Genomic DNA, 72,089 nt, shown 5'->3' on the forward strand with positions numbered 1-72,089 from the left:
TTTTTTTTTATTGTTTTTGTTGTTTTATATTTTTTTTATTATTTTTCGGAACATTTTTTTACTTTTTTTGAATTTTTCTGAACAGTTTTATATTTTTTTGGGTTTTTCTTGGAGGGGGCAATGAAAACGATTCATTGTAAAGGGCTCAACAGGAGCAACAAAACAAAAAAAGAAGTATTTATTATTTTGGGCGTTTCGTACAAACTTGCATATGATAGTCAATAGCTCTGTTGATCAGAGTGATGCTTTTTTCTCCGTAGGAAATGAATCCATCGCAAAATACGCAGATGTGTTTTACTTCACCAAATTTCATTTGTATATTTGGCACCATCTCCCTGCCCTCTGGTCCCGTTACTTCCGGTACAACAGATCTTCTGGCCATAATAGGGAGATTATCTAGGTCGTTCCGAAACTGTGCAGCACTGTAGTTGTTAGGATGCCACCTAGTCATATGGCGATGCATTGTGTAGTTTCCGAAACTGTATTTTTTCTCGGTTCCTCTGGACAGTCTATCTTGACATATAAGGCAAGTTACGTATCTTGCATTTACTTTTTTCTGACCTTTGGGAATTTAAAAAAATTGCCAAATGAAGTTTTCTTTCCGGTGAGACGTCCTGGGCTGCTCAGGCAAAAACTGCCTCTCTTCGTGCTCGTCGTCCTGTTCCTCTTCTTCCTCTTCTTGTTGAATTATAACTTGAGCAGGTGGTCCACTCTTCCTTGGATGTGGTGGAGGTGGTGGGGAAGCACCAGCTGAAGCTACTAAAGAAGCCATTGCTCAGTGATCACAAAGGGTCTTTCTCTCACAATGATGAAAGTCAGAGTGAGGAAAGAAGGAGGGATTTTCATCATTTGGGAAAAACAAGAGTTCTCAACCAATCAAAAGTGTTCATTTTAGATTATATGACCTAGTCTTACATCACTAGGAAACCAAAAGTGAAATGAACCAATGAAAAGTGTTATTACCAAGTCACATGACTTGCTGTGTTTACGTTAAGCGCTTTGCAGGGCCTCCCGGTTTGCTTCCAGAAACCTGCGCTTTGCGACTCGCTTCGCGTACCAGTTCGCTAACGTAGCACGTCATATGACGTATCACGCGACAACGTGAAACGTCATGCGGACGGGAGGCGTCACGATGTTGTTTTCTAACGCGGCACTTGCGGTAAAGAAACGTTTACCGGCTCGCGGTCTATTTCGCGGCATCAAGGTCAGCTAACGGGAAGCTTCCCGATTCGCGAAGCGGGAACGAAGAAAAAAAAATATTTAAAAAAAAAAATTATTCATAAACATATAAAATATATTTTTGGATTTAAAGAAGAATACATTTTACAGCTACAGATATTAGCTGTTAAAAAACCAATGAAATTCACAGAAAAAACCATAGGTTATAGACCATATATAGTTAGGAATTAGCATTTACAAAACCTTGAAAATTCACTGAAAAAACCATAGGTTATAGACCATATATAGTTAGGAATTAGCATTTAGAAAACCTTATTTAACTCACACAAAACCATTGAAATTCCATATATAGTTAGTTGCACTAACTATATATCGCGCACCCGCAATCCACTGCTGATGATGTCACATATTACATCATTCATGACATGGTCAGTGACATCACTGATGACATCACTGATGACATCTCAAATGACATCACTGATGACATCATCTAGTGTCTGTGTGTTTTTGTAAAGTTTAAATACGTTTTACATATTGAAGAATGAGTGGATGTATGGAAGACTGAGTGAGTGTGTGGCTGGCTGGGAGGTGTGTGACTCTGTGCATATCAATGTGTACTTGTATCAGTGATTGTATAAGAGAGTAAGTATGTGTTAGTATATGTGTGAAAAGTATGGTGTTCTGTGTTTAACTATAGATGAGGAAATCGAAGTGTGATTGATTCTTCACAGGACTGACTAGGTGTATGAGTGCATATGATAGTGTTCTAATAATAACTGACTGTATGTATGAGTAATTGTATGGGTGAATGAGTGAATGTGTGTGTAGACGTACGAATCAGTGAGTGCGTATGTAGTAACTGGTATTGGTGTGTCATGATGTCATCAGTGATGTCATTTGATATGTCATCAGTGATGTCATTTCAGATGTCATTAGTGATGTCATCAGTGATGTCACTGAAGTATGGTGTTCTGTGTTTAACTGTATAGATGAAGAAATGGAAGTGTGATTGATTCTTTACAGGACTGACTTGGTGTGTGAGTAACTCCATGGATGAGTGGCAGTGTGTGACTGTCTGCATAGGTGTATGAGTGCATATGATAGTGTTGTAATAATGAGTGACTGTATGTATGAGTGATTGTATGGGTGAATGAGTGAATGTGTGTGTAGACGTAGGAATCAGTGAGTGCGTATGTAGTAACTGGTATTGGTGTGTCATGATGTCATCAGTGATGTCATTTGAGATGTCATCAGTGATGTCATCAGTGATGTCATTTGAGATGTCATCAGTGATGTCATCAGTGATGTCACTGACCATGTCATGAATGATGTAATATGTGACATCATCAGCAGTGGATTGCGGGTGCGCGATATATAGTTAGTGCAACTAACTATATATGGAATTTCAATGGTTTTGTGTGAGTAAAATAAGGTTTTCTAAATGCTAATTCCTAACTATATATGGTCTATAACCTATGGTTTTTTCAGTGAATATATATATATATATATATATATATATATATATATATATATATATATATATATATATTCACTGAAAAAACCATAGGTTATAGACCATATATATATATATATATTCACTGAAAAAACCATAGGTTATAGACCATATATAGTTAGGAATTAGCATTTACAAAACCTTGAAAATTCACTGAAAAAACCATAGGTTATAGACCATATATAGTTAGGAATTAGCATTTAAAAAACCTTATTTTACTCACACAAAACCATTGAAATTCCATATATAGTTAGTTGCACTAACTATATATCGCGCACCCGCAATCCACTGCTGATCATGTCACATATTACATCATTCATGACATGGTCAGTGACATCACTGATGACATCACTGATGACATCTCAAATGACATCACTGATGACATCACTGATGACATCTCAAATGACATCACTGATGACTACATCCAGTGACTGTATAATTCTGTAAAGTTAAAATATGTCTTACATATTGAAGAATGAGTGGATGTATAAGTGTCTTGATGAAGGATTTAGTAGGGGCATGGCTGACTGTATGAGTGACTGATTAAATGTGTCTCACTGAGTGCATGGGTTAGTGACTAAACTGTCTTAATGTGTGCATCATTATGTCTGTTGTTCTGTAAACTGCTGCATGTGTTGATCATTAGCTATATGATTAACTGTATGGGTTATTGATTGGTTGCCCAAGCATTTGTATGGGAGACTGAGTGTGTGTGTGGGTGGCTGGGAGGTGTATGACTCTCTGCATAGATGTGTGAGCAGTTGATTGACTAGATGTATGGGTTCAAAAGTGCATGTGGAAACAGCTGTATGGGCGGTTGACTGTGTGCATGAGTGTATTGGTGAGTGAATGGATATCTCAGTGCTACATGTCAAAGTAAGTACATATGTAAAACACAGTACATGTGAGAGTTGACATATATAAATAACTGTGCATAAGAGCCAGTGAATGTGTGAGTGGTTGTATGGATCATTGTGAACTTGTATCCAGGATTGTATAAGTGAGTAAATATGTTTTAGTATATGTTTGAATAAGTAAGGTGTGTATAACTGTATAGTTGAGGAAATGGAGGTGTGATTGATTCTTTGCATGACTGACTAAGTGTCTGAGTAACTCCATGGATGAGTGACAGTCTATGAGTGTCTGTTTACACTGAGTGTATCTAAGGTTATATTAGAGTCTGAAGAGGTTCATCGTATTATCACATGAATGATGTCATCAGTGATGTGATCAGTAATGTCAAATGAGATGTCATCAGTGATGTCATCAGTGATGTCATTTGAGATGTCATCAGTGATGTCATCAGTGATGTCATTTGAGATGTCATCAGTGATGTCATCAGTGATGTCATTTGAGATGTCACTGACCATGTCATGAATGATGTAATATGTGACATGATCAGCAGTGGATTGCGGGTGCGCGATATATAGTTAGTGCAACTAACTATATATGGAATTTCAATGGTTTTGTGTGAGTAAAATAAGGTTTTTTAAATGCTAATTCCTAACTATATATGGTCTATAACCTATGGTTTTTTCAGTGAATTTTCAAGGTTTTGTAAATGCTAATTCCTAACTATATATGGTCTATAACCTATGGTTTTTTCAGTGAATTTCAATGGTTTTTTAATAGCAAATATCATAAGCTGTCGAATGTCAAGTACGTGGTAAGTGAAAACATTTTCGTGTTTATGCACACTGATCTGCTTTGAATGGTGCCCCCCCCCCTCATTTCTATTAGGAGTACTCTCTCTTTGCACATAGTGAAGAGTAGTTAACGCAGGCCTTTGCCCCCGTTGTAATACGTCGTGCCTGCTTCTCTCTCCATTTGATTGATTGTTATCCAAGTATTTACTGTTTTAGAATTGGTTCTCTTTGGTTCATTCTCTATTTACAAACAAACACAGAGTCGCAATACTCTGTTTAGTCTTTGCAGATAACGAAAAATCGTGTAAAAAAAAAAAGAAAAGGAATCGAGCAAAATCAGTAGGCCACTAATGGGATCTCTTTTTGACCTCGCTAAAATAGAAACATTAGGAACAACCCCTCATGACAAATACAAAACTAGTGAGATGAACTGAACTCCACACAATGATGGCTGCAAAACAGCTCGGCTCCGCCACCCACCCCGCCCAAAATAACGATAAAGAGCGGCTGCCATGATTGGTTGCGGAATGGCCACGACGGAGCTACGAAATGGTGCTGCTCTCATGCTAACCACAGCTTCAGTCTGAAACATCCAGAAACACTGTAGACTACCAATTCGATCAGTTCCGGTAGCGCCCCAATGTAACCCGGTAGAGAAGAACTAGCCCTCCCCTCTTTGACTGATGGTTCTTGTTGCCTGTCCCTTCTGTTGTCATTTAACAGAACTATTTAGCCTGCTGAAAGGGGTTGTGTTCCGACCGCTGGTTGGTGGAGACATTTTGACTATATTCTGGACCTGCGTTGTCGCGTAATGCGTCATATGACACGCCGCGTTAGCGCATCCGGAAGTCATCCGGGGCGCGACGCGCAGCGCGTAACGTAAGCATAACAGGTCATGTGACTTGTTAATAAAACTTTTCATTGGTTCATTTTACTTTTCTTATTCTAATGATGAAAGGCTTGGTCATATGACCTAAAAATTACGCTTTTTATTACTTCCGAACATTATTTTTTCTTAAATATATGTTATAATGTTCCAGGCTAATGTACTTTCCCGGAAAATTTACAACTGTCCTGCAAGTAAAATATATTCTTTTTTCGAGAAAAAGGGCGTTTCTTCGTCCCATGACGGAGCCGTTGAGCAAAAGAGGGTCGACCTGCTGTCTTAGTCGCCGATACGCCTGAATATGAGATTCTTATCGATCACTTTATGTTGCAGGAGTAGAAAACACAACAGCCCTTGACCATTTATCTTTACTGCGTTCCTGCGTATTATACCTTTTACCCTTCATGTGATTGGTCTGCTTTATTTCACTTGCCTTTTAATGATTCTAAAACAGTGACTATTATTAAAAACTTTACCAATGTATATACTACTACCATGTTTTCTTTTAAAAACCTTTATTGTGAAAATGTCATTATACAAATACGAGCCTATAACCACGTGGGCCGGCCACGGAGCAAACTGTAATCGTATATGATGAGTAGACATTTACACTGTAGAGGAACGTAACGGGTGGGCCATTAGGTTGCAAGAACTAAGGTGTCTAACAGTTGCGGAATCGGTGGACGTACATTTTATAATTAAAATACGACAGGGCCAGTTACAATAAAATTATCTAGATATACATTTGCGGGCAAGTACCATGCGTGACGTTAATTCGAACTTTCAATAGTACAGTAATCAATAACACATCAGAACTTAATATCAATAGGGATGTCGAAATATTCAATCAATTCTCGTCCCCGCCCGCCATGTGCTTCAAAACTGCATACGTATCTCGTGATTTCAAGGTTCTGCAACCAGTACACAACAAGGAGTTACGAGTCCCATTTATTCCGGCGCCATTTTGGGCGAGGACGGGCAGGTCCAGGATATAGTCAAAATGTCTCTACCAACCCTCGACTATGATGATGTTCATATGCTGTATTTATTAGAGTAACACTCATCTGTCCACATGAAATTAATTTGCCACAATCTAAACATGTCATTTTAATCTTTCCAAAGTTCTTCTAAATATTTGGGACCGTTTCCCTTGCCTCTGATGCTGTCAGTGCCACTTCTTTGATGAATGTACTAGCAGGTCAGGGGTTCTCCTCCAAATCTCTCTTTTATGCAGCACTATAATTAATTGGTGCCACCTCTCCATATGACGATGCATGGTATAGTTACCATAACTATATTTTTTTTCGGTTCCTCTGGAGAGTTCATCGTGGCAGATGAAGCGTGTAACGTACCGGACATTTACCTTTTTTTGCATGTACAGGAAAGGAAAAAAAAATCGAGTGTCCGAGTTCTAAGGTGTCCCAGGGCCATTTTAGTGGACCAGGCCCAAATCCAAAGAACAGGCCGCCATTTTGAGAGTCCTGTTGCAGCCGCCTGTCGCTGTAGCATCAAGAGCAGCCGAAACTCAGCTGAATGGCAACTGAAACGGTAAAGGGGCGCCCCACTACAGCAGACGAGCCTCCACCTGGGAAGGCCCGTTCACGCCGCCTCCCCCCCCCCCCTTCGGGCACCCCACGCCGTTATTCGGAGCAGTATTGTAGGATGGCCACACCAGTGCGGCAACTTGCTAGACATCACCTCGGTGGTAACAGAATCTCAGCCCCTTGTAGTGTCTCCTCTTCAGAAAATATTCTTGCGCTACCTTTGCCCCATTCACACATCGGTCCGCTACTGACGCCATCTCACAGGCTAATGGGGCGCCCCACGCCGAGTTTCAGCATTGTAGGATGACCACACCAGTACAGCAACTTGCTAGACATCACCTCGGTGCCATCCGGATCTTGGCATCTCAACGCCTAGTGGTATCTTCCATACAGAAAATATTGTTGCGCTGCCTTTGGCCCCATTCGCACATCGGTCCGCAACTGACACCATCTCACAGGCCAACAGGGCGCCCCACGCCGACTTTTACCATTGTAGGATGGCCACACCAGTACAGCAACTTGCTAGACATCACCTCGGTGCCATCCGGATCTTGGCATCTCAGCGCCTTGTGGTGTCTTCTATTCCGAAAATATTGTAGAAAATATTGTTGCGCTGCCTTTGGCCCCATTCGCACATCGGTCTGCAACTGACACCATCTCACAGGCCAACAGGGCGCCCCACGCCGACTTTTACCATTGTAGGATGGCCACACCAGTACAGCAACTTGCTAGACATCACCTCGGTGCCATCCGGATCTTGGCATCTCAGCGCCTTGTGGTGTCAGTCAGAAAATATTGTTGCGCTGCCTTTGTCTCCATTCGCACATCGGTCCACTACTGACACCATCTCACAGGCCAACAGGGCGCCCCACGCCGACTTTTACCATTGTAGGATGGCCACACCAGTGCCACAACTTGCTAGACACCACCTCGGTGCCATCTGGAACTTGGCATCTCAGCGCCTTGTGGTGTCTTCAATTCAGAATATATTGTTGCGCTGCCTTTGGCCCCATTCGCACATCGGTCCGCTACTGACGCCATCTCACAGGCCAACGGGGCGCCCCACGCCGACTATCAGCATTGTAGGATGGCCACACCAGTACAGCAACTTGTTAGACATCACCTCGGTGCCATCCGGATCTCGGCGCCCCACTGCAGATGAAGTGCCTCTCAACTATGAAACCACCACGGTGACATCCGGATCTTGGCACGTTGTGCTGCCTTCGGCCTATTCGCACATCGGTCCGCTACTGACGCCATCTCACAGACTAATCGGGCGCCCCACGCCGAGTTTCAGCATTGTAGGATGACCACACCAGTACACCTTACTAGACACCACCTCGGTGCCAATCCGGATCTTGGCATCTCAGCGCCTTGTGGTGTCTTCTATTCAGAAAATATTCTTGCGCTACCTTTGCCCCATTCACACATCGGTCCGCTACTGACGCCATCTCACAGGCTAATAGGGCGCCCCACGCCGAGTTTCAGCATTGTAGGATGACCACACCAGTACAGCAACTTGCTAGACATCACCTCGGTACCATCCGGATCTTGGCATCTCAACGCCTAGTGGTATCTTCCATACAGAAAATATTGTTGCGCTGCCTTTGACCCCATTCGCACATCGGTCCGCAACTTAGACATCACCTCGGTGCCATCCGGATCTTGGCATCTCAGCGCCTTGTGGTGTATTCTCTTCAGAAAATATTGTTGCGCTGCCTTTGGCCCCATTCGCACATCAGTCCGCTACTGACACCATCTCACAGGCCAACAGGGCGCCCCACGCCGACTTTTACCATTGTAGGATGGCCACACCAGTGCCACAACTTGCTAGACACCACCTCGGTGCCATCCGGATCTTGGCATCTCAGCGCCTTCTGGTGTCTTCTATTCCGAAAATATTGTTGCGCTGCCTTTGGCCCCATTCGCACATCGGTCCGCTACTGCCGCCATCTCACAGGCCAACGGGGCGCCCCACGCCGACTTTCAACATTGTAGGATGGCCACACCAGTGCGGCAACTTACTAGACACCACCTCGGTGCCATCCGGATCTTGGCGCGTTGTGCTGCCTTCGGCCTATTCGCACATCGGTCCGCTACTGACGCAAACTCACAGGCCAACGGGGCGCCCCACGCCGACTTTCAGCATTATAGGATGGCCACACCAGTGCTGCAACTTGCTGGACACCACCTCGGTGCCATCCGGATCTTGGCGCGTTGTGTTGCCTTCGGCCTATTCACACATCGGTCCGCTACTGACGCCGCCTCACGTGCCAACGTTTCTCCGCATTTTATACCCTATGCCGCATAACAGGTCATGTGACTTGTTTATAAAACTTTTCATTGGTTCATTTTACTTTTGGTTTCCTAATGATGGAAGGCTTGATCATATGACCTAAAAACAACACTTTTCATTGGATGAAAACTTATTTTTTTTTCCCAAACGATGAAAGCCCCACCTTGTTTCTGGATGTTTCAGACTGAAGCTGGCGTCAGCATGAGAGCACCACCATCTCGTAGCTCCGTCGTGGTCATTCCGCGAGCAATCATGGCAACCGCTCCCCACCAGAAGCCTACAGGAGTCGGGGGCCCCCAAAACTTTTGATAAATCCTCAAGGCGGAGGGGACGCTTTCGAGAATGGGGTCCAAGACCTAGCAGACAAGCGTCCGATTTCCAAGGTGTCCCAGGGCCATTTCAGTGGACCAGGCCCAAAAAGGAAAGAGCCTGCCGCCATTTTGAGAGTCCTGTGACAGCCGCCTATCGCTGCACCGCAAGAGTGGGCGCAACTCAGCTGAATTGCGGCTTTTGACACAGTGGACCAAAAACGGACGGAATGGCAACTGAAACGGTAAAGGGGCGCCCCACTACAACAGATGACACTCCACCTGGAGAAGGCCGTTCACGCCGCCTCCCCCGGGGCGCCCCACGCCGTTATTCGGAGCAGCATTGTAGGATACCAAAACCAGTGCGGCAACTTACTGGACATCATCTTGGTGCCATCGTTCTGCTGCCTTGGAACTATTCGCACAACAGTTTGCTACTGATGACCCACCCCCCGCGACGCCCCACGCCGTTATTTGCTGGGTGGCAACTTACTAGACATCACTTTCGTGTCATCTAGATTTCAGCGCGTTCTGCTGCCTTGGAACTATTCGCACAACAGTTTGCTACTGATGACCCACCCCCCGCGACGCCCCACGCCGGAAATCTGGACGTTGTGCTGCGTTGGGACTATTCGCACAGCCGACCGCTACTTCGTTGTTTTTCCCTAAAAATGTTTATATGTTATTACTATTTTTGTTTTCTTGTATATATTTATAAATTATTAAAGTTTTATAATCTTACTACTTTGTCGGAGTGCTATATATTTTTAATGTGACACATAATTGTAAAAACTTTGATGTACAAAGAGTCATCCCTGGAATCTTCCGCTTCAGGCTCGGTCCCCTCCCCAATCACAATACAGGATGGTTTTCAGATAATAGGAACGCTTCTGCTGTGACGAATCTCATCGAGTGTGGGCCTTGATCTACTATAACTCCTTTGAAGAGGGGTGATTCTTTACAGCTGGGGCCATAAACTACATCTGCAGGGCTAGCTGATAGCCTAGGACCGGCCTGGACAATCGGACACAGAGGAAGAGGAGTGTCAGAGGGTGCGGTAGTGAATAGGGCGAAAGGGAGGTGTCGGGCGGGCACAGGGTGTGATTCTCAGGGAAGAGCAGCGCAGATGGGGGGAGGTTTATTACCCATGCATAAGACAGAAAGCGGGGGTGACCACTGCCTGGGGGAGATGCTTGCGAGGGTTGGGAGCCATGCTAAGGATCGACAGCGTGCAGAGAGTGGGTCTGGTCAAGGCATCTAAAATGGCTGCCGTGCACGACAAAAGTGTGGCATTTGAAAAAAGACAAGATGGCGCAGACAATGTTTTTCAACACTTCCTGATTTCCTTCGAATCGAACGTTAACAGACGTTGGGGCATATTACCAAAGTTAAGCGATATTTATCCCTAACGATGCTTAGCAACGATTTTTTTACCGCTAAGCATCGTCAGAAATTATCGCAGATAAACCTTGCTATTATCAAGGTTTATCGCAAATACGGTAATAAACGACCGCAATGCATTAATATCGCTGAAAACTCAGCGATATTCATGCATTACCGAGCTAATGCTCTTAGCCATGTTATCCACCTCCCATTGGATAACATGGCTAAGAACTGCTCAGGACAGGTGCTACTTTTTGGAGATATTTGCGCTTATCTCGAATATTTCCAAAAGTCGATAATAGGAGATAGCGATGTTAGCGACTGTTTCCAGTCGCTAACATCTTGGCACGCCCACTTTGCATGTCATTAGTGATAAATATCACTCACATGCAAAGTGGGGCCCAAGATGGTCGCTATCTCCTACTAGCCGTCGCTAACTGGTGTTAGCAACAGCTAGGTAATACAGATATAATTTTATCTCCGCGAAGCGGAGCGCTGTTACAGATATATATCTTGTTTTTGAACGTTAATTTCTCAAAATCCACTGAAGCACATATATTGAGACCTAGCAAAGGCACATCGAGCTACCAGTCCCTACAATTTTGCCAGGTTTCGTGCAAATCCATTCAGCCGTTCGATTATTATTATTATGATTTTTTTGCCCCGCGGGGCCCTTTTAAAACCTCCACATCAAACCTAAGAGGTCAAGGAGGATCTACTATGCCCCCTTATGGTCATTTGCCCCTTCGCTTTGGCCTCCTCTTGTCTCTCGATCCTACCGAGAGACAAGATGGCGGCCGCTACGGACTGTTTGCAATATTTACAGACGCCGGAGAACCAATCAGCTTCGCAAACCTCCGTTACGCGAAGCGGAGCGCTGTTACAGATATACATCTTTTTTTCAACGTTAATTTCTCAAAATCCACTGGAGCACATATATTGAGACCTAACAAAGGCACATCGGGCTACCAGTCCCTAATATTTTACCAAGTTTCGTGCAAATCCATTCAGCCGTTCGATTATTATTATTATTATTATTTTTTGCCCCGCGGGACCCTTTTAAAACCTCCACATCAAACCTAGAGGGTCAGCGAGGATCTACTATGCCCCCTTATGGTCATTTGCCCCTTCGCTTTGGCCTCCTCTTGTCTCTCGATCCTACCGAGAGACAAGATGGCGGCCGCTACGGACTGTTTGGAATGTTGACAGACGCCGGAGAACCAATCAGCTTCGCTTCACAAAGCTCCGTTGCGCGAAAAGTACGCGTAGCGGAGCGCTGCCCGGTCCGCTGTTACAGATATATATCTTTTTTTGAACGTTAATTTCTCAAAATCCACTGAAGCACATATATTGAGACCTACAAAAGGCACATCGGGCTACCAGTCCCTACAATTTTGCCAAGTTTCGTGCAAATCCATTCAGCCGTTCGAGCTAAAAGTGAGGCCAACCGCCCTATGGGAAACTCAATGTTAAAAACACGTTTTGGGACCCCCCTTTTTTCTCGGCCCCCCCTTGACAACCCCCCCCAAATTTTCAGGGGCTGCTCAGAAACAAAATGTTCCATTTTCCTGAAAATTTCAGCCAATTCCGTCCACAAACGCCAAAGTTATTAGACATAGAATTTTCAAAAATCCCATAGAGAAAAAATCCTAACTATATATACCTACTGGCGACCGCCAGTAGGTAATATATGTTTATATGTATATATGTGTATTTATATATATGTGTGTGTGTATCTGCATGTATATAGATATATGTGCATGTATACATATATATATATATCTACTCTTCAGGTACCTCATGTTATTGTTTGCCATGTTCACAGTGTAAAGTTGCTTTGATACCTTCAGGTCATGTTTGCGCTATACAATACTCTTAAATAAATAAATTAGTTAATGAATTATATAAGCATATCCCCTGATAGTCGAAGGAGAGCTCCATAGGTCGAAACCCATTTCTCACCCTTACTTAAAGTCGTGGTGATTTTGGGTAACGGAAATGGGTCTACATGGATATTATCAATGAGCTCTCTAATGTCTTGATAGAATCCCTCCTTACCACTTCCCATCAAGCCAGTGATTAAATCCATTCAGTAGATTCAACTAGCTCAATTATGTAAGCATCTCTTTGTCCCTTATAATAAGTGACAGGTGTATTTACAACACTGCAATACTAATGATATTAGTAGCTCTGGATGATTTTCACTGCACATAATTAGCTCTTATTAAAGAAAATGTTGGAGACCCCTATTCTGACATCTTCATTAACCCACACAAGAATTTGCACTACACAGTTGGGGTCTAGGAAATTGTGCTGAAATCTTTGATCCCTCCAGTCCATCGCAAATGAGCCTTGTTATGCTACGTATAATTTTAAAATAGACTTCCTGTTTTCAAATTAGAATTCTAAGGTTCAAGATCCTAGCTTTTCAAGCTATAACCTATATACCAGCAAAGACTGATATCAGATGGTTTCAACTTATTTCCAATCTTATGCACACTCCCACAGACTCATCTACAACAGTGTGACACAGAATCTGCTAGTCATCAAGCAAACTGTTTTTTGCGGTACTGACCTCTACTAGTGATGTCAACGCTACGTATTTTGTCATACTGAGTACAGAACCTTTAGATTTATTAACACTTTTCGATGCACTGTAGTTGACATGTATGAGGCTGACAAACTTCAATGGCCATCATCTGATCTCAGCGCTATATAGCGCATTTGCGAGACCCACCGTGAGGGAATTGCAGAAGGGGCAGAAGGCAGTAAAACTTCAAAGGCCAGCATTCCCTGGGCCTCCGGAGGCAGCTCATGCTAATTGGTGTCATCTGGCCTGATCTCAGTGCTACATAGCACATTTGCAAAGCGTACCTCATGGGAGTTGTGGAAGCGGCAGAAGGCGGTCGAACTTCGCTGGGCCTCTGGAGGCGGTTCATGCTAATGGGTGTCATATGCCTGATCTCAGTGCTATATAGTGCATTTGTGAGTCCCACAACGCAGGACCTGCGCAAGACATGCCCGGGTTAAGTCTAGGCCAAGGGAGGGCCCGTCTTGCAAACCATCATAGCCCGGAAGAGGCTGGGCAGGACCCCCTAACTCCTTATGGAACATGAGTATTTGTGGGATTCTTTGGGACTTTGATAACTCTTTTTCTACTTGCCACGCCCTGAGTATATACTCTTGACTGCTGATTGATGATAGCAAAATGATTGTGGAAGGATGGGAAAACGAAAGAGAGAGGTAATTAATTTAGAGGAAAGAGGCCTAGAACTCAGAATATTAGTCTTACTTTCCTCAATAATGCGATCGGGCTGTTGTCAGAAGAAATAATTCAGGTGGAAGATCAGTTGGCCACCTTTATTACTAACATTCCGGTCGCTGAAGCCCAAGTTAATACCCTGACAGTGACACTGACTGTGCCTGCTCAAAGCTCACCGCCAGTTGTTATTGATAACACGCTGCAGAAGGGATTGCTTGTGTCAAAGTCAAATCTGAATTCTACGGATCCCCACTCTTTAGCCTCAACTATTCCATAGGACTTACAGAGACCAGTGAAGGCTACGAAAGTAGCCACAATGCATCCTACCCAGACCCCAAGGACATAGCGTGCAGGGAGAAAGTCAAGGAAGCCAGCTGTTTGGGAGGTCGTGTTGGCGGAAATGGATAATGCATACAGTCTTCCCCTGGATTTTACCCAAAATAATTCTGGACGCTATAGCTCCTCTTACTAACTGTCTGATTAGACTGGAGGATCAATTGTGTAAATTAGATGGAGAATTGGGTAGTGCAGTGAAGTTACTGGAAAAGTTAGAATCTGTTTTTTGTCATCGGGTCACTTTGCCATCTAGCAACCCACTTTCTATGTTACAGGTCCCTAATCAAAAGATGTCAGGCTCCCTTCATGCTAGAACTATAGTGTTAACAACAATACTCTGCCTGTGTACAAAGTCACACTGTGCTAATAGTCACTGATGCCGTACCACAAACATGAAAAAACTGGCCTTCCAAAAGATGGTACAAAAAAACATTGAGTACCAAAAATATCAAATTTATTTAATGGATATCATTTTACACTTTATATTAAAAAAAACATAGTGACAATAACACCACAATGGTCCAAGCGCATCCTACATCACACACACACACATTTGTTCAAACAAGCAGGACACATACTCACTCATACTCATACGTCTTCCAAAATATGAGTTCCACGTTTACATAATAACAAAATATACACATAAACAGATCCCCCACCGGATGTGAAGCAATTAATACTTGTAATGTCAACACACATGGAATGAATACGATCAACAACAAATGCTAGAGCCCAAGCTCTAGTAGAGAGCTACAGCAAGGTTAAGCCCTTTATCTGAGCTTAGCAAGCAGGGCTGACTTCTTTCTACTCATGTAAAGAAGGAGGAGCCCCTAGGGGTAAAGAGGCTGGGATGTTTAATACACTAAGGGCCAGATGTAGGTGGCCGTTTCAGGCCATTTACCGACCGGTAACGGCCGATATTGGCCGTTACCGATCGGTAAATGGGTGACAGGTATGTAGGGGGCATTTTTTTACCGAGTCGGTAAAATTACCGATTCGGTAATTTTACCGATTCAGTAAAATAAAAAATCGGTAAATTTACAGAATCTGAGGCACCCAGATGTAGGTGGGACTCTTCTGAGTCCCAGAGGCCTTACCGAATCGGTATTCTACCATCAAATCCAATTTGATGGTAAAATACCGATTCCGGTGTGCATGCACATGTGGGCATGCACACCTATGCCATGTGACAGGCAGACCTGCCCTTAGGGCATGTATGCCTGCCACATGGCAACCAAGCCTGTTTTGGGGGGGCCAGAGGGTGTCAAAGTGACACCCCCTGCACCCTTGTGAAAATCGGTATTTACCGATTCGGTAAATACCGAATCGGTAATGCCCATTCATTCCTATGGGCTTCAAAGCCCATAGGAATGAATGGGCATTACCGATTTGGTATTTACCGAATCGGTAAATACCAAATGTATCCGATTCGTTATTCCAGCACATCTGGAATACCTACATATCCACCCCTCAGATTTACCTATTCTTAATTACCGAATCGGTAAAATTCGGTAATTTTCGGTAATTAAGAATCGGTAAATCTATTTTACCTACATCTGGCCCTAAGGGCCAGATGTAGGTAATCCCCGATAACCGATTCTTAAATACCGAACCATACCGATTCGGTATTTAAGACCTGGCAATCCGGATGTAGGTATATTTACCGAATTAATTACCGAATCGGTATGATTCAGTAATTAATGAATCGGTATTTACCGAGTCTGTAACTGCCATTGTTTCCTATGGGCCTTGAGGCCCATAGGAATCAATGTCAATTACCGAATCGGTAAATACCGATTCGGTAATTGGGGGAAATATTGAAGGGTGGCAGGGTGTCACTTTGACACCCTGTTGCACCCCTCAATTGTGCATGGGTGCACATGTTGCTGACATACATGCCCTTAGGGCATGTATGTCTGCAACATGGCACTGTTTAAAAAGCAAAGAAAATGCTTTTTAACTGGTTTTCTTAATTTACCACCAACTACTAGTTGGTGGTAAATTAAGAATTCTTAAACCCTTGTAGCACTGAAAACAGTGCTACCTACATCTGAAATTACAGAATCGGTAATTTTACCAATTCGGTATTTTACCGAATCGGTAAAATTACCGATTCTGTAATTTTACATGCCCCTACATACCAATGTCCAAATACCGGTCGGGAACGACCGAAAATCGGTATTTTCCTCCGTTTCCGACCGGTATTTGGACACCTACATCTGGCCATTAGTATATTATCCTCGAATGTGGCAGGGATGAGGTCCTTATTAACTGATGACTACAAGATTAATTTATTAAAATCTTTTGGGATTATTTGTTTCCAAGAAACGTGTGATACCTCAGGGACCTCCTCTCTGTATGTATACACTGCTTTTCATATCCATGCTATACCTTCGGCACATGGTAGATCTAAGTGGAGGCAGGTGACATTTGTGAGTTTAGGATTAGGTTGCGATATGGAAATAGTTCCTCAGAAATCGGTAAATGTATTAGGTACCGATACCTTTTCCTAATGTTTATAATTCATTCACATGAGAAGTACCCATAGTGATAGAATTATAAATGTTTTGGAAGGCTTTCTCCTGGCACAGACTATCTCACCAATCATATTGCTATTAGGGGATTACATACATCCTTGCTCACTATGTGGCTCCAATACAGGAGAGGGGGGCCCCTAGTGGAGTTAGAACAGCCCAATTCACTCATTTTCAACTAGGAGACATTCTAAATAACATGCTGTCAGAGTACAACCTCATGAATCTTTTGACTAAATACTAGAACAACTCTCCTGATGTAGTACCTATGTTTAAGGGAAGAGGCTTTAGTTCTACTATTGACTTTATTCAAGAGGCCAGTCTACTGCCTCTTCTTACTAAATTTAAAACAGAATAGAATACTTGTAGTGACCATATCCCCCTTTTAGCAGAATTTAGATGGTATGATTTTGAGAGGATTAAAACCTCTCAATATTAGGAACTCTCTTACCCATGGAGCAAGATCATAGATTAGGATTGACTTCCTCAGAAAGCAGTTAAAATGTTGCATTGATTTCGAAGTCGTTTACAGCCGATGCACCCGATTAAACTATCCTGGTTTCATTCTCTAATATTTGTAATGCCCTTACTAGGAAAGAGAAACGGGAGGATAGGCCCAAACCAAAATGGTTCGTTAATAGGTGTACAAAGGCCTACAAAAAGTTGATGACTGCTCTGCATTAAACCCAAGATACAAAGAAGCAGTGAGGAAGGCCAGAATCCAATACATGTCCTGTAGGAATCGGAATAACGCACTCAAAAGGGAAGCTTAGGAACAACTAGTGGCTACCTGCGAGTCTAGCGATAGCTTAGCCTCTTGGAAAGTAGTAAACCAACCAATATTTAATGAGGCAGCCATTCCTGATGTGGTTCAAGCTTCCCAGCATAGATTTGGGTCACCCACTTCGGATCTATTTATGCAAGAGGTTGTCATCCTTCCTCTGATAGTAACACTCCTTTTTTCAGAGTGCAACAGTTACACTTTGATGTGCCCGTATATCAGTAGCCATAGCGTCCCTTTCATCAGTAAAGCTCCTGGACCGGATGGAGTGCTTGGGGACAGTTTAAAATGTTATCTTGATCTCTGGGCCCCCTTCATCACTCAACATCTATGGGCCCGATTTTGATCTAGTTCGGAAAGCAAACTGAACGACTTGTGTCCGGAATGCTTTCCTTACGACTCGTGTCAGGGTAGTCTGACTGAACAAGCATTTGATTGCATCCGGTTACGATTCAGTCGGACTCCTTTTGACTTTAATGGGAGCCTGTGTACTGAATGCATACACAGGCTCCCATTGGCAAAAGGGGTGGTTTGGGATGATTGTGCACTGTGTGGCAGGCACCCCTTGGTGTCTGCCACACTGTGCATGGTCTGAAAGGGGGGACCCATGGGTACCCCTACGGCAACGATTAGGTGGGCCCATGGTGAAGGGGGGCCTGCAATGGGCCCCCAAAGTCTGATTCCGGCAGCCTTTTTGATCCGGGCAAAACGAATCGTAAAGGCTGTCGGAATCGTTCATCGTACTTGCTCGCTTGGAAAACCTACTCTGTAGAGATGTACGATTCGGCTCCGGAGGGCTCTATCTCTTCGTATGCCTTCCGGAACCTATCCGGTCAGTGCTAAGGGTTTCCAGGCATAGTACTTGGTGGTTCGCAATTGGGAACAAGTCGGTCGGAAACAAGGACTCCGATCGGCGTAGGTAAAACCAAACCCGATTCGGAACCCTTCCGACCGAGATCCGAATTGGGCTCTAAATGTAGCAGTGCAAGGTCACATACCTCCAACCTGGCAAAAGTAAGTAATTGTCCCGATCTTTAAAAAAAGGAATCGAGCAGATCCAGCCTACTACCGGCCCATCTCTTTACTAGATGCTGAAGTGAAAATTATTGGTTGGGTAGAGTTGAATTGGCTAACAGAAACGGCTGGAAATGGATATTGGTTATGGTTTTAGTCCAGGTCAGGGGACGATTGAGCAGAATTTGAATCTCTATTTATTGATAGACAAGCATACTATGACCATGAAGGAGTTTGTCCACTTGGCCTCCATGGACCTACGTACACCCTTTGATACTGTAGATAGATGGAGGTTATGGGGTATGGGGGCAGATGGTGCTTCTGGTAACTTTTCGGTAGATATGGCCCCAATGAGGAATGCCTAATGCACTTTCAGTTGGGGAGAGGAGTCCACCAGGGCTTTATTTCAGCTCCCTTGCTTTTTATTTATATATTAATCAGCTGGAGAGTTTTGTAGTGGCTCAGTGCAAGGATGCCCCAAAGGTTGGGAATAGGCTGGTACCCACATTACCATATGCAGACAATACTGTACTCAATGCACGTACAGCTAGTGGCCTGCAGCTTTTGTTAGATCACTTTTATGAATTTATGGATAATCTGGGACTAAAAATAAAGGGCCCGATTCACAGAACTAACTTAAGACAAAATTCTAAACTTAATACCATTTTGGTATTCATAGAAGGCACTTACTCATATCGGTATACACAGAAGTTAGGACTCCTTACTTTAGGACTCCTAAATGAATTCTGTGAATACCCAAAGTCCTAAAGTTAGGATTTTTCTCAGTTTAGGAGTCCTAAAGTTAGGAGTCCTAACTTTACTACTCCGAAACTGAGAAAAATCCTAACTTTAAGACTTTTGGTATTCATAGAAGGCATTTATGAGTCCTAAAGTTAGGACTCCTAACTTCTGTGAATACCGAAATGAGTAAGTGCCTTCTGTGAATACCAAAATGGGTAAGTGCCTTCTGTGAATACCAAAATGGTAGTAAGTTTAGGATTTTGTCTTCAGTTAGTTCTGTGAATCGGGCCCGATTATCTCAAAGTCATATATTATGGTGCTCGGCCCAAAAATGCCAAAACTAAAACTTTCAAGATCGATGGACATTGTATTGGTATCACCAATAAATGTTGTTATCTCGGCATTCGGCTGGACAGCAAAATGTTTTGGGGTTCTTTGATGAGTGCCCATGTTCCAGTCTTTCAACAGGGTTGCCCATAGCATTGATGCTTTTTCCAGGTGTCTCGGTCCCACCCATGTAAAACCTATGTTATGTTATGTTATGTTATGTTATTTGGACTTATAAAGCGCACTGCTACCCTGGGGTGTCCTGGCGCTGAGTACTGGTGACCTGGGGAGCATCGAGCTGCTTAGTGAGAGAAGAACCATGTTTTTAAGCCCTTGTGAAAAGAGATGAGGTCTGGAGCATTTCTGAGATGGAACGGACGTTCATTCCATGCCTTGGAGGCACAGTGGAAAAAGATTCTGCCTCCCCAATTGGTTTTCTTAAAGATGGAGGTTTGGACTAGTTTAGAACCGGAAGAATGTAGGGTTCTGCTTGGGATGTACCATGGACGTCTGCTTTTGAGAAACTCCTGGCCAATCCCATTTACCGCCTTGAAGACAACACATAGTGCCTTGAAGCGTGACCTAAATGGGACTGGGAGCCAATGCAGTTTCTTAAGTTCTCCTCTGATCGATGCAAACCTGGGTGTTCCCGTCAGCAATCTCGCTGCTGCGTTCTGGACCAATTGCAGCTTTTTCAAATGTTGTATCTGAACATTAAGATAGAGACTGTTGCAATAGTTCAGGCGGGACATGATGAGTGCGGTGATGACCGTCCTTAGGTTGCTCGCCGACAGGAAGAACTTACATTTTTTAATTATTCTGAGGTCCATGAAACATGATGAAGTCTCCTAGTTCACTTGGTTCCCCATGGTGAGTTTGTTATCCACCATGACTCCTAAATTCTTGGCATTCCTGGAGGGTATTAGGCAAGGTCCCAAATCCTCCGGCCACCAGTCCGGTGTCCAGACCTGGGGATTATTGCCAAATTTTAGCACCTCAGCTTTAGGTGAGTTAAGTTTTAAACAATTGGACGACATCCAGGTGGAGACAGAGCTCATACAGTTATTAGCAGAGTTGTTAGCAGAGATGAAATTGCTAAGTTGGCTGTTTATTTCTTTTTCCAGTAGTTTAGCTGGTAATGGGAGCCTGGAAATTGGCCGATAATTATTCGGGTCTTTAGGGTCCAAAGATTGCTTCTTAAGTAGGGGGAGCACGGAAGCCTTTTTCCAATTTTAGGAAAGATTCCGGACCGTAAAACTGCGTTGAGCAGGGGGGTCAGTGCAGTTCCAACAATTTCCAGAATTTGCTTAACAATTCCAGCAGGACACGGGTCACTAGGGGCACCCGATTTTATAGTATACAGCAGTTTTATCAAATCAGCTTTCTCAATCGGAGTGAAATGATCCAATAATTCTGCCGTGGCACCTGAGCTTCCTGATTCTATTGGATTGAAATCAGTCTGATTACCATTGATCCGACCAACAAGTGAAGTAAAGATCGTTTCTATTTCAGTTTTAAAAAAGCCTGCTGTTTTACTGCAAAATTCCGCATCTCCCTGTTTCTTAGGAGTAATAGGTTTAGCTAGTTTGGAGATAGTTTTGAATAGTTCTTTAGAGTTAGATTCGGCCATCATTATTTGTACAGAAAAGTACTCTTTTTTAGCTTCCAAAAGTGCTTGCTTATAACTGGAAATACAAATGTTATAATTTTCCTTCTCGGCTTCGGCGTAAAATTTCCGCAAATTTCTTTCTGCATGTTTACAGAACAATTTCTTGGCCCTAAGCTCCTCTGAATACCAGGGGACAGTTGGAGATGCCCGTTTGGGAGTCCATTTCTTAAGAGGAACAAGCTGACCACCGGCATCCGAAAGCCACTTATTATAAGTGGTTGTAGCCTCCTCCACATCCAATGGAAGCTGACACATTGACTTTTTCAGGATAATTCCCAGACTCTCCACATCCAGATTGCCCCAAGATCTAGTTTCGATCTCTTGAATCTGTTCTGACCTGAGAAATGAACCAACGAACACTTTAGTTCAAATTTGATTGCACAATCATCAGACCACGAAATCCGAAGAAACCCGATCTCATCTATATCTTTGCTGTTGGAATAAATGCCATCTAAGGTATGACCCTTTTCATGTGTCGGCACCCTTACAATTTGTTCCAAGCCTCCAGCGCCCATGATTTGGTTCAGCCTAGATGTGTCAGTGTCATTGGGGTTTTCAAGATAAAAGTTGAAATCCCCCAGCACTGAGAAGGATTCAAAACCCAGTCCTTCTTCCAGCAGCATATCCAGGGACTCCAGAAAGTCACATTTTGGGCCCGGGGGGCGATATATAGGCATCCCTTTAAAGGGTCTATGAGAACCAGAGTAAAAGTCGAAAGCTACAGCCTCACACGCCAAGTTGGAGGCTGGGGCAAACTTGGGAGATAGTGATTCATGATAGATAATGGCAAGCCCTCCACCCTTCTTAATTGGCCGATCCAGTGTATGGCAATAAAAGCCCGGCGGTGTTGCTTTCACCAGATCAGGACCAGAGCTACTGTCAGTCCAGGTCTCGGTGATAAAAAACAGTTTGATGTTATAATCCTCCAGTAAAAGCGCGCATTCCAAATTATGCTCCACTAAAGATCTGGCATTAAACATGATACACTTCAGTGACTCCCTATTACCATGTACCACTGTGCTTGAATATTCCCAGGGGGTTTTATGATTGTTAATAGACCGGTTAAGAATGGTTGGATAAGGCATCTGACAGATGCACTGAGAGCCCAATTTGTTATCACTGTAGCCATCTAGGGACAACCTGGGATCTGGGATTGAAAGTTTTTAAAGCCAAGTGCATCCCAACAAGTGTAATTTGGCTCAGAGATTTGGGGGTATAGGCCCAGCCACCCTATTCAAGTTGCTGAAGATACATTTTTTAGGAGAATTCGGAGGATAACGCAGAGTGTACCATTAGAGATTGTGCATGAAGAATTGGGTGAAGGATTTGTTCCTGATTATATACAAATGTGCCCCTCATTACTGTGGTTTTCTGTCGGGCTGAAAAATGACATGGAATTAAACGGAAGGATCATAAAGGATTGCTTGGGCCTGGATTTTAGTCAACATCTTCGATGGTTGCATTATGGCAAAGGTATTTTTTGTGATCTTGGTAGACCGAAACTTTTTTCTGATCCATAGCAAATCACCAAATTATACGTTCTATGGGCCAAGGCAGCATTTTGCGCTAATGTGAATGAAAAAAGTGTTGAACGCAAGTTATCTAAAAATTCTTGTACCCATTATTCCATGGTGAAATCTTTGTGTAAAATAGAATTGTATTTCACATTAGATATGCCAATTTTGCACAGATGATTTCTGTGCTAATTTGAATCTGTTTCCTCAACTTCCAGTGGATAGATGTAGATGCTTGGAGCCCAAAATTTGTACCTGTGAAATGGCTGCTGCACTGGACACTTTACATATAGGGCCCGATTCACAAAACTGATCTGAGACAAAATCCAAACTTTATGACATTCAGTATTCACAAAAGCCATTTAAGAGTAGCAAAGTTAGGGGGCCTGATTCACAAAAATGATCTGAGGCAAATCTTAACTTTATGACTTTCGGTATTCACAAAAGGCATTTATAAGTAGTAAAGTTAGGATTCTTAACTTTACTACTACTAAATGTCTTTTGTGGCTACCGAAAGTCGTAAAGTTAGGATTTTGTCTCAGTTTAGGAGTAATAAAGTTAGGAATCCTAATGTTACTACTCCTAAATGCCTTTTGTGAATACTGAAAGTCGTAAAGTTACAATTTTGTCTTAGATTACTTTTGTGAATTGGGACCATTGTTTTTATTAGTCTGAAATTTGCTAACTTACGTCACAAGTACATACGCTCTCTTTTCTTGCCTACGAATTCTTTGCAAATGCGGCCTACTTTATAATATCTGCGATTTGTATGTAGTTATAATGTTTGGTTGTATGTATCTTGGTGCTTAGCATGGTTGTTTCACTCCACTTTGTGACATCTGATGTACTGTTTTAAGGACATTTTATTGGTCTGATCATTTTTACGAACTTTTATGATTTACTGTGTTAAACCGAATAAAATATCATTTGACGTGACTTGAATGCACCCCTACAGGCATCACAAGCACAACACCCACAAGCATCACAACAACAATATTTTTTCAAGTGTCAATACAGGTGTGTTCATTTTACCTTGATGGGTAGGAAAATGAACACTAGTGCATTACATCTAATGAAAATGTTGCATGTAAGAGCAATGCAGAAGTAGACGAGGGAACAGCAATGACAATACAGGATACATAGGACAAATGTACAAGTAGATTATCGTAGATCTCGGTGACAACGGAGTTGTTTGGCGAAGTGGTGGAATTGTTGCAGCAAAGAAGGTACCTGGACAATGGGGTACAAGAATAAAACGGAAGCAGAAAAAAAGGTATGTTTTATCTGATTTCCTTTGATTCCGCCAACTCGAAGTAGGAGTGATTCCCACCACAGTTGCCACAACAGAAAGGCACATCATAGTAGGGACGGCGGGAATCTGAACTGGAATCCCACCAACAGCAGCTTCTGTCTATATTGATGTCAACACAGTCGAGAATTCCTGGCGGAGTCGTGGGACTATAGCGGTCTTTTGTCACTCGACCAGCCAACATCTAAATACTGCAGGTGGACCGTCAAGTTGGTGGGCGGGAAGACCGTTGAAAAAGCAACGGCAGGACCTGATCTGCCAAAATCTAAATCAAGCCCTATGTCTTCTATGTCTTATAGTCTTAGGTTGTTTGTAAGCATTACTTCCTGGTTGCATTTTAGCTCATCATGTAACAAATGTAACAGAAGCAATTGGTAGTGGTGTTCCCTGAAAGAGAGTAACTGCACATTCAAATAAATATCAAGAAACTTGTTAGTTAGGGCACATGATTATCACAATTACTGACAGTACAGTAGGAGTGCTAGAGAGACCACCGTCACTCACTACCAAGAGTGACTAAAGCAGATCTAAGGGACCTGCCGAATCACAATGGGACAGAGGCAAGCCCATCTGCTCCTTGGTCATGACCAGTGCCAGGAAGCCTAGTTCCCCCCTACCCACTGCTACCCTCCGATCTCAGGTCTTGAATTCGCCATCATATTCAAATACATCATCCACCACCACTTACACAGACACCTCTTGAAGCTGCATGGAACACCTCATGTTTAAAGCGCGCATCACAGCCAATGTTTCCCTGGGCAGATCTCTCATATACAGACCACCAGGATACCACATCAATTTTGCCAGCAACATCATAGACTTCAGTGCAACCTTCATCCTCCTCTGGGTCCTCATCATGACCTTAAAGACTGCAAACACCAATTGCACCCAATTTTCTTCTCAATCAGCAACACCACAGTCGATAAGCCATCAACTATGACCTGGATAGACTGAGCCCTCGTCAGTTCAGCATACCTATCCCACACCACCACAGACCTACTCCTCTTGGACCCGCCTGCTGCAGCTGGAAAAGTATTACAGAAAAGGAGTGGGCTATAGTCCTCTCTGCACACCATCACGAGCACACTATTAACTTTCTGAAAGCCATCAAGAACCTCAACAGATAGATTACTTCATTGCGGACACCCTAGTTCCCCTCAAGTGCAGGCCAATGACAAGAGCCTGACCATAGGGCAGTTGATACACAGAGGAACTCTGGCTGATGAAATGCTATCGCAAGCAACTGAAACACAAATGGAGAACAATTCAAGACACGTCATATAAAGACATCTTCAAATCAGACTAGCTACCACCAGCAGATACGGAACAACTAGTTCACAGCTCTTGCGGATAATATCATCGCTGGCACTAACAGCAGCAAGCAAATCATAGCCATCATTAAAGATTTAACTATGCCTCCTGCCGCCTCAACATCACAGGACCTTTGCACAAGCTTTTGGAATTTTTCTGTCACAAAATCAACTCCATATACAGCAACTTCGACCCTTAACCAGACCCCATCATCATCGCAAAGCAACTTCCCATCATGGCCGAAGAATGAACCCTGACTTTGTGGTCCGCCTTCACCACTGTCAAAATTGCTGCTACCATAAAGACCATCCACATGGGATTCATCTGACACTTGCCTCTACCAATCCTTTACCAAAGGACTCTGTATTGTTCTTATGATAGCTTAATATGGGGATGAAGAGAAAGTTAGTATGTCACCAGCAAAACGTTTCCAGTAGAATGTTTTTGTTGTAATACCTAGAATGTTTGGGAGAGGGAGCTGAAGAGGGCTGTAAGACACTCCCCTGGTGTGCAGTTTTGCACATAAATCTTTAACATATGACTTCCTGCGTTTCTTCTATATTCGTTGGTAGGAGCACCACCGACTCCTACTAATCAGCAAGGTTCTAACACCCATCCTCAAATGCCTTTACATTCCTTTACACCTGGAAACATGCCACCATCATCCCCCTATTCAAGAAAATATCCACTGACTGAGTCATGCTTTCCAACTACAGACCCATTTCCCTCCTACCATATCTGGAAAAGATCTTAGAGAAATTAATCAACCAAGCCCTCACCGACTACCTCAGCAACCATCAGCTCTTCGATTCCACGCAGCCCAGATTTAGGCGCGACCCAGTGTAGAAACAACATTCATCGTTGCAGAGAACATAAGCATGACCCTTGATAGAGGAGACACAGCAGCCCTCATTCTCGTGGAGCTCTGCAACCTATCACATGGTCTCACACCCCACACTCATCAGGCATCTGCATGAGATTAGCATTTAACTACAAACTCTCTACTGATTACACAGCCATTTAGCCAACAACCCATTAATTAGGGCAATTCAGAAAAGGGGGTGGTGATGAACAGAGTGTCTGAATTAAGCAGACCACTCTTACCCAGTCCTAAGATCAGGGCTTAATCCATCACCGTTATTTAGCTCACTGCCCCATCCCAGCTCAGAACCTGGCTATATGCAAATTAGTCTGTCCCTGGCCCAGTGCATCATGGGAACAGGGCAGACCAAACTACCAAGCCAATTCTTCACCAGAAAGGAGACAAGCTACCGGGGACCGGTTTCTGGCATTTCAGCCTCGTCGGCCCGGCTTGCTTGAATCCTGATGGAGCAGTGAGCAAGGGACTCATGTCTGAGTATACCCTGCCACACCTATAGTGGCCAAAAACGATTCAGAAAAGGGGGTGGTGATGAACAGAGTGTCTGAATTAAGCAGACCACTCTTACCCAGTCCAAAGATCAGGGCTTAATCCATCACCGTTATTTAGCTCACTGCCCCATCCCAGCTCAGAACCTGGCTATACGCAAATTAGTCTGTCCCTGGCCCAGTGCATCATGGGAACAGGGCAGACCAAACTACCAAGCCAATTCTTCACCAGAAAGGAGACAAGCTACCGGGGACCGGTTTCTGGCATTTCAGCCTCGTCGGCCCGGCTTGCTTGAATCCTGATGGAGCAGTGAGCAAGGGACTCATGTCTGAGTATACCCTGCCACACTTATAGTGGCCAAAAACGATTCAGAAAAGGGGGTGGTGATGAACAGGGTGTCTGAATTAAGCAGACCACTCTTACCCAGTCCAAAGATCAGGGCTTAATCCATCACCGTTATTTAGCTCACTGCCCCATCCCAGCTCAGAACCTGGCTATACGCAAATTAGTCTGTCCCTGGCCCAGTGCATCATGGGAACAGGGCAGACCAAACTACCAAGCCAATTCTTCACCAGAAAGGAGACAAGCTACCGGGGACCGGTTTCTGGCATTTCAGCCTCGTCGGCCCGGCTTGCTTGAATCCTGATGGAGCAGTGAGCAAGGGACTCATGTCTGAGTATACCCTGCCACACTTATAGTGGCCAAAAACGATTCAGAAAAGGGGGTGGTGATGAACAGGGTATCTGAATTAAGCAGACCACTCTTACCCAGTCCAAAGATCAGGGCTTAATCCATCACCGTTATTTAGCTCACTGCCCCATCCCAGCTCAGAACCTGGCTATACGCAAATTAGTCTGTCCCTGGCCCAGTACATCATGGGAACAGGGCAGACCAAACTACCAAGCCAATTCTTCACCAGAAAGGAGACAAACTACCAGGGACCGGTTTCTGGCATTTCAGCCTCGTCGGCCCGGCTTGCTTGAATCCTGATGGAGCAGTGAGTAAGGGACTCATGTCTGAGTATACCCTGCCACACCTATAGTGGCCAAAAACGATTCAGAAAAGGGGGTGGTGATGAACAGAGTGTCTGAATTAAGCAGACCACTCTTACCCAGTCCAAAGATCAGGGCTTAATCCATCACCGTTATTTAGCTCACTGCCCCATCCCAGCTCAGAACCTGGCTATATGCAAATTAGTCTGTCCCTGGCCCAGTGCATCATGGGAACAGGGCAGACCAAACTACCAAGCCAATTCTTCACCAGAAAGGAGACAAGCTACCGGGGACCGGTTTCTGGCATTTCAGCCTCGTCGGCCCGGCTTGCTTGAATCCTGATGGAGCAGTGAGCAAGGGACTCATGTCTGAGTATACCCTGCCACACCTATAGTGGCCAAAAACGATTCAGAAAAGGGGGTGGTGATGAACAGAGTGTCTGAATTAAGCAGACCACTCTTACCCAGTCCAAAGATCAGGGCTTAATCCATCACCGTTATTTAGCTCACTGCCCCATCCCAGCTCAGAACCTGGCTATATGCAAATTAGTCTGTCCCTGGCCCAGTGCATCATGGGAACAGGGCAGACCAAACTACCAAGCCAATTCTTCACCAGAAAGGAGACAAGCTACCGGGGACCGGTTTCTGGCATTTCAGCCTCGTCGGCCCGGCTTGCTTGAATCCTGATGGAGCAGTGAGCAAGGGACTCATGTCTGAGTATACCCTGCCACACCTATAGTGGCCAAAAACGATTCAGAAAAGGGGGTGGTGATGAACGGAGTGTCTGAATTAAGCAGACCACTCTTACCCAGTCCAAAGATCAGGGCTTAATCCATCACCGTTATTTAGCTCACTGCCCCATCCCAGCTCAGAACCTGGCTATATGCAAATTAGTCTGTCCCTGGCCCAGTGCATCATGGGAACAGGGCAGACCAAACTACCAAGCCAATTCTTCACCAGAAAGGAGACAAGCTACCGGGGACCGGTTTCTGGCATTTCAGCCTCGTCGGCCCGGCTTGCTTGAATCCTGATGGAGCAGTGAGCAAGGGACTCATGTCCGAGTATACCCTGCCACACCTATAGTGGCCAAAAACGATTCAGAAAAGGGGGTGGTGATGAACAGAGTGTCTGTATTAAGCAGACCACTCTTACCCAGTCCAAAGATCAGGGCTTAATCCATCACCGTTATTTAGCTCACTGCCCCATCCCAGCTCAGAACCTGGCTATATGCAAATTAGTCTGTCCCTGGCCCAGTGCATCATGGGAACAGGGCAGACCAAACTACCAAGCCAATTCTTCACCAGAAAGGAGACAAGCTACCGGGGACCGGTTTCTGGCATTTCAGCCTCGTCGGCCCGGCTTGCTTGAATCCTGATGGAGCAGTGAGCAAGGGACTCATGTCTGAGTATACCCTGCCACACCTATAGTGGCCAAAAACGATTCAGAAAAGGGGGTGGTGATGAACGGAGTGTCTGAATTAAGCAGACCACTCTTACCCAGTCCAAAGATCAGGGCTTAATCCATCACCGTTATTTAGCTCACTGCCCCATCCCAGCTCAGAACCTGGCTATATGCAAATTAGTCTGTCCCTGGCCCAGTGCATCATGGGAACAGGGCAGACCAAACTACCAAGCCAATTCTTCACCAGAAAGGAGACAAGCTACCGGGGACCGGTTTCTGGCATTTCAGCCTCGTCGGCCCGGCTTGCTTGAATCCTGATGGAGCAGTGAGCAAGGGACTCATGTCCGAGTATACCCTGCCACACCTATAGTGGCCAAAAACGATTCAGAAAAGGGGGTGGTGATGAACAGAGTGTCTGTATTAAGCAGACCACTCTTACCCAGTCCAAAGATCAGGGCTTAATCCATCACCGTTATTTAGCTCACTGCCCCATCCCAGCTCAGAACCTGGCTATATGCAAATTAGTCTGTCCCTGGCCCAGTGCATCATGGGAACAGGGCAGACCAAACTACCAAGCCAATTCTTCACCAGAAAGGAGACAAGCTACCGGGGACCGGTTTCTGGCATTTCAGCCTCGTCGGCCCGGCTTGCTTGAATCCTGATGGAGCAGTGAGCAAGGGACTCATGTCTGAGTATACCCTGCCACACCTATAGTGGCCAAAAACGATTCAGAAAAGGGGGTGGTGATGAACAGAGTGTCTGAATTAAGCAGACCACTCTTACCCAGTCCAAAGATCAGGGCTTAATCCATCACCGTTATTTAGCTCACTGCCCCATCCCAGCTCAGAACCTGGCTATATGCAAATTAGTCTGTCCCTGGCCCAGTGCATCATGGGAACAGGGCAGACCAAACTACCAAGCCAATTCTTCACCAGAAAGGAGACAAGCTACCGGGGACCGGTTTCTGGCATTTCAGCCTCGTCGGCCCGGTTTGCTTGAATCCTGATGGAGCAGTGAGCAAGGGACTCATGTCTGAGTATACCCTGCCACACCTATAGTGGCCAAAAACGATTCAGAAAAGGGGGTGGTGATGAACAGAGTGTCTGAATTAAGCAGACCACTCTTACCCAGTCCAAAGATCAGGGCTTAATCCATCACCGTTATTTAGCTCACTGCCCCATCCCAGCTCAGAACCTGGCTATATGCAAATTAGTCTGTCCCTGGCCCAGTGCATCATGGGAACAGGGCAGACCAAACTACCAAGCCAATTCTTCACCAGAAAGGAGACAAGCTACCGGGGACCGGTTTCTGGCATTTCAGCCTCGTCGGCCCGGCTTGCTTGAATCCTGATGGAGCAGTGAGCAAGGGACTCATGTCCGAGTATACCCTGCCACACCTATAGTGGCCAAAAACGATTCAGAAAAGGGGGTGGTGATGAACAGAGTGTCTGTATTAAGCAGACCACTCTTACCCAGTCCAAAGATCAGGGCTTAATCCATCGCCGTTATTTAGCTCACTGCCCCATCCCAGCTCAGAACCTGGCTATATGCAAATTAGTCTGTCCCTGGCCCAGTGCATCATGGGAACAGGGCAGACCAAACTACCAAGCCAATTCTTCACCAGAAAGGAGACAAGCTACCGGGGACAGGTTTCTGGCATTTCAGCCTCGTCGGCCCGGCTTGCTTGAATCCTGATGGAGCAGTGAGCAAGGGACTCATGTCCGAGTATACCCTGCCACACCTATAGTGGCCAAAAACGATTCAGAAAAGGGGGTGGTGATGAACAGAGTGTCTGAATTAAGCAGACCACTCTTACCCAGTCCAAAGATCAGGGCTTAATCCATCACCGTTATTTAGCTCACTGCCCCATCCCAGCTCAGAACCTGGCTATATGCAAATTAGTCTGTCCCTGGCCCAGTGCATCATGGGAACAGGGCAGACCAAACTACCAAGCCAATTCTTCACCAGAAAGGAGACAAGCTACCGGGGACCGGTTTCTGGCATTTCAGCCTCGTCGGCCCGGCTTGCTTGAATCCTGATGGAGCAGTGAGCAAGGGACTCATGTCTGAGTATACCCTGCCACACCAATAGTGGCCAAAAACGATTCAGAAAAGGGGGTGGTGATGAACAGAGTGTCTGAATTAAGCAGACCACTCTTACCCAGTCCAAAGATCAGGGCTTAATCCATCACCGTTATTTAGCTCACTGCCCCATCCCAGCTCAGAACCTGGCTATATGCAAATTAGTCTGTCCCTGGCCCAGTGCATCATGGGAACAGGGCAGACCAAACTACCAAGCCAATTCTTCACCAGAAAGGAGACAAGCTACCGGGGACCGGTTTCTGGCATTTCAGCCTCGTCGGCCCGGCTTGCTTGAATCCTGATGGAGCAGTGAGCAAGGGACTCATGTCTGAGTATACCCTGCCACACCTATAGTGGCCAAAAACGATTCAGAAAAGGGGGTGGTGATGAACAGAGTGTCTGAATTAAGCAGACCACTCTTACCCAGTCCAAAGATCAGGGCTTAATCCATCACCGTTATTTAGCTCACTGCCCCATCCCAGCTCAGAACCTGGCTATATGCAAATTAGTCTGTCCCTGGCCCAGTGCATCATGGGAACAGGGCAGACCAAACTACCAAGCCAATTCTTCACCAGAAAGGAGACAAGCTACCGGGGACCGGTTTCTGGCATTTCAGCCTCGTCGGCCCGGCTTGCTTGAAACCTGATGGAGCAGTGAGCAAGGGACTCATGTCTGAGTATACCCTGCCACACCTATAGTGGCCAAAAACGATTCAGAAAAGGGGGTGGTGATGAACAGAGTGTCTGAATTAAGCAGACCACTCTTACCCAGTCCAAAGATCAGGGCTTAATCCATCACCGGTATTTAGCTCACTGCCTCATCCCAGCTCAGAACCTGGCTATATGCAAATTAGTCTGTCCCTGGCCCAGTGCATCATGGGAACAGGGCAGACCAAACTACCAAGCCAATTCTTCACCAGAAAGGAGACAAGCTACCGGGGACCGGTTTCTGGCATTTCAGCCTCGTCGGCCCGGCTTGCTTGAATCCTGATGGAGCAGTGAGCAAGGGACTCATGTCTGAGTATACCCTGCCACACCTATAGTGGCCAAAAACGATTCAGAAAAGGGGGTGGTGATGAACAGAGTGTCTGAATTAAGCAGACCACTCTTACCCAGTCCAAAGATCAGGGCTTAATCCATCACCGGTATTTAGCTCACTGCCCCATCCCAGCTCAGAACCTGGCTATATGCAAATTAGTCTGTCCCTGGCCCAGTGCATCATGGGAACAGGGCAGACCAAACTACCAAGCCAATTCTTCACCAGAAAGGAGACAAGCTACTGGGGACCGGTTTCTGGCATTTCAGCCTCGTCGGCCCGGCTTGCTTGAATCCTGATGGAGCAGTGAGCAAGGGACTCATGTCTGAGTATACCCTGCCACACCAATAGTGGCCAAAAACGATTCAGAAAAGGGGGTGGTGATGAACAGAGTGTCTGAATTAAGCAGACCACTCTTACCCAGTCCAAAGATCAGGGCTTAATCCATCACCGTTATTTAGCTCACTGCCCCATCCCAGCTCAGAACCTGGCTATATGCAAATTAGTCTGTCCCTGGCCCAGTGCATCATGGGAACAGGGCAGACCAAACTACCAAGCCAATTCTTCACCAGAAAGGAGACAAGCTACCGGGGACCGGTTTCTGGCATTTCAGCCTCGTCGGCCCGGCTTGCTTGAAACCTGATGGAGCAGTGAGCAAGGGACTCATGTCTGAGTATACCCTGCCACACCTATAGTGGCCAAAAACGATTCAGAAAAGGGGGTGGTGATGAACAGAGTGTCTGAATTAAGCAGACCACTCTTACCCAGTCCAAAGATCAGGGCTTAATCCATCACCGGTATTTAGCTCACTGCCCCATCCCAGCTCAGAACCTGGCTATATGCAAATTAGTCTGTCCCTGGCCCAGTGCATCATGGGAACAGGGCAGACCAAACTACCAAGCCAATTCTTCACCAGAAAGGAGACAAGCTACCGGGGACCGGTTTCTGGCATTTCAGCCTCGTCGGCCCGGCTTGCTTGAATCCTGATGGAGCAGTGAGCAAGGGACTCATGTCTGAGTATACCCTGCCACACCTATAGTGGCCAAAAACGATTCAGAAAAGGGGGTGGTGATGAACAGAGTGTCTGAATTAAGCAGACCACTCTTACCCAGTCCAAAGATCAGGGCTTAATCCATCACCGGTATTTAGCTCACTGCCCCATCCCAGCTCAGAACCTGGCTATATGCAAATTAGTCTGTCCCTGGCCCAGTGCATCATGGGAACAGGGCAGACCAAACTACCAAGCCAATTCTTCACCAGAAAGGAGACAAGCTACTGGGGACCGGTTTCTGGCATTTCAGCCTCGTCGGCCCGGCTTGCTTGAATCCTGATGGAGCAGTGAGCAAGGGACTCATGTCTGAGTATACCCTGCCACACCTATAGTGGCCAAAAACGATTCAGAAAAGGGGGTGGTGATGAACAGAGTGTCAGAATTAAGCAGACCACTCTTACCCAGTCCAAAGATCAGGGCTTAATCCATCACCGTTATTTAGCTCACTGCCCCATCCCAGCTCAGAACCTGGCTATATGCAAATTAGTCTGTCCCTGGCCCAGTGCATCATGGGAACAGGGCAGACCAAACTACCAAGCCAATTCTTCACCAGAAAGGAGACAAGCTACCGGGGACCGGTTTCTGGCATTTCAGCCTCGTCGGCCCGGCTTGCTTGAATCCTGATGGAGCAGTGAGCAAGGGACTCATGTCTGAGTATACCCTGCCACACCTACAGTGGCCAAAAACGATTCAGAAAAGGGGGTGGTGATGAACAGAGTGTCTGAATTAAGCAGACCACTCTTACCCAGTCCAAAGATCAGGGCTTAATCCATCACCATTATTTAGCTCACTGCCCCATCCCAGCTTAGAACCTGGCTATATGCAAATTAGTCTGTCCCTGGCCCAGTGCATCATGGGAACAGGGCAGACCAAACTACCAAGCCAATTCTTCACCAGAAAGGAGACAAGCTACCGGGGACCGGTTTCTGGCATTTCAGCCTCGTCGGCCCGGCTTGCTTGAATCCTGATGGAGCAGTGAGCAAGGGACTCATGTCTGAGTATACCCTGCCACACCTATAGTGGCCAAAAACTATTCAGAAAAGGGGGTGGTGATGAACAGAGTGTCTGAATTAAGCAGACCACTCTTACCCAGTCCAAAGATCAGGGCTTAATCCATCACCGTTATTTAGCTCACTGCCCCATCCCAGCTCAGAACCTGGCTATATGCAAATCAGTCTGTCCCTGGCCCAGTGCATCATGGGAACAGGGCAGACCAAACTACCAAGCCAATTCTTCACCAGAAAGGAGACAAGCTACCGGGGACCGGTTTCTGGCATTTCAGCCTCGTCGGCCCGGCTTGCTTGAATCCTGATGGAGCAGTGAGCAAGGGACTCATGTCTGAGTATACCCTGCCACACCTATAGTGGCCAAAAACGATTCAGAAAAGGGGGTGGTGATGAACAGAGTGTCTGAATTAAGCAGACCACTCTTACCCAGTCCAAAGATCAGGGCTTAATCCATCACCGTTATTTAGCTCACTGCCCCATCCCAGCTCAGAACCTGGCTATATGCAAATTAGTCTGTCCCTGGCCCAGTGCATCATGGGAACAGGGCAGACCAAACTACCAAGCCAATTCTTCACCAGAAAGGAGACAAGCTACCGGGGACCGGTTTCTGGCATTTCAGCCTCGTCGGCAAGAATTGCTTGAATCCTGATGGAGCAGTGAGCAAGGGACTCATGTCTGAGTATACCCTGCCACACCTATAGTGGCCAAAAACGATTCAGAAAAGGGGGTGGTGATGAACAGAGTGTCTGAATTAAGCAGACCACTCTTACCCAGTCCAAAGATCAGGGCTTAATCCATCACCGTTATTTAGCTCACTGCCCCATCCCAGCTCAGAACCTGGCTATATGCAAATTAGTCTGTCCCTGGCCCAGTGCATCATGGGAACAGGGCAGACCAAACTACCAAGCCAATTCTTCACCAGAAGGGAGACAAGCTACCGGGGACCGGTTTCTGGCATTTCAGCCTCGTTGGCCCGGCTTGCTTGAAACCTAATGGAGCAGTGAGCAAGGGACTCATGTCTGAGTATACCCTGCCACACCTATAGTGGCCAAAAACGATTCAGAAAAGGGGGTGGTGATGAACAGAGTGTCTGAATTAAGTGAGTCCCTTGCTCATTGCACCATCAGGATTCAAGCAAGCCGGGCCGACGACGCCTGAAATGGCAGAAACCGGTCCCCGGAAGCTTGTTTCCTTCCCAGTATAAGAATTGGCTTGGTAGTTTGGTTTGCCCTGTTCCCATCATGCACTGGGACAGGAACAGACTAATTTGCATTTAGCCAAGTTCTGAGCTGGGATGGTGCAGTGAGCTAAAAAACGGTGATGGATCAAGCCCTGATCTTTGGACTGGGTAAGAGTGGTCTGCTTAATTCAGGCACTCTGTTCATCACCTCCCCCTTTTCTGAATCATTTTGTCCACCATAAGCGTGGAAGGGTATACTCAGATGTGAGTCCCTTGCTCATTGCACCATCAGGATTCAAGCAAGCCGGGCCGACGACGCCTGAAATGGCAGCAACCGGTCCCGGGAAGCTTGTTTCCTTCCCAGTATAAGAATTGGCTTGGTAGTTTGGTTTGCCCTGTTCCCATCATGCACTGGGACAGGAACAGACTAATTTGCATATAGCCAAGTTCTGAGCTGGGATGGTGCAGTGAGCTAAAAAACGGTGGTGGATCAAGCCCTGATCTTTGGACTGGGTAAGAGTGGTCTGCTTAATTCAGGCACTCTGTTCATCACCACCCCCTTTTCTGAATCATTTTGTCCACCATAAGCGTGGAAGGGTATACTCAGATGTGAGTCCCTTGCTCATTGCACCATCAGGATTCAAGCAAGCCGGGCCGACGACGCCTGAAATGGCAGAAACCGGTCCCCGGGAGCTTGTTTCCTTCCCAGTATAAGAATTGGCTTGGTAGTTTGGTTTGCCCTGTTCCCATCATGCGCTGGGACAGGAACACACTAATTTGCATATAGCCAAGTTCTGAGCTGGGATGGTGCAGTGAGCTAAAAAACGGTGATGGATCAAGCCCTGATCTTTGGACTGGGTAAGAGTGGTCTGCTTAATTCAGGCACTCTGTTCATCACCACCCCCTTTTCTGAATCATTTTGTCCACCATAAGCGTGGAAGGGTATACTCAGATGTGAGTCCCTTGCTCATTGCACCATCAGGATTCAAGCAAGCCGGGCCAACGACGCCTGAAATGGCAGAAACCGGTCCCCGGAAGCTTGTTTCCTTCCCAGTATAAGAATTGGTTTGGTAGTTTGGTTTGCCCTGTTCCCATCATGCACTGGGACAGGAACAGACTAATTTGCATATAGCCAAGTTCTGAGTTGGGATGGTGCAGTGAGCTAAAAAACGGTGATGGATCAAGCCCTGATCTTTGGACTGGGTAAGAGTGGTCTGCTTAATTCAGGCACTCTGTTCATCACCACCCCCTTTTCTGAATCATTTTGTCCACCATAAGCGTGGAAGGGTATACTCAGATGTGAGTCCCTTGCTCATTGCACCATCAGGATTCAAGCAAGCCGGGCGGACGACGCCTGAAATGGCAGAAACCGCTCCCCGGAAGCTTGTTTCCTTCCCAGTATAAGAATTGGCTTGGTAGTTTGGTTTGCCCTGTTCCCATCATGCACTGGGACAGGAACAGACTAATTTGCATATAGCCAAGTTCTGAGCTGGGATGGTGCAGTGAGCTAAAAAACGGTGATGGATCAAGCCCTGATCTTTGGACTGGGTAAGAGTGGTCTGCTTAATTCAGGCACTCTGTTCATCACCACCCCCTTTTCTGAATCATTTTGTCCACCATAAGCGTGGAAGGGTATACTCAGATGTGAGTCCCTTGCTCATTGCACCATCAGGATTCAAGCAAGCCGGGCCGACGACGCCTGAAATGGCAGAAACCGGTCCCCGGAAGCTTGTTTCCTTCCCAGTATAAGAATTGGCTTGGTAGTTTGGTTTGCCCTGTTCCCATCATGCACTGGGACAGGAACAGACTAATTTGCATATAGCCAAGTTCTGAGCTGGGATGGTGCAGTGAGCTAAAAAACGGTGATGGATCAAGCCCTGATCTTTGGACTGGGTAAGAGTGGTCTGCTTAATTCAGGCACTCTGTTCATCACCACCCCCTTTTCTGAATCATTTTGTCCACCATAAGCGTGGAAGGGTATACTCAGATGTGAGTCCCTTGCTCATTGCACCATCAGGATTCAAGCAAGCCGGGCCGACGACGCCTGAAATGGCAGAAACCGGTCCCCGGAAGCTTGTTTCCTTCCCAGTATAAGAATTGGCTTGGTAGTTTGGTTTGCCCTGTTCCCATCATGCACTGGGACACAAACAGACTAATTTGCATATAGCCAAGTTCTGAGCTGGGATGGTGCAGTGAGCTAAAAAACGGTGATGGATCAAGCCCTGATCTTTGGACTGGGTAAGAGTGGTCTGCTTAATTCAGGCACTCTGTTCATCACCACCCCTTTTTCTGAATCATTTTGTCCACCATAAGCGTGGAAGGGTATACTCAGATGTGAGTCCCTTGCTCATTGCACCATCAGGATTCAAGCAAGCCGGGCCGACGACGCCTGAAATGGCAGAAACCGGTCCCCGGAAGCTTGTTTCCTTCCCAGTATAAGAATTGGCTTGATAGTTTGGTTTGCCCTGTTCCCATCATGCACTGGGACAGGAACAGACTAATTTGCATATAGCCAAGTTCTGAGCTGGGATGGTTCAGTGAGCTAAAAAACGGTGATGGATCAAGCCCTGATCTTTGGACTGGGTAAGAGTGGTCTGCTTAATTCAGGCACTCTGTTCATCACCACCACCTTTTCTGAATCATTTTGTCCACCATAAGCGTGGAAGGGTATACTCAGATGTGAGTCCCTTGCTCATTGCACCATCAGGATTCAAGCAAGCCGGGCCGACGACGCCTGAAATGGCAGAAACCAGTCCCCGGAAGCTTGTTTCCTTCCCAGTATAAGAATTGGCTTGGTAGTTTGGTTTGCCCTGTTCCCATCATGCACTGGGACAGGAACAGACTAATTTGCATATAGCCAAGTTCTGAGCTGGGATGGTGCAGTGAGCTAAAAAACGGTGCTGGATCAAGCCCTGATCTTTGGACTGGGTAAGAGTGGTCTGCTTAATTCAGGCACTCTGTTCATCACCACCCCCTTTTCTGAATCATTTTGTCCACCATAAGCGTGGAAGGGTATACTCAGATGTGAGTCCCTTGCTCATTGCACCATCAGGATTCAAGCAAGCCGGGCCGACGACGCCTGAAATGGCAGAAACCGGTCCCCGGAAGCTTGTTTCCTTCCCAGTATAAGAATTGGCTTGGTAGTTTGGTTTGCCCTGTTCCCATCATGCACTGGGACAGGAACAGACTAATTTGCATATAGCCAAGTTCTGAGCTGGGATGGTGCAGTGAGCTAAAAAACGGTGATGGATCAAGCCCTGATCTTTGGACTGGGTAAGAGTGGTCTGCTTAATTCAGGCACTCTGTTCATCACCACCCCCTTTTCTGAATCATTTTGTCCACCATAAGCGTGGAAGGGTATACTCAGATGTGAGTCCCTTGCTCATTGCACCATCAGGATTCAAGCAAGCCGGGCCGACGACGCCTGAAATGGCAGAAACCGGTCCCCGGAAGCTTGTTTCCTTCCCAGTATAGAATTGGCTTGGTAGTTTGGTTTGCCCTGTTCCCATCATGCACTGGGACAGGAACAGACTAATTTGCATATAGCCAAGTTCTGAGCTGGGATGGTGCAGTGAGCTAAAAAACGGTGATGGATCAAGCCCTGATCTTTGGACTGGGTAAGAGTGGTCTGCTTAATTCAGGCACTCTGTTCATCACCACCCCCTTTTCTGAATCATTTTGTCCACCATAACCGTGGAAGGGTATACTCAGATGTGAGTCCCTTGCTCATTGCACCATCAGGATTCAAGCAAGCCGGGCCGACGACGCCTGAAATGGCAGAAACCGGTCCCCGGAAGCTTGTTTCCTTCCCAGTATAAGAATTGGCTTGGTAGTTTGGTTTGCCCTGTTCCCATCATGCGCTGGGACAGGAACAGACTAATTTGCATATAGCCAAGTTCTGAGCTGGGATGGTGCAGTGAGCTAAAAAACGGTGATGGATCAAGCCCTGATCTTTGGACTGGGTAAGAGTGGTCTGCTTAATTCAGGCACTCTGTTCATCACCACCCCCTTTTCTGAATCATTTTGTCCACCATAAGCGTGGAAGGGTATACTCAGATGTGAGTCCCTTGCTCATTGCACCATCAGGATTCAAGCAAGCCGGGCCGACGACGCCTGAAATGGCAGAAACCGGTCCCCGGAAGCTTGTTTCCTTCCCAGTATAAGAATTGGTTTGGTAGTTTGGTTTGCCCTGTTCCCATCATGCACTGGGACAGGAACAGACTAATTTGCTTATAGCCAAGTTCTGAGCTGGGATGGTGCAGTGAGCTAAAAAACGGTGATGGATCAAGCCCTGATCTTTGGACTGGGTAAGAGTGGTCTGCTTAATTCAGGCACTCTGTTCATCACCACCCCCTTTTCTGAATCATTTTGTCCACCATAAGCGTGGAAGGGTATACTCAGATGTGAGTCCCTTGCTCATTGCACCATCAGGATTCAAGCAAGCCGGGCCGACGACGCCTGAAATGGCAGAAACCGGTCCCCGGAAGCTTGTTTCCTTCCCAGTATAAGAATTGGCTTGGTAGTTTGGTTTGCCCTGTTCCCATCATGCACTGGGACAGGAACAGACTAATTTGCATATAGCCAAGTTCTGAGCTGGGATGGTGCAGTGAGCTAAAAAATGGTGATGGATCAAGCCCTGATCTTTGGACTGGGTAAGAGTGGTCTGCTTAATTCAGGCACTCTGTTCATCACCACCCCCTTTTCTGAATCATTTTGTCCACCATAAGCGTGGAAGGGTATACTCAGATGTGAGTCCCTTGCTCATTGCACCATCAGGATTCAAGCAAGCCGGGCTGACGATGCCTGAAATGGCAGAAACCGGTCCCCGGAAGCTTGTTTCCTTCCCAGTATAAGAATTGGCTTGGTAGTTTGGTTTGCCCTGTTCCCATCATGCACTGGGACAGGAACAGACTAATTTGCATATAGCCAAGTTCTGAGCTGGGATGGTGCAGTGAGCTAAAAAATGGTGATGGATCAAGCCCTGATCTTTGGACTGGGTAAGAGTGGTCTGCTTAATTCAGGCACTCTGTTCATCACCACCCCCTTTTCTGAATCATTTTGTCCACCATAAGCGTGGAAGGGTATACGCCGGGCCGACGACGCCTGAAATGGCAGAAACCGGTCCCCGGAAGCTTGTTTCCTTCCCAGTATAAGAATTGGCTTGGTAGTTTGGTTTGCCCTGTTCCCATCATGCACTGGGACAGGAACAGACTAATTTGCATATAGCCAAGTTCTGAGCTGGGATGGTGCAGTGAGCTAAAAAACGGTGATGGATCAAGCCCTGATCTTTGGACTGGGTAAGAGTGGTCTGCTTAATTCAGGCACTCTGTTCATCACCACCCCCTTTTCTGAATCATTTTGTCCACCATAAGCGTGGAAGGGTATACTCAGATGTGAGTCCCTTGCTCATTGCACCATCAGGATTCAAGCAAGCCGGGCCGACGACGCCTGAAATGGCAGAAACCGGTCCCCGGAAGCTTGTTTCCTTCCCAGTATAAGAATTGGCTTGGTAGTTTGGTTTGCCCTGTTCCCATCATGCACTGGGACAGGAACAGACTAATTTGCATATAGCCAAGTTCTGAGCTGGGATGGTGCAGTGAGCTAAAAAACGGTGATGGATCAAGCCCTGATCTTTGGACTGGGTAAGAGTGGTCTGCTTAATTCAGGCACTCTGTTCATCACCACCCCCTTTTCTGAATCATTTTGTCCACCATAAGCGTGGAAGGGTATACTCAGATGTGAGTCCCTTGCTCATTGCACCATCAGGATTCAAGCAAGCCGGGCCGACGACGCCTGAAATGGCAGAAACCGGTCCCCGGAAGCTTGTTTCCTTCCCAGTATAAGAATTGGCTTGGTAGTTTGGTTTGCCCTGTTCCCATCATGCACTGGGACAGGAACAGACTAATTTGCATATAGCCAAGTTCTGAGCTGGGATGGTGCAGTGAGCTAAAAAACGGTGATGGATCAAGCCCTGATCTTTGGACTGGGTAAGAGTGGTCTGCTTAATTCAGGCACTCTGTTCATCACCACCCCCTTTTCTGAATCATTTTGTCCACCATAAGCGTGGAAGGGTATACTCAGATGTGAGTCCCTTGCTCATTGCACCATCAGGATTCAAGCAAGCCGGGCCGACGACGCCTGAAATGGCAGAAACCGGTCCCCGGAAGCTTGTTTCCTTCCCAGTATAAGAATTGGCTTGGTAGTTTGGTTTGCCCTGTTCCCATCATGCGCTGGGACAGGAACAGACTAATTTGCATATAGCCAAGTTCTGAGCTGGGATGGTGCAGTGAGATAAAAAACGGTGATGGATCAAGCCCTGATCTTTGGACTGGGTAAGAGTGGTCTGCTTAATTCAGGCACTCTGTTCATCACCACCCCCTTTTCTGAATCATTTTGTCCACCATAAGCGTGGAAGGGTATACTCAGATGTGAGTCCCTTGCTCATTGCACCATCAGGATTCAAGCAAGCCGGGCTGACGACGCCTGAAATGGCAGAAACCGGTCCCCAGAAGCTTGTTTCCTTCCCAGTATAAGAATTGGTTTGGTAGTTTGGTTTGCCCTGTTCCCATCATGCACTGGGACAGGAACAGACTAATTTGCATATAGCCAAGTTCTGAGCTGGGATGGTGCAGTGAGCTAAAAAACGGTGATGGATCAAGCCCTGATCTTTGGACTGGGTAAGAGTGGTCTGCTTAATTCAGGCACTCTGTTCATCACCACCCCCTTTTCTGAATCATTTTGTCCACCATAAGCGTGGAAGGGTATACTCAGATGTGAGTCCCTTGCTCATTGCACCATCAGGATTCAAGCAAGCCGGGCCGACGACGCCTGAAATGGCAGAAACCGGTCCCCGGAAGCTTGTTTCCTTCCCAGTATAAGAATTGGCTTGGTAGTTTGGTTTGCCCTGTTCCCATCATGCACTGGGACAGGAACAGACTAATTTGCATATAGCCAAGTTCTGAGCTGGGATGGTGCAGTGAGCTAAAAAACGGTGATGGATCAAGCCCTGATCTTTGGACTGGGTAAGAGTGGTCTGCTTAATTCAGGCACTCTGTTCATCACCACCCCCTTTTCTGAATCATTTTGTCCACCATAAGCGTGGAAGGGTATACTCAGATGTGAGTCCCTTGCTCATTGCACCATCAGGATTCAAGCAAGCCGGGCCGACGATGCCTGAAATGGCAGAAACCGGTCCCCGGAAGCTTGTTTCCTTCCCAGTATAAGAATTGGCTTGGTAGTTTGGTTTGCCCTGTTCCCATCATGCACTGGGACAGGAACAGACTAATTTGCATATAGCCAAGTTCTGAGCTGGGATGGTGCAGTGAGCTAAAAAATGGTGATGGATCAAGCCCTGATCTTTGGACTGGGTAAGAGTGGTCTGCTTAATTCAGGCACTCTGTTCATCACCACCCCCTTTTCTGAATCATTTTGTCCACCATAAGCGTGGAAGGGTACACTCAGATGTGAGTCCCTTGCTCATTGCACCATCAGGATTCAAGCAAGCCGGGCCGACGACGCCTGAAATGGCAGAAACCGGTCCCCGGAAGCTTGTTTCCTTCCCAGTATAAGAATTGGCTTGGTAGTTTGGTTTGCCCTGTTCCCATCATGCACTGGGACAGGAACAGACTAATTTGCATATAGCCAAGTTCTGAGCTGGGATGGTGCAGTGAGCTAAAAAAACGGTGATGGATCAAGCCCTGATCTTTGGACTGGGTAAGAGTGGTCTGCTTAATTCAGGCACTCTGTTCATCACCACCCCCTTTTCTGAATCATTTTGTCCACCATAAGCGTGGAAGGGTATACGCCGGGCCGACGACGCCTGAAATGGCAGAAACCGGTCCCCGGAACCTTGTTTCCTTCCCAGTATAAGAATTGGCTTGGTAGTTTGGTTTGCCCTGTTCCCATCATGCACTGGGACAGGAACAGACTAATTTGCATATAGCCAAGTTCTGAGCTGGGATGGTGCAGTGAGCTAAAAAACGGTGATGGATCAAGCCCTGATCTTTGGACTGGGTAAGAGTGGTCTGCTTAATTCAGGCACTCTGTTCATCACCACCCCCTTTTCTGAATCATTTTGTCCACCATAAGCGTGGAAGGGTATACTCAGATGTGAGTCCCTTGCTCATTGCACCATCAGGATTCAAGCAAGCCGGGCCGACGACGCCTGAAATGGCAGAAACCGGTCCCCGGAAGCTTGTTTCCTTCCCAGTATAAGAATTGGCTTGGTAGTTTGGTTTGCCCTGTTCCCATCATGCACTGGGACAGGAACAGACTAATTTGCATATAGCCAAGTTCTGAGCTGGGATGGTGCAGTGAGCTAAAAAACGGTGATGGATCAAGCCCTGATCTTTGGACTGGGTAAGAGTGGTCTGCTTAATTCAGGCACTCTGTTCATCACCACCCCCTTTTCTGAATCATTTTGTCCACCATAAGCGTGGAAGGGTATACTCAGATGTGAGTCCCTTGCTCATTGCACCATCAGGATTCAAGCAAGCCGGGCCGACGACGCCTGAAATGGCAGAAACCGGTCCCCGGAAGCTTGTTTCCTTCCCAGTATAAGAATTGGCTTGGTAGTTTGGTTTGCCCTGTTCCCATCATGCACTGGGACAGGAACAGACTAATTTGCATATAGCCAAGTTCTGAGCTGGGATGGTGCAGTGAGCTAAAAAACGGTGATGGATCAAGCCCTGATCTTTGGACTGGGTAAGAGTGGTCTGCTTAATTCAGGCACTCTGTTCATCACCACCCCCTTTTCTGAATCATTTTGTCCACCATAAGCGTGGAAGGGTATACTCAGATGTGAGTCCCTTGCTCATTGCACCATCAGGATTCAAGCAAGCCGGGCCGACGACGCCTGAAATGGCAGAAACCGGTCCCCGGAAGCTTGTTTCCTTCCCAGTATAAGAATTGGCTTGGTAGTTTGGTTTGCCCTGTTCCCATCATGCGCTGGGACAGGAACAGACTAATTTGCATATAGCCAAGTTCTGAGCTGGGATGGTGCAGTGAGCTAAAAAACGGTGATGGATCAAGCCCTGATCTTTGGACTGGGTAAGAGTGGTCTGCTTAATTCAGGCACTCTGTTCATCACCACCCCCTTTTCTGAATCATTTTGTCCACCATAAGCGTGGAAGGGTATACTCAGATGTGAGTCCCTTGCTCATTGCACCATCAGGATTCAAGCAAGCCGGGCCGACGACGCCTGAAATGGCAGAAACCGGTCCCCGGAAGCTTGTTTCCTTCCCAGTATAAGAATTGGTTTGGTAGTTTGGTTTGCCCTGTTCCCATCATGCACTGGGACAGGAACAGACTAATTTGCATATAGCCAAGTTCTGAGCTGGGATGGTGCAGTGAGCTAAAAAACGGTGATGGATCAAGCCCTGATCTTTGGACTGGGTAGAGTGGTCTGCTTAATTCAGGCACTCTGTTCATCACCACCCCCTTTTCTGAATCATTTTGTCCACCATAAGCGTGGAAGGGTATACTCAGATGTGAGTCCCTTGCTCATTGCACCATCAGGATTCAAGCAAGCCGGGCCGACGACGCCTGAAATGGCAGAAACCGGTCCCCGGAAGCTTGTTTCCTTCCCAGTATAAGAATTGGCTTGGTAGTTTGGTTTGCCCTGTTCCCATCATGCACTGGGACAGGAACAGACTAATTTGCATATAGCCAAGTTCTGAGCTGGGATGGTGCAGTGAGCTAAAAAACGGTGATGGATCAAGCCCTGATCTTTGGACTGGGTAAGAGTGGTCTGCTTAATTCAGGCACTCTGTTCATCACCACCCCCTTTTCTGAATCATTTTGTCCACCATAAGCGTGGAAGGGTATACTCAGATGTGAGTCCCTTGCTCATTGCACCATCAGGATTCAAGCAAGCCGGGCTGACGATGCCTGAAATGGCAGAAACCGGTCCCCGGAAGCTTGTTTCCTTCCCAGTATAAGAATTGGCTTGGTAGTTTGGTTTGCCCTGTTCCCATCATGCACTGGGACAGGAACAGACTAATTTGCATATAGCCAAGTTCTGAGCTGGGATGGTGCAGTGAGCTAAAAAATGGTGATGGATCAAGCCCTGATCTTTGGACTGGGTAAGAGTGGTCTGCTTAATTCAGGCACTCTGTTCATCACCACCCCCTTTTCTGAATCATTTTGTCCACCATAAGCGTGGAAGGGTACACTCAGATGTGAGTCCCTTGCTCATTGCACCATCAGGATTCAAGCAAGCCGGGCCGACGACGCCTGAAATGGCAGAAACCGGTCCCCGGAAGCTTGTTTCCTTCCCAGTATAAGAATTGGCTTGGTAGTTTGGTTTGCCCTGTTCCCATCATGCACTGGGACAGGAACAGACTAATTTGCATATAGCCAAGTTCTGAGCTGGGATGGTGCAGTGAGCTAAAAAAACGGTGATGGATCAAGCCCTGATCTTTGGACTGGGTAAGAGTGGTCTGCTTAATTCAGGCACTCTGTTCATCACCACCCCCTTTTCTGAATCATTTTGTCCACCATAAGCGTGGAAGGGTATACTCAGATGTGAGTACCTTGCTCATTGCACCATCAGGATTCAAGCAAGCCGGGCCGACGACGCCTGAAATGGCAGAAACCGGTCCCCGGAAGCTTGTTTCCTTCCCAGTATAAGTATTGGCTTGGTAGTTTGGTTTGCCCTGTTCCCATCATGCACTGGGACAGGAACAGACTAATTTGCATATAGCCAAGTTCTGAGCTGGGATGGTGCAGTGAGCTAAAAAACGGTGATGGATCAAGCCCTGATCTTTGGACTGGGTAAGAGTGGTCTGCTCTAATTCAGGCACTCTGTTCATCACCACCCCCTTTTCTGAATCATTAATTAGGGCAGGCGGCGTTATAAGTACGTATTTTAGCAGACATATACTAGTCAGGCAATCCACGGAGACTCCAGTATCAGAACTCATGGCGCCATGTCTCTAAATCAGAGGAGTACTCAATGTCCAAGATGTGTCAGGCCTGTCATCCAGCCCTCTCAGAGCCCCTGAGGCTCCGCAGCAGCATTGCCATCTGCCCGAGCCGCCAAATAGGTTTGGTAAAGCCGCCAGAAGTTCTTGGGTCTATTGGTTGGGGGAAGGAGTTCGCTATAGTTCTCAGACTGCGTGCAGCAATACAACATGTCATGCGCCCATCTCTTAGGTGTCGGCTTTGGTCCTCTCATCCAGCAGCATGCTACTACTCTGCGCGCAATTACACTCTGAAAATTTTTCAATGTTGCAAGGCTGGCCTCCCACAGACTAACACTGGTTTACCCTATTACATTTTATGAAGCCTTAATTCAGTTTGAGAGCAGCTAGAGAAATATTTCAAAGACTAATTTTAACAGTCATTTAAAATACAACTTAATGATGAAGTCGCATTTAAACTATTTTGGAAATGGCACTTTAAGAAACTTTTAATAAATACAATTATTCCGAAACAACAGAAATTGGCATCAGAGATATGCAGTTTTAATGTTTGAATTAAAAACAGAGACAAAAAGCACAAAGCACCAAATGCGGTTATCCCGCTTCATGGGGTCAAAGACAAAAGTTAAGGCTGACCACAATGGAGTGAGGCTCGGATAAAGGGACCAGGTTCATTCCGGTGAAAAGTTTATCTTCCAACTTAGAAACGTCTATGGAGAAAAAGTGGTTGTTGACAAGTCGTTGGCGAGGCAAGCTGCAAACTGGATCCAAAGCGGAGCTTGAAGACGGCTGGCTCCTGAAGAGAAGGGTCCCAGTGTGGTAGTTGACAAAGGCAGGAAATTCAGACCATACGAAATCCAAAGTCTGTGTCAAGGAAGACTTTGAGGTTGATGGGTTTCTGTCACTCCCATTGAAGCACTCTACGTTCAAACTTTTCTAGAAATCAGATCTCTTTCAGCAGAGCAAACCGGCAAGTTAAGACTTACCAGCGAATTGACATTGAAGGCTGCAGTTCTGATGACAGTACTGATCTTTAACGGTTCTCCAAGCAGAAAGTCCCACTTAGTGCAGCTTTGGGACAGGAGTACACTCTAACACCAGCCAAGAGCCCAGAACCAACTGGGGTCCACTACTTGAGGGTTTTGACTCACTCCCTCAGAGGCCAGCAGCAGGGTCCAGGTCAGGTCCATTTGGTACTGGTCAGCTTGTCAGTTGCAGTCAGGTTTGGGTCACAAAAGTGATGCAAATGGGTGCAAACAGTTTAATTGAAATTTAATTTCAAGCGCAAAACGTATTCTGAGCTGAAACGCCACCTGAAAGTAACACAAAGCAGAGCGCAGACTTGCTTTCCATTACTTAGGGTTGAAGGTGTGTTCCGTTGGTGGTACGAGTGTTCCCATGCAACCACCCTTATTTTTTATGCAAAACTATACTAAAAAAGAAAACATGGTTTGGAATCACAAAATAATGCTATTTTGAAATTGGCCTTATCAAAGAGAAATGCTTTTATTTCTCCAATCTTTTCCACCTTTTCATGTGTTCTGCACTGTATAGCTCACATACAAAGTATGAAACATTTAGAAGTTAGTCTCAGCATAGGAAGGTCCCCTTCCAGTACAAAACCTATGTTAGACATCAAGCACACACCCTCACACTAAGGTCCAAGGCTGTGTCCCACTCTCTTGCTCTCATGCAACACAGCACAGGGACTTTGATTGCTGCGCTGCGTTGAGAGATAGGTTAGTAGATATACTCCTGTACCTCTTAATCACTTACAAACCAAACCCATTCTGTCAGATATAAAGGATAGGCAAGGTCTTCCCATGATCAGACTAGAAACTAAAGCTCAGTTCCCTACTCGAGTGGTGCTGGCTAGTACCCACAGTAGCTATTTTTCCAGAGTAACTAGATAAAGGCCTCTGGGCTTAAGACAACGGTTTTGCATAAACCATCAGGAGATTTAATAAAGACCATTATGTAAGAGAAAAAACATGTGTCTCCATAGTAATGTATCTAGCAAAACCTTTTACTAGATAATATTCACTAAGACTGGCTTGGATATTTCTTCCGGTTTAACTTTTCTTTGGTGTCAAAAGAGTAGGAGAATTAGCATGACAAATTCCTGCACTGCTGTATGAGTTACACACTACATGTGCAAGTTATGGGTGTGCAAAGTGACACAAAGATAGTTCTGGTATGGTGGCTGTAAGGCCCTGCCCTCCTCAGAATGTTCTGCCAGTTGGCATGGATAGGGCGAGGGACACAAGGGGTGTAGAGGAGGGGGCCCGATGGTATTTGTAGGGAGGGAAAGTGTTACAGGTGCCATTTTAGTGTGAGAGCACCTCGGCTGCAGAGGGACATTGTAGTTTCTTCCCCACCCAACCGTCCCCAAAAAAGGTCTTTGATGAGGTTGGTGTACTGGAAGTAGGGAAGTGATTTTTGATTGTCTGTTTTTTTTTTTAACAGGAGCGGCAACAAATTCCTAAAAGACTTAAAAAGACTATGCAAGAAATCTATCTTGTTTATATTGAGAATCAGTGGAACTTTGGAGGGAGGGGAGGGTGAGTTATGAATGGAATGTGTGTTTCGATGCAGGGATTTTCTGAGGGATGAGCGGATGATTGGATTTTGGGGGGTATGGTTTGGGAAGGGTTACTTATGGGAGGGGGAGAAGTTGGTTAATTAGTCAAATGTATTACTGAGACCCAGGTTTATAATTAGTATGTATAATACTTTGAGAATCATTAAGAAGATTCTCTCATTCATTCCCCTTACCTCTAGGAAAACAGTGATTTCACTACTAATCCTTTTCAAATTGGATTACCGTAATGGTCTATACGTTAAGGTCCAAAAACAGTACACAAGGAAACTACAAACTGTTCAAAACGCAGCAGCCAGGCTTGTTCTTGACTTTGTATAACCACGAGAACCCAGAGTGTGTCTGGGTATAGGGGAACTGGAGGCACGGGGTTCTAGGAGCTAGCGGCCTCCAACAAAACTGTTGAACCACAAAAGAGCTGCTCCCAGCGGAAAAAAGGGGGGGCTAAGTGTAAGTGTTTCTTAGTTTTTAAGTGTTGGCATCTTACAAAAAGTGTAAGACTGGTCTCACACACTACCTGGTGTCATGCTTCATCATTGACCAGTCCTCGCCCTCCAAAAACTCGGTTTGATAGAGGGCGGGCATACACCTGATTACAGGGATGCACTTCTGAGCTAAGTGGGGGCCCAAAGAAAACAGTGAGTTAAAAATCCATTGCAGGCGTCATATTATTTTTGATGTTACTGGCGCCTATATGGTATACTAAAAACGTGGTTGGTGTGTTGTGTATTAATTGTCCCCCCACCGATATCAAGAGGTTGACCTGTTTCTGCCAGGTGGCCCATGTGGGTCCGCGGCATTCATCAGGACCTATGTGTGACTAAGGGAAGGGCTCCACCCTATCCAAACTGTGGTTGGAGTGTGTCCACTGTGTGGGCAGGTGGTGAATGTGCTCCACTGCAAGGCGGCCTTGATTTTTACAGCCTAGAATGAGATAATTATTTACATTGTATAAAGAAACAGTTACACAAAGCGACAGAAGTTTTGTCACATATGCATTATATTCAATGTGACGGGCTAGAAAGTGCAGCAGAGGATGTGTCTGCGTACTCTCAATATTCCATAGTAATAATGTTTACCATAAGTGATGGAACTCATGGCTCCATAGGAGGGTGAAGGATCGCGGACCCCTTTGTCCAAAGCTTTTTAAATGAGGGGAAACACAAGAACAAGAGTACCTAGAGTTAATTTTTACAAAAATAAGTAGAGGATGGTCTTAAGTTCTTTCAATGTACAAGACCCAATACCTAGGATAGATCACATGCTCTCACACATGCACACTTTTACTGTATTTAGGGGTGTTCTCCGCTGCTCCACCTGTGCGTCCTCCTCCTCTCCTCGATGAGTGTAGAATGATGTGTGAGGGGAGGGCAGTATATATAGTGTGTCATACTCAATCAGATCGATTACAGCTGTCAATAATTGCCGTAATCTGTCCCAAAAGGAGTGGTGTAAACCAATGCCTGACCATCCCTAGACGTGTAAGGGACGGTCAAGGTGGTTGCCTGACTCGCCAAATATGGGCTTTCCGGAGTTAGATTTCCGACATGGAACACCTGTGTGGTTCCCGGCTGCGAGCCGCCAGGGTAGCGGCTCCCGGCATGCGCGGGAGCGCAGTGTCAGAAAAAGGAGAATGCGCTCCACTTGCCTGCCAGGACACGAGTCTGTCTGCCTGTAAAGCGGCTCCCGAAATGCGCGTGCGCGCACAATCATTGATCGGAGCATGTGTTAGGAATTGCCTGACTATGTACTGGGACTAAAATTCGATCGCGCATGCATGTAAAGCGCAATGGGGCTAATCCTCGCAAAAAATATTAATTCATAAGGCACATATATGAATAGCGGTCGCTATAAAAACTTTTAAATAGACCTGTTTGGTAATAACTCAATGTTGATAACAATTAAAAACTAAGCCTATACAAAGCGAGTGGCACAGTAGACATGGGGAAAGCCTGTGTGGTCTACTTGGAATGGGTAGGACAGGCACAAGTGTTACGGCAGCAATCTAGTAGCCAGTCTACTTATAGTGGTATAAGAGTGTGATAATGCATCATCATATATAATGGTTTTGACACAACAGGTTCAGTTATATGTGAGCCATGATATAAACAGGAGAAATTCAGTTCATGTGGCCAGTTGTAGCCAAGGTATGTCATCATTAAGACCATTGATCCATGTTCGCAGGCGGTAGACCCATCTCTGTTCTCTAATGTGTAATGGTTTAGTGAGATCACTTTTATGTTTCTTCATTACTTCGAGAACTACCCATTTGAGATCAGTGTCTTTATGATTATGTTCAACAAAGTGCTTTGTGAGTTTGGTGTTTGTTTTTTTACACCTTACACCTTATAGTGCTCCGATGTTCGTTGATCCTGGTCTTTATTTTACGTGTGGTCATGCCCACATATTGTAGGTTGCATGGGCATGTCAGAAGGTACACTACATTCTCTGTGTTACAATTGGAGAAGGTGTTCAGTTTCCATGGGCGTGTGTTGCCGATGTTCACCTATTTCGTGGTTATGGTGAAGGGGCATGCGACACAATTGCCACAGGCATAGTGTCCAGTTGGTCTAGTGGTGTTCCAAAGGGTGATTTGATCAACCTTTCTTGCCGTTGGGTCTTTCGCATGTACCAGTTCATCTCGTAGGTTTCTACTGCGTTTAAATGCAAAGAAAGGCAGGTCTCACCGTTTTCCTGCGCTTTGTAAAATGTGCCAGTTCTTTCTCACAATTTTCTGAATAGTGTTGGATGCTGGGGTGTATGTGGTGACACATACAAGTCTGTTGGATTTCTCTTTTTCAATAGTTTCCAGCAAGGCATCTTGATTGTTATTTTAGGCTCTTTTTTTTGCTTGTTTGATCATTTTTCTCGGGTAATGACGTTCTAGGAGTTTTGTTTCCAATGCATCTGCTTGTTCTAGGAAAGTTTCTTTTTCAGTACAATTTCTACGAACCCGCAGAAATTGACCCACCGGGAGATTGTTCCGCAGGGCTTTAGGGTGGAAACTTTCATAAAGCAATAAACTGTTCCTGTCTGTTGGTTTGTTATGTACTTGTGTACTGATACCCCATGAGTTCATTTTGATATCCAGATCTAAAAAGACAGCATGATCCTTTTCAATAGAGTGGATGAATTTAAGATGTTGGTCCTTTGAGTTGACCCATTCAACACATGCTTTAGCTGTATCCTCGGTCCCGTGCCACACGATGAAAACGTCATCTATAAACCTTTTCCAGGTTTTTCATTTTGATGTGAACGGGTTACTATCATGAAAAATATGGTCTTCCCCAAATTGGTACACGTACAGGCATGCTAGGCTTGGGGCAAATGTGCTGCCCATCGAAGTACCAGTGACCTGATGGTATAGAATTTCTGCATTTCTGCTGCATTGGCTCACAGTGACTAACTGAATCAAATTTAAGGCCATGTGCCTTACTTATAAAGCATTACACGATTCCGGCCCCAGGTACCTTAAACAATCCATCTCCTAGTACATTCCAAATCTAAAAATACATTAATGATCTTGCGCCCTAGATTTAAGAGACTTAAATGGAGGGGGCGGGGGGAGGCAGTTGTTTCTCCTCTGAAGCTGCAATGCTTTGGAACAGCTTGCCCATAAATATCAAAGCAGTCCCACCTTACTGAGTTTTAGGAAACTGGTTCAAACTTGGCTGTAATAGGGACACACTGAAGAGAGCGACCTCCGTGCACCCCAAGATGACGCCCAAGCAGGAGTATGAAAAGAAGAAAGGCAGCGGTGCAGCCACAACAGCCCGCGTGGAACTGACATCATCGGCAACAGGGAGAGATAAGTGGAACCCGGTGTGTGAGGAGGCGGCGAAAAACCCAGAGGAGAGGAGGCAGGAAGAGTGTGCTTGAGAGACGTCCAGCAACGCTGCTGAGGACCGGAATCAGAGGACCTGGGGAGAACAGTCCTGAGGACAGGTCCAGTGGAGCTGGAAGAGGAGAAAAGGAACCAGAGAGGGAGGTTTCCCCAATGTCAAAGGCGCACGTATCGGATGTCCCCAGGAGAAACAGGACTCCGAGATACCCCACGCTGTGGTCCAGGAGGACCGTAGCTCCAGGCAAGTGCCATTTCTACAGTTCTGGAGGAGGTGAGCTGGGAGGGGAAGGACAGGGGACTGTTCAAGAATGTGGGCATCGTTTAGGACCGTACCGTCAAACACCCCTATCCCCTCACAGGTCGTGGTGGTATACTATATAGGTGAAGGGTCACATTACACGGAGCATAGTGTTCTACAAGACTGACTGGTGGTTTTTGTGTCTTTTGTTTTCTTCTGGGGACACCAAGCCTCTGGGGAACCAACCAGGAGTTGAAAGGAAGCTACCTGAAGAAACAAGGAGGCCCAGGGATTGGAATTCCGAACTGTTCTGTATTGTTCTGGTTATAGTCCTATGTTGCTCCAGTTCCTTTAAGGTTAAGACCTTACGTGACTTTTACTTCTTTAATAAATATAGCGGTGTTCACATCTTTTTCCCACAAACAAGTGCCGAATAGCTTTCTGTTGCTAGTCCTGGGAGGGGTATTCATCACATTGGCTTTTTAATGCTTAGCCTCCTCTGCTCCTTTTGCACTGTGTACACCCCAACTCAGCGACAAGACACCCTTGGGTAATTGTGCGCTTTAAAAGTTTCCATAACATATGTATGGCGTAAAGCCAGGTTGTTGGGTATTGTTATTTTTGTGCACCTGTTTCATTAAAGTGGCCTTTTACACACTATCATGTAGTCTGTTGTGCTTGGAGATGCCATCCCGCCCGAAAGTAATGGCTGCTCGGACTCAAGCTTATGTGTTTTTTAATCCTGATTGTTGAGCTATAGTTTCCATAATAAAGCAAAACTCCACTGTGGAAGCTTATTTTAAACATCGGTTGGCAACTGTGGTGGTAACTAAGCTCTTTTGTTTTATTACTCATCTTTTCATGTTTCTAAAGGCAGCATGTGAAATCTTTCTGGGCAAGAGGCACGTGCAGGATGAGAAGCCAAGTACCTTAGAGCTCCTTTTGATTTCCTTGTTAAGTGAACAATAAACTAGGCCTTTGACTTTTTTACATTCCTTCAAAGTGATTAAAGTTTAATCTTTGGATAAATTTGTTGTGCAATACTAATATTTATAATAAGCACAACACGCTTGTCCTTAGTGACCTTGTGTTGCATCAGATGCTTGTTCCAAAAACTGTCCTGCCAGTTCTACTCTTTGTGCACTCTGTTAAGGACTCTTCAAGGGCTGAGCTGGCTGACTCATTGATTTGCAACAGGGTCCTTGACCCATTAGTAACTCACAGGAAGCGTGTGTAAAATGATTTGCTCCGGCTCACACAAAAGTGTGCTCAGCATCAAACTACTTTACAACTGTTCTGCTTTGCTTGCATGTTCTTAATGTTGGCACAACTCCATTAGTGACAATTCCGGTGACTAATATGTGGCCCAGTGTGTTCTCTATTTTTCCTGATCTCTTACGCATACATTTCCCATTGGCCTAGGTTGCTTCTAACTGATCTCCAGACTGGTTCACTGAACTACTGCAGAGATTATTCAGGATTATTTAAATTGATTTGCTTCTTTAGGATCATTCTTGATAAAAAAAGGTTTCAGTCTGCGATGGGATGCTGGAGCAGGCTGCTGAGGATGGGACTTTTTCAGATGAATGCAGGCACCTCATACTCTAGTAAGATGAGAGCTTAAAGTCACAGTGTGTTGTGTGCAAATCAAAGAACAGAAGTAGAGGATGTATTAAAATCCATTTGGTCTGTGTTAAGTCAAAGTAGAAGAACAGGTGAACGTAGCCAGTTCCATCGTGCAGATAGGTAGACGCCTATCTTCACTGTAGAACAAGCTACATTTAGGCTCTTGTATCACTGGCCCGTACACACGCGCCCCATCAACATAGAACCACCACACCCTCAACTCTTTTTGACCCAATCTTATTAGGACAGACCAGTTACTCCATCACTGCACAAACACTTCCTTGTTTTTTATTTACTCACAGATCCTTGAGAAAATCTTTTGAGACTAAACACGTTTTGGCTGTCTTCAATGCTGGTCTATTTGAACCTACTTCATCGTCTCGGAGAAATAGGAGTGACCGGGACCGCCCTCAGTTGGATGAGTTCCTTTCTGACTGACAGATCCTTCAAGGTTTTTGAGAGAGACCTCTCCTCGGCCAGTAGACCACTTAATTGCGGAGTGCCTCAGGGCTCGTCCCTGAGTCCCACACTTTTTAATGTCTACCTACGCCCCCTAGCTGATGTCGTCCGCCCATTTGGTGTAAAGATCGTTTCCTATGCGGACGACACGCAGCTAGTGGTATCTCTGGACCCCCCCTAAACTCTCAACACAGCCTACACAGATGTCTGGAAGCAGTCGCCACCTGGATGTCCAGCTCTTGTCTTAGGCTTAATGGGAAAAAAACTGAGATAATGCTCCTGGGTAATAACATCGCCAAAACCATCGACCCCATCTGGCCCTCCTGCTTAGGCAACCCCCCGCAACCCAAGGAGCAAATCAAGAGCCTGGGCATCTGGCTTGACCACACTCTGTCCTTCAACCATCAGGCCACTAAGCTAGCTGCGACCTGTTTTGGCCTGATGAGACTGCTCCGCAAAATTCTCCCTTTGCTTCCATTCCACTCAAGACGAATCGTGGTTCAAGGACTGATCCTCTCCCGCCTCGACTGTGGAAATGCCTTATATCTTGGAGCACCCCAATCCACAATCAACAGACTCCAGGTTATTCAAAATTGCGCAGCAAGAATTCTTCTGGATATCCCCCGCCGAACGTCAGTAAGAGCCAGACTGAGAGATCTTCACTGGCTCCCGGTGAGATCTAGAATTGAGTTTAAGAACATGTGCATTGCACACCGCTCTTACTGGGGAACAGGCCCCCCCATTAACTCTCCCCTTGTGAAAACCTACCAGCCCACTCGTTCTCTCAGATCTGCGACCTCCTACCTCGCCTCAGTACCACGCATCAGGAAGGCCAGATGTGGTGGTCGTTCGCTCTCCTACAACCTGGCCAAGATCTGGAACTCCCTCCCTCTCAATCTCAGATCGGAATCCAACCTCCTCACCTTCCGAAAAACTCTCAAAACCTGGTTATTCAGCAAAACCTCTGTTTAAAACCAAACCTAGCCTCCCTCTTCCTACCCCTCCGGATTAGCTCAATTTTTCTACAGCGCTGGGACGCCCCTGGGTAGCCATCGCGCTCTACAAATCCTCATTCCATTCCATTCCATTCCAAGCAGCAACAAATAAATCCACCATAAAGCCTTACAACTATTTCATGGATATAAATTAATTAACTTTTTCCAATTCCACTGTGCTGATATGCTGCTGTCTGTTTGATATTCTTCTACTTGCCTCCACTTCCCTTCTGATAAACCTCCCTATACTCTCTACCTCCACATTTACCCCACACAGAAGCCTGTGTGCACATTTAACACATGCCCACAGCAGGTGGTAATTATGTGCATTAAATCCTTTGGAATAGGGAATTGTGTGCACAATACTTCACCATAATTCCACTTCATTACAGTTATTCTCCATTCCAATCCGGTTTGTCTCGTAATTTCACTGTGCTACTGGGGTGTTACTTTACAGTAACAGTAATTACATGTCTAGAGTTTGTACTGGACCGGCATTGTGCAGCAGAGTGATTTATTAAGTATATATGACATTTATGCAATTAATCGTGCTGATGGTATGGTTGTGCATTAATCAGGAAGTCAGGAGGAAATAAAGTCCATATGCACAAAAGCATTTGCCCACAGACACATGAAGAGAAAATATATTTGAAACATCAGGCCCTACAGTTCCTCTTCTTATCTAAGAGGAGAAGGTAGTAAAAGAGAACATGATTGTAGGAATTGGAAGGGACATCTGTTCATAACACAGGAGAGAATTAAAAGCGAAAGAAAATTGAGATGCCCGGTACATATGATTTGGTGAGGAAGAAGAATTTGAAAAGTACTTACCTGATTAATATAGGTGAAGGTAGACAGGAATACAAAAAATCTTCTAATGTTGATAGAACATAGCTTCAGTCTGTCACCTAAGAACCACTGCACTTAGTACTAACCTCTTTAGTGGATTAGTAAGAAATTGGGTTATTAGTTGAGAGGGATGGAAGCCCTACTCAAACAATAAGCACGATCCTTGTCAGGGTGAACCACAAAAGTCACTAAATAAACTTGTGCTTAACCTTCTGGTAGCTTGACACACAAGCAATCAGGATTAACTTAGAGCAATGTGCAATATTCAAACTGTAATAAAGTAAAAACACAACACAAGAAAAATCCCCAACCAATCTGGATAAATAGAGGTCATTTTAACAAATAAACAACAAAATTCCAATCAGCAGAACCAGAGTTATGAGTTTTTAAACGTTTAGGTGCAAGTAGCGCCAAAATGCACAAAGTGCTACCTGTTATTATCTTGTGCGGCTACACTTCGGCAAAGTCACAAGTTCAGGCCAACCACTATGAAGCACAGGCTGGATACAGAAACCTGGTTTATCCCGGTGAAGAGATTTACCTTCTTTCATTATGAGTAACTCTTATATTTCGGACTCCCCAATGTTAATCTCTACTGTCTTCTTTTAAAACACCAGTAATAGTACCTAATGAATGTTTTGGATTCTGATACCCGAGGGACCATTCTCAAATCCGGGCTAGGAGTCAAGAGGGTGCATTTCCACTCCTCTGACCGCATAGGGAACTTAAACAGATGTTTTTTGAAGTACAGGGATGAGAAGAGATCACCTGGGAGTGTAGCATGTCTTTACTATCTCTTTTTGTTCTCTACCAGTTAATGTTCTCCCTGACTATTGGGAACACTCTCCACACGTGACAAGAGGAGCTAGGATTCAAGTAGACCGGCTCTGACTTCGGGCATGCTAACTGAAATACGGTGGGGCCAGAAGTGGTACTGGAAGCGACATCAGTCCTGAAGAAGACCGGGGTGACCTTTCGAGGCACAGTAAGTCGGTCGAAACATGTTGACCATAGCAGTACCAGGAGGGAAGTCCTGAGAAGCCTCATCTTCTTATCAAGACATTACCCATCCTTTTTCTTTTTAATCCTGGTGGGGGAACCTTGGAATACATTTTTTGGTTGGTATCCTTAAACCAGTTTTAAATCACTTCCTATCAGCTGCACTTTTTTGTCGCATAATTAGTTTCAGTCACTTGGTGATCTGCACTGCTCTATCACTTTGTATGTTACGTGTATTATGTGTTGAGTTCTGTGGTCGTACGTTGTGTGGTGTGGAATTTATTACTTTTTCCCCCTCCCTTATGCTCCGCCCTGAGTGTGGCTACACCAGGGCGTATTGTAAGCAGGCCCTATGATGAAGCATGTCACATACCTCGGTATGTGAGTGAGAGCAGTTTTTTCAAACAGATGAATTTGTCTGTTTTGTTATAAGTTCTGTCTTGTGCTCTCCACCCCCCGTTGTGTGTTTATTTGAGAATTTATGGGGGTTCGGGGTGGTAGAGTTTATTTTTAGACACTCTCCCCTTCTATGTGTAAAGTATGTTTCTAAACATGCCTTTTTTGCATTGAGGCTTGTGCTGCACCCCTTTTCCTCAATGTAAAAAGGCATGTTTCCGACCGCCGTGTAATTCAGAGGTCGGGACCGCCGCTTACTTGTCAGGTGGTCCCGAAACGATAGTGGTCAAACGCTTGTCTGACCGCCATCGTAATCAGCCCCAAAGTGATACAATAGCAGAGGAGTGACCACAGAGTTGGAACGGAGCAGAGAGGGTCAGAGTGCTGGTACGGGTGCGCTTCCGTTCTAGAGAGGAGAGAGAAGAGGCGTGACCACAGAGTTAGAGCGGAGCCGAGTGGGTCGGAGTGCTGGTGCGGGTCTTTAGGATCTGCGCTGTGACCGTGACCGCAAAAGACAGAGACTCAGGCCGGAGAGTCGTAGCATGTTCCACCTACCGTACGCATTTGCTGTATGCCGCATTACAGCCAGCCTGGTCAGCCTTGCTCACGCTCTGCCTCCCGCTCCCCCTGATCTTTGCAGATCTTTGCTCATGTTCTACTGCTGATGAGATGTGCTGCGAGAGAGGCACCGCATGACTGTAGCAGGACTACAGCAGCAGGGGAGCGGTAAATCATGGTAAGGCAGCAGATAAGGTTGTGCTGTGATAACAGAAGCAGAGGCATTAGGCCGGTGCAGCTTGTGAAGCGGTTGGCAACCCCCTGCCTGGCTTGTCTTTGCCCTGCTAGTCGCATTATCAGCCCTGTCTCATGGTCTCCTCATTACCTTTTCACCTGCACTGCTAGTCGTCTTATCAGCCCAGACTCATTAGCACTGGCAGTAGTGCCTAAACTCCCTGCCTTGGTCCCTAGGTACCCACCATCTTTAGTTCCTGAGTGCTTTAACTGCCTGCGCCCACAACACACGGTATTTTTGGGACTGCCCGTTGCTGAAAGGAGGAGGGGGCACCAATCAAACCACAAGTCCCAGCTGCCCTCGTGGCCGTTGCAGCTACCATCCCACGCCAGGAGGCGCATAAAGCCAGTGCCCGGGCCCGTCTGAGCCCATCAGAGGCCAGAAGAGGCTGGGCCACCCCTCTAAGGCTGCCTGTGGAGATTCCTGGCTCATGATTTACTGATTCCAGGTTGAAATTTAAGCCGCCACCGCCATTGGAGTCACTTGGGGGAAACAACAGGTCTCGTGAGAGGAGGCCGGGGAGGCCAGCCCACAACTCCCAGCAGCCCTAACGGTGCACACACCGCCCACGCCGGCACCAAGTGCCAGGAGGCATTTAAAAGACTCACAGGCGCATTCCCCAGGCCTTGAAATTATTAACGATTCTGATATAACTGAAAAGTCTGATATCTCTGTAAGGCCAAAAGTTGTCACACGGGGTCGAAAAGCTAAGATTAATCATTTGAGTAGTCTCACTCCGCCGTCGAAGAAAAGGAAGGGGCAGGCGTCAAATACACAAAGTAAGCAAAGTTATCTTCCGCCCAAACCTTGCGGATGTAGGAGTAAACCTGTTGACATTGAGCATAATCAGGGGGCAATTAAAGCAGCAACAACAGATGCAGATGATAGGGTATCATTGGTAGTGTCACCTAGTCGGGAGACTAAAGCTTTTTTGAAAAAATTGGAACTTGTGATTCCAACTCATCTGGACCCGATACTGCAAAAGCTAACTGAAATTGAGGTTAGGCTAGAGCATTTAGAAAAATCATATCTTGTCCTTCTTAATCCCTTCAGCTCATGGGGAAAACCGGGCTGAGGATGTCACTGCGAAGGGGGTTGTGCTGCACCCTGAACCATCTGTAAGACCTGTGCGTAGGGAGGGTCTGCCTCTCTTAGGGGTAGCATGCCCTCCTTCGAATGGCACTGAGACTCCTCATCAGATAGAAGGTTTGCCTCATAGGAACGTCCAGACTGTTCATGCTCCAATAAGTACCCGAGCTCATAAAGCAAGTAATAACCAAGATGAGAGACCCTGAAACATAGGCAGTACAGATGGCCGGCCATCGGATCAAAGACACCTTAGTGGACCACATTCTAACCTGCATTCACCTCCAGAAGCAACCCCATATATTGTAGTGTTGGCCAATGTTCCCTCACTGCTGTCCGGTGACATTAAGCACTGGTCAACACTGAGGAACACATCTCTACTCTTTTTGAATGCAAGGACAGGCATTAACAACACATTGTTATTTTCTGAATTTAAGATGGCTCGTAGGACTGGGTGGTGGGGGAAATCTAATAAGACATTCTCTTGGGACTGTATGACATTAACTTTTAGTTCCCCAGGCTTGGTCAGAACAATATTAGAAAGGATGGGCGATTACTTTGTTAATGAAAGAGGAATCTCCAGTCTACCCTTAGGGTTTTTCTACCAGCCACCTAGACCACTAAGGCACACAGTGGAAGACAATAGATGTACATGGGCGAACCCGCACCCCCAGCCTTCCCCTTGTTTTCACCCAAATCGTTTTGAAGCTTTAAGTGGACTTGCAGACATAGACTGACTAACATTAAATTTGAGAAAATCAGGGAAAAATGTCATTTTAAGTGATGGCACAAAGATTGATTCCAATAAATTAGATAGCACAGCAGCCTCTTCTCTTACATTAGAGCGCGAGAATAGCCTATATCCACCTCTGCACTGGCATAATGATAGTGTAGGAACTGTAGGGTTGGAGCCAGTTATTTTGCCAGTAGAGCTAGTCATCAGTCACTCTGTTGGGGAAGTCTCAATGGTTAGGAATCCTAATACCCCCTTACTCAGGCTCATCTCATGGAACATTACGGGGATTTCATCAAAACTAGCAGATGAGGCTTGGGTTTAATACGTCAAGACGTTTGATATCATCTGTACCCAGGAAACCTGGAGCAGGGATGATGTCACAATTTATGGACCTTGTTCATTTCATGTTGCATTACCATCTCCTGCAGGGAGGGCAAAGGGAGGTTTAGTGACTCTGATTTCTGTTGAATATGAGTAGAGAACATAGGAAACTCTCCCTGGTACCAGCTTATTTTGATTTCTAACCTGATTGACCCCACACTATTATTGATTCATTGGTATTACAATATTTTTGACCCACAAAACTGTGAGGTTATGAACACCCTTAAAGAGGAGATTGATAACGTTGCGGGGAGATTCTTCCCATTATGCATAATTTGGGTTGGTGATTTTAATTGCTCATTATGTCAGTACAGCATGCACAAAATATGCGGGATTGTAGACACCTCAGATCAACCTTTGTCACACTTTAAGCACACCCCTCAGGGTGAAGCATTAAATACTATCATTATAGTAAATGATTCATGCATGATTGATACTCTGGTCAGTACTCATTCTGCCCAGCTTCCAACTTATCAGGGCAGTGGTAGAGCTAGCACATTTGATTATATGCTAATTTCTAATAAGTATGCATGCCTTGTAGATAGCTTTGCGGTAGAACCAAACCCTGCTAGCAATCATAATCCCCTTACTGCTTCCATGCATGTTATCGCACAGAAGGGCAGGGGTGATATTTGTCAATTAAAACACAATCGCAATCAGGGGGTTAGGCTAAAGTGGAGTACAGTAAATTTCGGTAAATGTGAGAAGACCATTATAAAAACAAATGTAAGTAAAATCATGACAAGCTTAGCATATGACTCCCATCCAGATGCTATAATCCAATGTTTTGAATCTATGTGTGAAGATGTGGCTAAAAACCTAACTAAAACATTGAGGAGTCGGGATTTACCGGAAACAAGATGGTTCAATGCTGAATGTTCAAAAGCGTGTAAGGACCTGAAGACAGCTTTGCACCCTGCGATAGGGTTCTGATCAAGACTGTTAGACAGACATATAAAAGCATTATTAAGCGTAGAAAGGACGATCTGAGAAGACTGGCCTGGGAAGACCTTGAAAGAGCTAGCGCGCTCACGTACTCCAAGAGTTTCTGGGAAGTCATAAATCGGCCCCTCTTCTCCAACGTCACCAGGAGTATGGATTCTACTATAACGGCTCAAGCTTGGGAGTCTCACTGAGTATATTTAACCCAAGAGGTGTCTCTTCACAAGAGCAAAGGGATGAAATAGCCATTAATTTACAAACGGCATGTCAACTTAGTTAATCCCTGTCCTTAAATGAGGTAGAGGACACCATAGCAAAGGGCATTTCCGCGAAAGCCCCAGGACCAGATGGGGGGCCCTTGGATTTATTCAAAAGCAATCCTCAACTATGGTTCCCCTGATGCTAAATGTTTTTAAAGCAGTTATAGTGGGTCATATTCCATTATCATGGAGAAATGCAGTGGTAGTCCTGATTTTTTAAAAATGTAACAGGAATGACCCCACATGCTACCGGCAAATCTCCTTAATTGACGCTACGTGCAAGGTTATGGGGGAGGGGGGTAATCCTTGCACGTTTGGAGTAATGGGCCAATGCCTCGGGACTTATATTGAATACTCAATATGGCGTCAGACGGGGAATGGGGATAAATGAACAGTGCCCCAACTTGTCCATGATCATGGGCAAGTACATGAAGGCCAGGAGGGGGTTAATCCACCTGGCCTTCATGGACTTGTCCAGTGCTTTCGACACCGTGAGCCGGGAGAAGTTGTGGACACTGATGGAAAATATGGGTTTTGAAGAACCCCTCATTACCCTGTTGCGTAGGCTACATGTGTCTACTGCTGTAGCTATTCGCTTTGGCCGTGGAGGAGAGAAGACTAGGCCCATTGCTTCCACTGAGGGGGTAAGCCAGGGTGTCATTCTGACCCCTTTTTTATTCTTAATTTATACAAATGCATTAGAATCATTACTTACTATTAGAACAGCAATTGGACTTCCCAAGCATAGAAGGTAAACGGGTTCCATTGCTGTTTTATGCAGATCCGATGATACAGTGTTGATGTCCTTAGCTGCCAATAGCCACCAAAAAAGTTTGAACGCATTTACCGAATTTATGATGGAATTGGATGTAAAGGTAAATTATAGTAATTCATTTATTATGGTATGTGGTCCCAATTCGACAAAAACAAGAACATTTATCGTAAAGGGAAAAATCATTGACAAGGTGTCAAATTTTACTTACTTGGGGCATGTTTTAATAATAAATTAAATTGGCATAATCTAATTGTGGCTAGGAGTCAATATACTAGTAGAATATTAGAGGGTTTTTTTTCGCTTTGCTGGTAAATGTGGACATAAGCCGGTAGCAGAAATGTTAATTTTATATAAATTGAAATGTCTGTCAGGCGCAGGAGTATGGGGCTACCATAAAAGTTCCCAGATCCAGATTCTAGAGAATAAATTCTTCAAAAGGTTATTGATGATTCCTAACAGTTCTTCAACATTCTTCTGTCACTCTGCAGTGGGTTTGGATTACGTAAAAGATAGGATAAATATTGCCCCATTGATTTTACGGGGGAAAATCTGGACCTCAGAGGATTTATTGTTCTCAAGGAGTATCCTTAGAGATTGTATTAATCTTGATAACGCAATGTCACTTCCTTGGCTACGTTATATCAAAGATACTTTTTATAAAATGGGCTTGGAAAATTACTATGATAATCCAGAGGGAATCCAACTAAATACGAAACAGGTTATAAAAAATGTATTTCGCACTGAATTATGTATGTCTAATCCGGATCATGAATTACTAGATTGTGTGTTTCCAAGTCAACAGCAATTTTACTTGTCTTTTACCATGCACCTTCAATCACGTTTCCTAATGACCAGATTTTGTCTTTGTACATTGCACTTTCTTGAGGCTTTCCCCAATCAGGCAGGTTGGTCTGAGAGACTAACCCCCTGTCCCTTTAATAATATAGCCCATCAGAGCACAATACACTTTATGTTGTTTTGCCCGCTTTATAAAGACCCAAGGGCACGTTTTATCAAGCACATTTTAAAGGAAATCCGTCCCTGTTCCTATCAGGAGGGTTTTAATTATTTGCGGTCATTATCTACTGCAGCCATCTGCAGCACTGTTCTCAACTTCATTAGAACTGCACTGTTAATCAGGAAACACTATGAATCGTAAAATGCATTTACATTTTAGTGATTTTAGGGGTTTTTAATATCTTGCGTAAATATGTTGTAGAAAGGTAGGAAGTTTTCTTCAGATTCCTAAAATCTCTGCTGGGATAATATGACCTAGGAAAAGAAATTAGGTTTACTGTATATTTAATGTTTGCACAAAACTTTTCCTATATATATTAAGTCTTGTTTTTAATGTATGAATACAAATTTTAGTGATTTTAGGGGTTTTTAACATGTTGTCTAAAATATGTTAGAATGGCAGGAGGCTTTTCTTCAAACCTCTAGAATCAGTGCTGGGATAATATGACCTAGGAAAAGAAAATAGATGTACTGTATATTTAATTTTTGCACAAAATGTTCCTATGTATATTCTGTCTTGCTTCTTTAATGTATGTATGCAAACTTTTATGATTCAATCAAATCGAATAGTCATTTGAATGAATGATACGATAGATTCTACAATATCGCTTTGCCTTTTATGGTCGTTATGCTTGTTTTGACCACAGGTATTTTACTCAAGGTCACCCAATGACCATACCAGATTCTGTTTGATGTACTTGTGCTCATGGCCGGCTTTAGGGCAGTGCGACTGGTGGGGCCGCACTGGGCGCTGACCTGTGGAGGGGGCACTGACCTTATGATTGGAAAGTTGAGGGACCCTTACGGCTAGTGTTAGTGAAAGAATCGAGGAGGTGGTCATGGGGTGTGGGGCGCCAAAAATGATTCTCGCACCAGGCGCCACCAGCGCTAAAGCTGGCCCTGCTTGTGTTGCTACCACAAATGAAGCAATAACACTAACAATTTTCGGGCTCTAATTTCAAATTCCTTCATAGATACACAGCGTTTTAAATATTTGACTTTTGCATTTTGCTTTTTTACATATATATATACTTTATAATTCTGCTAAAATGACCGCTGAATAGAGTTTGCGGGGCCCCTGAAATCTAGGGACCCCAGGGTAAGAACTGCTGTCGCAAGTCATTGAAATGCCTGAAAAGCAAGGGTAAGAGCTAGAATGAACACCGTTCTGGGGAAAAAAACAGCTTAAATGAACTAGTGCTCGGCTCAGATCAATAAATAGATTCTTTTTTTTTAATATAATTTGTGCTTTTATATGCTTTTCTTTCTGATGCATAGAGACCAATAAATTGTCCTTTTTGCATTACTTAACCACTTTGCGACGTGTTCCCGACCCAGGGCATGGAATACTCTGCTCTGCAAAGGGGCTCCGCTGCTCGGCAAGGTCACTATTTCTTTTTTGTATCTCACTTTTCAAAAACACCTCCGCCCAGGACCGCTTTGGATAATGTTATCCTGTCATGTGGAATCTTGAAATTTACCACTTGCAAAATCTCTGTGGATTGCAATATCGTATTTTTGGGCCAATTGCGAATTCCGTGAGGCAACCCACCCACGTCTGATGAGACAATCTTGAGTAAACAGCATATTTGCCCATGACAGCTTACCCAACATACAAAATTGCGTGAGGCATGTGTTCACAGAGCGTTGTTACAAGAGCACATTTACCAATTCTAACGTGTCTTATCTTTGTTCAGTTTCAGGTTTCAAACTGGTGTCAAAAATGCGCTTTCACTCTCCATCGACAGAAAATATTTTCGCGCTCTATTTAGCGCGGGAACGCCAGAGAGGATACAACCTCGGGGCTTGACAAGAAATCTAACCAGTACAACTATTTAACATCGCATTTATTAGCTGTAAAGTTACATTCGAGTTCTGAACTTTGAACAGCGGGGATCACTACGGCAGCACAGATGCCAACGCATGAATATATCCGACTAATTTCATTTGTGGTTTTTTTTCCCTCGGTGCCTCTGTCTCAAGAACCACCGCGTGCCTGAAACCCCCCACTGAAAGCAAAAGTGCAAATTGAGCCTCCGAGTGGGCGGAAGTTCCGCTTCAGCAGGACCTGGAAATAAGAGTTAAAGATTCCGATAGAGCCTGACATTGTTAACTTCTGGAGTTTGTTCCGTTTCCCCTCTGGTGTCGCCGGACGCTTGGAAACAACTTTTTGTGACGGAATCTGCTCTGCCGGAACCTTTTCCCGGTGGGGTGGGTTGGGTAGCAGAACGAGAGGGGGGAGGTGGGGTGACGTCGGGGGGGGATAACCTTACTTTACAGATTCAAGTACTCTGCTGAGGGTGTTACAAAAAGCAAGCATATCAGCGCTCCCGATTTGGGCAGGAGAGACTTGCTCTGGAAAGACAAAATAGGTTTATTATTTTAGTATGCTGTCACTAAAAAAGTCCTTTATTCAAAGGTTATTATAGGAACTGAGGGGCATATTATCAAGGGATTTATCTCCGCTTTTTTGGCTTTAAAAGCCAAGAAAGCGAAGATAAAATTATCTCCCTATCAGCAACAGGGTGCTAACACGCAAATTTGCATGTTAGCACCCTTTTTCCCTACGCTTCCCCTTGCATCTCTAATGAGATGCAAAGGGGGCGTTCCAGAGAAAAATAATAGGAGAAATGTTGTTAAGCGACATTTCTCCTATTATCAAGGAATTCTATAACCCTGTTAGTGATAAAAAAAAAGCAGCGCTAACCGCGGTTAGCACTGCTTTTTTTACACCTGGTATTTTCCTGACTTAGCCATGATATCCTATGGAAGGTGGATATCATGGCTAAGTTTGTGAGCCCCTATCATCAAGCTAACGCCAAACTTCGAGAGATTATCGTTGGTTTTCCAGCGATAATCTCTCATTTGGCAGTTAGCGCGAGGATTTTTATCACTTCTGAGATAAACCTTGCTAATAGCAAGTTATCTCTGCGATAATTTCCGGCGATGTTTAGCGTTAAAAAATTTGTTGCTAAGCATCGTTAGCGATAAATTTTGCTAATCGTTGGTAATATGCCCCTCAGGGGCATATTTTCAAGGACCGGTGTTAAAATTATCACCATTTTATCGACAGGAAATTGTAGAAGCCCATGTTAACATCAGAACATGGGCTTCTATGGGAATTAACAAGGGCGTATTATCAAGCCCATTATCGCCGTTTTATCGGCAGTTTCCTGCCGATAAAACAGTGATAATTTTAACACCGGTCCTTGATAATATGCCCCTAAATCCCATTGTTTTTTGGTTCTAAATTCCCTCTTACCTGTCCCCAAATGTTGGCATAAACGACAAAGGCATTTGAAAGAATTCGTTTTAGGCTGAGTTTTAGCAATCGCCAAAAAATACACACATCTTCATGGAAATTCTCTAAAGGTAAACTGTTTTGATGAACATATTAAATGTATTTCCCCTCAAACCCTGTTTGGAATTACTTTTCTGCGGGTTGATAAATCAAGATCTAATGCCTCCTTTTTTGGCAGAGAAGCCTCATTTGAATGTGAAATATGATAGAGTTTGGCTATTGCGAAAATGGTCACCTTTTATCACTTGCGCCCTGGTAGCAGAAGTGCTCGTTCAACCTGTAAATGGCAAATAACATTATATGTTTTCTGCATCTTACTACATTCTCAGTAACTAGTATTTAAATAGTTTCTACTGGATTCTGTTTTTTTATTCATTTGTTGTTTTATATATATATATATATATATATATATATATATTTTCTATATATAATGCAGACTCCGCCTCGAGAGGTTTGAGGGTGTGGTAGAAGGCATAATAACATGCACAATGAAGGTATAAGCAGATGAAATTCAGACAGGGTCAGCATTAGGGCTGAAAGGGGCCCAGCTCTTTTGCAGGCTCACGCCCAGAGACTGAGAGAGCTTGGAGCCTGTAGCTGCAGAAACCAACAGGCTCTCCAAGTGCTAACGCTGAGTTTAGAATCAATGTCCTTCTTTATTATGTTAATTTCTGTATTTACTTATTTCATTATATTGTTATACTACATTATGGGTTTTTGCAAGCGCAAGTCTGCCATTGGAATGTGAAGCTTGATAGAGGCACTCAGCCCCCAAACATTGATATGAGATTAGGCCCTCTTTATCTTCAGCCGGCCTTGAATTCAGGGCACTATGCAAAGTATTTTGCAAAAATAGGATTTCAAGAATCAATGAGTCTATCAATTTCGGAGTTATGCAAAAAAAAAAAACATTAGCACAAACCAGAGTATCAGCAGCATTTATTGTAACAAATTTAGAATTAGTGAAAACATGTTTCCAAGAGTAGGAGTGGAAGATGCATTTCTCTGAAGCAATTAGAGTCATCATACTAGCATACTATGGGGTAATAATACTGGTACAGTGCATCAGATATACCTGACTGAATAATTGCTGGGTTTTTGTAGAATTCTATTTTGATTTTGGCAAACAGTATATACATCAGTTCAGATAATGTCACAATGCAGAAACTGAGCATTTTCGTACCATTACACATGCACATTTACAAGTTCAGTTTCAGCAACATGTACATTACAGTGCCTTACTTCATATCAACCCAACAAATATTACATCTTGTAGTGCCTCAACAGCGTTTTTATAATGGTCCATCTTACGTGTGGAGGGAATTTCATTCTTTCCCCGCCAAGTACTGCCTTAACAATGCCCATATATATTCCTAGGGCATGTTTGTAAAAACATTGCATATACCTTAGACTCAGTGTTACATAATACTAAGAGCCTGATTAAGAGTTTGGCGGTGTGGCAATGAGCCGCCAGTGCCCCGTTGCCACACTGCCAAACCCGTAGTCTGACCACCCATCGTATTCCGACTGGAATACAGGTCGGCAGTCCTAGGGCGGTGGTCCCACAGCAGTGCCTTTCTACGGCTCATAGGAGAGCCTTAGAAAGGCACCTCTATGCGAGTGCCGCAGGCCATTCCGGTTCGGCATGGACTATGAAGTCAATGCCATGCAGGAACTGGGAGAGCATGCATACGGGGGCTCACCATGTGACCCCCTGCAGGCATCCCCTGACCCAGAGGCAACAGGTCCTCACTGCCACACTTTTCAGGGTAGGCTCCTCGCCATGAAAAGGAGGGCGGTGGGCAAACCCCAAATATGCTTAGCGATTCTGTAGCGGCATAGCCAATATATTGGAGCCTCTGACTGCTGCAAGAGCATCGGGGGATGGTGGTTCCCAGTGGTAGGAGCGGGCTTACTGCCCAAATCGTAATAAAGCGATCGGATCGCCGGGGCAGCAGTTGCCGCACTACGGGTTAGGTGGTACATCGGACCACCAAACTCAGAATCAGGCCCTAAGTTCTTGAGCCTATCTGCAAATTTGTGAACTTCTCTCCTCCCCCAGGTCATGACCACTTTTCACTTTCCCAGCAGGAGTGCCACCATTATGTATTCCATGTAGGGTTTCGGAATATCTCACTTGTCCCATTAATGGTAACAGTTCCAGATGGAGCTCAGTCATTTGACATGCAGCTACAAATATCTGTGCCCTATATTGCACAATGGCTCATTACAAATAGGGTAACCCAATAGTCCTGTAGTAGACTTAGTACAGGTAAGTACAACAAAACAAATTAATATGAAACAAATAAAACGTTTTGTGAGAAAGGTATAAATAATTGATCTCAGCGAAGCAAAGATTAATGAACCATAGAAAGTGTACTGTCACATACAAAAGTATATGTTGGGTTTAAGAATAACGAAATTAATATATCTATTTTTTTTTCAATACTAGACAGTTTTTCTGTACATAGCATACATAAGGTCATGTAAAGCAGCAAGCACACACAGGATAGACGTCACTTTGATAAGATGAAGTGGGTCCTTTTTAGATGTGTCAACAATTGATAAGGGCAAGTGTCCTTATCATTTTTTCCCCTTGTTTTTCTCTCAAAGCGACTTAAAAGCACTTGAGAATCTTTAGTGTTAATCCATGGATGACGCTGACATTTCAGTCTCTAGAGTAGTGTGTCCGCAAGACCGTCTTCAGGACGGTGCTCTGATAGTCCCCCATGAATAATATTGAAAATAAAAGGTGTAGCAATGGGAACTATTTTTGCTCCCAATATAGCAAATCTGTATGTCGCTTAGTTTAAAAAATTCATATTTTTTGTTAACAGTAACCTATTAACAATCAATAATATGGACTGGTTAAGATATATTGACAATGTGATGATGACTCAGTGCGGTTCTGTTGCGCTTCTGAATAACTTCCATGACTAGATTAGCGAAGAAACAAACAATTTCAAATTCAGTATTTTATATGATGACAATTGGATTAATTTTCTGCATTTGTATATTAGGGTGATTTTTTGTACATTATACACTTCCTCATATACTGTAGCACCTAAAACTATTCTCAAATACAGAAGCCAAAATTCCCAAATTTGCATGACAATTTACCCGTTGGATAATTTTTACAGATACGCTGCAATTACACGAAAAACTCAGATTTTGTCAATGGAAGCTAAAGCCCTTGTTTCCAAACAAAAGGTACCCATATTGTTAAGTCAAAAAAATCCTACAAGAGGCATGGTATAACAATCAGGAATGCCTCCTGTCTGTCAAAAATAAATCACACAATCAATGTCTTGTATGTGTCACCACGTTTGTCGCAAAATCTAATGGGATATAAAAAAAACTATCCTCAAGAGTTGATATCTATTTAAAAGTGACATATTTAAAATTTCAAATCCATTATTCACCTTTAAAAGAGGCTGAAACCTTCAAGATATTCTTACAAAGCACCTCCATAAGTATACTCTCACTTCATTCTGGGGTTTACAACCTGTGTTAGGTAATTTTTCTTGTGGGGATTGTATTGCATGTACTACCACGTGCACTTTGAAATCATGTACCATTATTGGTAAAACTGTTTTTTATGCCACTTTTCTAACTGTGTCACCAGAAATGTGATTCAGTGTATTCAATGTCCTTGCAACTTGGTAAACATTGATGTTGCAAAGTGGTACCTTTTTGGCTGGTCACCCCCAGTATTTAATTTTATTTGGGACTTAACTCCAGGTAATAGTGAACTCTAACATTGGGGCATGGATATCCAATACCTACAATATGCGCTGCGACTCCTAAAAGATGTTGATATTGGCTTAAAATGTGATTGGCACATTTAACTTTTTTATAAGGTCCTAACATATGGTGGAGAAATACACCCCTGGCATGGAAAGTTAAATGCCACTTGTGGACTGCAGCACCTATTGGGCCATCTACTACAGTAACACAACCCAGTCAAAATCACTATTTTGACAGGTAGAAAAACCTGATTCTAGTTACCACATAAGTCATCTCTAAGCACACCTTGCTACCCACAAGGTAGAGAGCATAATATTTAAGAGTGGCACATGTCTGACTTCAGAAATGGCATGTTCCCCCCCAGTGAATAGACATAAAACAACATTGTCTTTGGTCAGGCTGTAGCTAGCACATGGGAAAGGGCAAGGTATAGATATGCACTTTAAATTGTAACATT

Source organism: Lissotriton helveticus, chromosome 4_1 (genome assembly GCF_964261635.1).
Source record: "Lissotriton helveticus chromosome 4_1, aLisHel1.1, whole genome shotgun sequence".
NCBI lineage: Eukaryota > Metazoa > Chordata > Amphibia > Caudata > Salamandridae > Lissotriton > Lissotriton helveticus.